General features: G+C 33.5%; 1 protein-coding gene across 1 annotated transcript; it reads left to right on the forward strand.

Moving 5' to 3' along the window:
• Positions 1 to 927: 927 nt before the first annotated feature.
• LOC142345153 (uncharacterized) lies at positions 928 to 38,732 on the forward strand. The gene is made up of 2 exons (XM_075397241.1): positions 928 to 1,384; positions 37,324 to 38,732. The coding sequence occupies exons 1-2, from the start codon at positions 1,039 to 1,041 to the stop codon at positions 38,730 to 38,732; spliced, it is 1,755 nt and encodes a 584-aa protein (XP_075253356.1). The 5' UTR covers positions 928 to 1,038.
• The last annotated feature ends 13,436 nt before the right edge of the window (positions 38,733 to 52,168 follow it).

A 52,168-nucleotide genomic window follows, 5' to 3' on the forward strand; every position in this document is an offset into this window, starting at 1 on the left:
GTCTATGTTCAAGATGTGTTGATATTTAAATTGATTTCAGCTAATTTCATGTTGAAAAGCTTGAGCGTGTTTGAAAAAAAAAGATTTTGCTTCTTATACGTTCTCTTTTTTGAATAGTGAAATACGGGAATCCCTCGAATTTTGCTCACCGTATCCAGAAATGCTGTTTTCTGTTGGTGTGAGTTTGTAATTATAGTGAACTATGGAAATAAGGATCACTGGTCTTCATCCTCAATGGATCTTCATTACCCAAAAGGTTTCTTTCGTCTTGTGACCGCACGATAGTCAGGACATAGGTAACTTTGAACACACAAAAGTCTGGACATAAGCCATTCCGAACGCACGATATTCTTATCACGAACACATGAAAAGTTTTCGTGCGTTCATGATCTTACTATCTTTCGTTTAAAGTTGCCGAAGATCACACTGTCAGGTGTTCAATGTTGCCTGTGAACAGGCTATCGTGCGTTCAAAGTTGGCTATGTCCAGACTATGATGCGTTCAAAGATTCCTATGTCCAGTATATGGTGCATTCAAAGATTCCTATGTCCAGACTTTCCTGCACTCATTTGTTTTCCCAGACCGTGTAATTTTGAATGCACGACACCCACTTTGTGCGTTCAATTGGGTCCGGACATATCGACTTTTGGTCTGGCACCTCAACCCGGGAACAGTTGAGGACCGTTCGGGGTTAAGCAATCCCGGTGCGCGCTGCGCATGTGTGCTCTGCAGGCCGGTCCAATCACGGTTTACTTAGATCTCGTTGCCTTTTGGATGGCCTTATGTGCTTGGTTTAACCAATAAGAGGAGAAAAAAACGTGCTGCAAAGAAATATGATCAAGGAAATCAATTGAAAGGCGGGAGTGTCGTCAATTCTCTTCAAGCTGAATTTTGTAATTTGTATTATAGTCAGTTTGTTGTCTTCAAAGTGCCATTAAAATCCGAATTAAGGCAGAACAGCAAGTTGAAGAATTGATACGTCTGCTCTTACCACGAGTGAAACATTTTCTCTGTTTCCAATTTAGTACAAAAAAAGAAATGATTATGACCATGGAAAGTTTTATGATCTTAATTGCATTGCCAGGTGCAATTTTCGATGGCGAAGAGCTGGTAAAGAACAGTGACGATACTGCCGGAGGATATTTTGACTTAGAGCTGGCACCAGACAGCTTAGCAAATGTACCATTCGGCGATGGCCACGTAACAGTGTGGAAACATCGGACATCCTGGAGGTTTTACATCCGTCCTCTGGCTTACCTCCTCAGGAATACGATGAAATGTCGATACAACTACTTGACCGACAGAGACGAATTGGTGTTCGAAATTTTGATGACGTCACAAGAAGTTAAAATCACGGTGGCCAATTTTTTGAATCAAATTTCAGGTTATAAATTTTGTGATCTTTCCGTTTGTGCCCTCCCCAACCCCCCCCCCCCCTCCCGCCCCTTCGTCCGTTATCCCCCCTCATAACAGAGCACTGGTCATTACATATTAAGTGTTTTTGTAATAATAAAACACGCGCGTTTGGGGTTGTAAAGAGTATGGATCCACTGAGATGAGGGGATTTCACAAACTGAAAAGATCCAGTCTTTGGTCTTTGATTCATCTTTTGCGCTTAGTGAAATTTAATCTGAAAGTCTGGATATTTTCCCTCATTAAGTTATGCACCCCCAGTTATAGAGCACTTGTCATTACACATTAAATCATTATAAAAAATGTGGCGTTTGCATCTGGGGGTTGCAAATGATATGCACCCACTATGCTGGGGGAGGGGCACAAATGAAAACGACCAGAACGTCTTCTCGTTTTAGCAATAAAAAACTCTTTGTTTGTGCTTGAAGATCTGGCTGAAGCTTAGTTATAGAAAGTCATGCTACTATAATATTCAGCTGGTAGACACTATGGTATACAAATGATGACAATGTGTCACAAAGCATGTCAGATAATTTAAGTAGAGGTGATTTTGATCGAGGTAAGGTATTCTATATGAAGGTAATTTATGTAGTGGCAATCTTATAATGGTCCTGCATTCTTTGAAAAAATACAAGAACCGTATAAATAAAATCATGACTTCCATAGTACTGCTTGTAGATATGAACTGTTTTTTTAATATAATCCTCTTATGTGATTCTATTATAGAATCATCCCGTATATGATTCTATTATAGCTGAATTAGATATAACAGCGGATAGTTTGAAAGGTACTTCAACAAATGAAAAAAAAATCCCTGACAGAATATCTAAAACCAAGAACGATAGATGATACTGATAAAAGGACATTTAGTAAAAAATAACTATATGTTTTATTCTAATAAATATGAAGCAATCGAAGGTTTTAAAACACAAAATGATATTCTAACTAAAAGGAAGATCCAAAATTGAATACTTTATTCTGCGTCAGGTATCTTTACTGCGATTGGAGGTTTAATAACAATTTTTAGTTACATACACATGATCCAACACTAAAAATTTTTGTATCTATTGTGTTTTGACGCCCCACTTTACTGAGCTTATTTTTCTAACGCCCACCAGGGCCAAGTGCTATTCTTTCACATAGTAACTTGCTGTATATCAAATTTGAAATTTGTAACTGGGGTGTAAAAAACACTGGGGCGAAACAGAATAGATCCCAGTTTTGGCTATATAGCTACATAGGTTAACAATGAAGATATGGCGAGAGAATTGTGCATTAACTTAAGAAAAACCACTTTATCAGTCTGTCAAACAACTATGTCATCAGTCTTTCAAATTTTTTGTTGATAATGAGCAAAGTTGTATTGAGAGAGTGATATATTAAAAAAAAACGTTTAAATACTACTGGTGATAACAATATTAATTGGATAGTAGACAATACTAACAAAAAAGTTATAGTTGACAAGAGGTATACTCATCCAACCCTCAATGTTACTGGTACTGCATCACTCAACAAATTACTTGAATCAGCAAAATAGTTTGGTAACACAATTAAGTTTATCCCTTATAAGCGAAAATTTTTGAAAGTAATAAGGACCTTGCTGGTTTTTCTCAAACAGTAAATCATTATAATGCCAAACACAAAGATACAATATCCACTGGTGGTTGCGCGGGCAATTTATTCAGTGGTGTTTGTATTAAAATATTGTAAACAAAAACAACTACAACTGCAACAACAGCATCAACAACCAGAAGAAAAACATCAAATATAAATACAACAACAAGAAGAGCAATCATACCATAAGATAACAATAAAAGCAAATGATCACCCAATCATCCCTGCTCCTAATAATTCCTAATAAGTCTTTCACTACTACTAATACTATTACAAATAACTTCAAATCTAATCCATTTTCAACTAATCCTAGTGTTACTAACGATCCTATTACATCTAATTTTAAATAATGTCGTAATACTGCTCCTCTTATCCCAGTTTTAATTCTAGAATATGTAATATTTGTATTTTTATTATAGAAGTACACTTGTTTGGTGGTAATAAACAGTTCATTTGAAAAATGGCAATCCGAAAAAGCTAGTATAAATTATATTGTTCTTAATGGTCCCTAGACTTACCTCAAAACATCACACCCTGGTAATGCGATTAATTTATTTACTTAATGTAAACACAGTAGTGGTTGTTGTTTCTTTGGTCCAGTTTTTATAGGAGATTAATTTAATTAGTAATTTTAAGGCAATTCATGATTTTCTGAATAGATGCTTAAGCGAGAGTCCTTAGGCATATGCATGCTGAAAAGCACGCAAGCGTTCGTTTACGCAGTTTATACTAGGCAAATAACTACTGTCACCATGCATGCTTGAGAGTTCACAAAAAATTCTGAAAAGCGGTTGTTATTTTATTTTGTTTTGTTGGCTCAAATAAGAAATGTAATATAGATGATCTGAGGATACAATAGATAATGTAAGTATAACATTATAGACGAAGCAGATTTGCTAATAACACTACAGATAAACATAAGTTTGTTATAGACAAGCATTAGTTAACATAACTATTTAACTATATTATATCTTTATACATATTCCTTATACCTACTTTTTCTATGACCATATCAATATCTAAGAAAATAAATATATCTTCTACATTTAGCACACTTCATGAAGTATGATATTTTTTTATTATCTTACACATACTACATAGAATTGGTAAATCATTGTTTCTGTACGGTAGACACAAAAGGTCAATATAGTTTTTATCTTTGACATTTTTATTTAAAATATAACAACAATAATTCACCTCTAAAGAAACACTACAACCATTTCTCCATGATCTAAAAATAAAATTATTGGATTTCATTTTCAGTTTGAAAATTTTACTGTATAAAATAAGATAGCAAAACCAATAACAATTTAGCCTGTGATATTTGCAATAAAACTTTCATGTCAAAGAGAGAGAGAGAAACGGCTTAAAATCAAATGAGAAAGGAGCATAACTAACAAGAAGAATGTTAGTTACCCGATCAATAAGAAGAAGAAAAAATGAGAAAACGAACAAGACAAAACCAACTATATCACATAAAAACGGCAGTAACAACATCACTCACACTAACACTAGCTTTAAAAACTATACCTGTACTGAATGGAGAGATTAGTTCAAAAAATATAAACCGTTAATTTCTCTTGTGAATTCTTATAATACACTACCAATAGCTGAAAATGAAAGATACTTGAAAGAACCTAGTAGTAATGGTAAACAATTCTTAGCCAAAGAGAGTGAATAACTACATTACAATGAATTGAATCAAGCTGTGAATCAAACACTAACTCTGGTTGAGGACAACACGAGTTATGTGAATATGGGGACCTCTGCAACATAGAGTCGCGATACGGTCTCCATATACACATTACTCTAATTCCCTTTAAACATCTACTCTATATTCACTTCTTATACGATTAAAAACTATCATTTCTTGTCTCACTTAATGCAAACCACTAGTACAGAGTTAAGCTGGTAGCTATCCATTATCAGACGGAAAGTTCGGGTTCTATCCCCACTGACTCCAATGGATGTACCTCAGATACTATTATAAAACTAGTGAGACCGTGTAACAAGCACGTAAAAGCAACTTGCGAAAATAACTTGAATAAAAAAAACCAGCTTAACTCTTTTAAAACTTTTTAATTTTTTCTAATAAGTTTCTTAATTGTAAAATCTAGAATTCTTTCATTCACCATTACCACCTCTAATTCCTTTATCATCAAATGGATCTATAGCTATCTTGTATTGTTCCTTAGTTTCTAACTGATGCCTTTTGCTATCAATAGTATAATTAGTTACATATTTACTTACACCCCCCATATATAGCACTTTTATAATCTTCCAAATTAATTTGGTTTTTAATAGCAGCTTTGGTTATACCTTTTAACTTCTTTTCTTCTTCTCCTTTAACTGTAGTACAACAATATGCTTTAGCTTTAAGGAAACAAGCTTCTATTATAGTATCATTAGGTATTTCGTCTTTCATCTTACTTAACTCATTATTATGCAATATACCTTTTATCTTATTCATTTCTTTTTCTATAGCGCTATCCAATGGAACATTTATGTTTACAAATATTCTATCAGTATCTGTGTAATAATAACTACAATCTAACTCTTTCTCAAAGTATTCATATATAGCTTTATACATAAATAGTTTGGCTTTTTCTAATGTAACAAAACCAATATAATTGAACTTATCTAACTTAACATTACCTATTGCTTTATGTACTGCTACTAGATCATCATCAAACTCTTTAACATATTTAAAATTATTATTTCTTACTAATTTAAAATATCTATCTACTTCATTAACTAACTCTACATCTTGTCTATTGTATTCTTTTTCTATTGTTTTACCATAGAAGGCATTATTCATTAACTTAAGGAATACATCTCCAAATTTATCACCCTTAGCTTTAGCTTCTTTTCTTTTCTGAATATTAAAATCAATAAAAGGCTTTAACCGTTCACTCTTACTATGCTCTCACTTTTGCTTAATTTTAATTTCATCTAATTTCAAACCACTAGCTAAATACAAATCTAACATCTCTCCATCTATTACATAGTCCTCCTCATCTGTTAACTTTAACATCAACTTCTCATTAGGTTTTTATCCTTTCTTTTTGTTTCCATTATAATAATCTGTAAACTGATCAATGTTTGCTTTAGCCTTTTCTGGAAAGAATGGATATTTCTTTGTCTTTATCATTCATTATACAACTCATCATTATACTTTACATCAATAGTATAGATATTACCTTTTTTAGAGATAGAGCTAGTATAATCGAGAGTGTCACATGCTTTGATCTCACCAGTAGGTAAAGCTTGAACCATAGCAGAAGCGTATAATGAGTTGAAGTCTAAGTATTTTTGATAATTCTTTTTGCCAGTATAATCAGGATTTATTTGTTTATTTTTACATTTTACATGACAATCACCTAATACTGAAGCTAACCCACCGCTAATACCATGTTGTATTGTATCATAAATGTTAACTGTATTTTCATTATAATATTTAAGTCTATTATTAGTATATTTCAATCCACATAACCAAGTTAATCCAGGAGTAGAATATGTGCAACAAGGATCTATTTCATTATATTCTAAACTCTTATCTCTGAACTTCTCAAATACATATACTGATAATAAGAGATCTGTTTTAAGATATAACAGCACATAGTCTTCAATTGTATTACATCCAGTATTATTCCAACAATCTATTGCTTGTTTATATTCTTTATCTGTAATACCACTTTGTTTCAACTTAGAATAGAATGCTTCCTCAGGTGGTAACGTTGTTTCATGTAGTTTGTCTATACTATTAAACCGTTCATATGGGAATATACCTTTACGTCTCTCTAACCCAAATTTGTTTAATATTACACACTCTTTATCACGCAATGTTTTACTTATAGCATCTAAGCTAAGTGGATTGAAGAACCTAAACATATCTAATACTTTTGCATAGTCCATATCAATACTAATATAATTCTCATCAGTTTTAGTTAATACTTTAAGCCTTATCTTTTTTGCTAGTTTAGTTATAAATAAGCGATTATCATAATTAGTAGAATTAAATGCATATATTGGTACGAATGTGTTCTTAGCTTGGAGGTTACATTTCTTGTGAGAATAATTTACCATTTAGATGATCTTGATCTCTAACAATGTCTTCGCCCATTTCCGCATAACAATAATAACATCTACTATAAAACGGAGTAATAGTCTCTTCTTTCATTGGAATTTTAATTTCAAATATATCTTTAAATAATTTATTATATTGATTTACTCTACTTATAAACCAATCGACCACAGCCTCACCAGAATAACTTTCCTACTTATCTTCTAATATATCAGGATAGTCACTTGTTATATATAAACCACAAGCAATATGTAAGTGTTTCCCATCTTTTATTTTAAATTAAAAGTCATAAAACATAGCAAATGGTACTCTGCTTTTATGATGGAACTTACCAAACTTTAGATATTCATCTTTATGGAATGTTCTTCTTCCAGTATTACTAGACATCTCTAAATGTTTATTTAATGCATCTTCTGTTCTAAATGACACACAACACTTCAGACATGGATAACAATTAATTTTAGATGATTTTCTTAATAAGAATGATATATCTTTAAATAGTAGATAATGATTATCCCAGTATAGTATATTACACCCTTTAGGATCATTATGACTGAATTTTGCAGGATTAAAAGTTTTATTTTTATTTAGATTAAACACATTAAATAATACTTTATCTTTATCCCTTTCTTGTATTTTCTGCAAATCTTTATATCCGTAGGGAGGCGGTATCTTCGGTAGTTTTATCTCATTAATATATTCTGGTTTATTAAAATTATTAACTCTATTTGGATTAAGTGGTGCAGGATGTAAATGAGCAATTAAACACCACAATAAACATTTTTTATCATTATTATTTATGTTTATTATATAATTAGATTTAAATGGTAACTCAGTAGTACAACCACCAGTTGGATTAAACCTGTGTATATACGTTTTTCTTTTTATAAATCTTTGCATACTCCAACCAGATTGATTCATTTCCTGTTCCTGCATTCTAGTCTCTAGTTCACTATTCAACATATCCAATTCATGGGACCCTTATATTTTCTAGTCCTTTGTAAAAATGTGAATTCGTTTTCTTCCAACTTATCATCTGTCGGTTTTGTATACATAACTACATCAAAGGTGTTAAACTTGATATGGGGATGTATGTTATACACTGCCTCTAATAAATTCAATATCTTCGTAATTACTACTTGTTATCATAATTTGATTATACTGCATATTATGATCTAATCCCAACTCATTAACTTTATCTCGTCACTTCTTATCAACAAGTTTTTTCTGTTTAACATTTTCTTTATGTTCATCTGATTCATTGAGTTCATTTTTATTGTCATATCTAGTGTTACATATTTTGCAATATCCTTCAGATTTATTATGGGTCTGTTCCCTAGCTATATCCTTATCTTTTCCCTTAACATTATCCAGATGAATCTTTGTTTTCAAATGTTGATCCACACTATTTTGACTCAGAGTGGTCTTACATATTACACATTCGAATTTACTCCCATTCTTTATTATTTCTCCATTAACTAATTTTCTTTATTCCTATGTTTTAATGTGTCCATATGTTTAGCATGTTCAGTATTATTATCCACATATATGTCACAACTATCACAATACTTAATTCCCTCTAGTTCAGGATAAATTTTATCTATGTTTTGTTCTATATCTTCATTAGAAGCTTCTATTCTGTCCTCTTTAGCACTCTCAATAATTTTATTTCTATTATATATTCGCTCATTCTTTTTATGTTTAAGTGATTGATTATGCCTATAAGAATTCTTTTGAGTTAACTCTTGATTGCAAGCTTCAAATTTAAAATTATTTGTTGTAGGCTTTTGGACATAGACAAAATCATCATGCGAAGATGTTTCTCTATATAAAGGTGATTTGCTAGAAGAATCTCTTGATGAATCTTTAGATTGATCTAAGTCTAAGTCTTTAGATTGATCTAAGTATTTATTTTGATCTAAATCTGGATAACATTTTTCTTCAATCTTTCGCAATGATTCACTCATATCTTCTTCTTCTTGTTGTTTTTATTTTGTAACCTGTTTACCATGCGACTCTTTTATTTATTCGCTTATTTGATTAAACCTTCTGATTGCTTCTAAAGATTTTTCGAATTTTTCCTTTTGTTTTTCCTTATCTACTGGTTTGATTTCATCCCTTGGTTTGTTTTTTTTTTAACATTTGGACAGCTGTGCTACTAGCACTAGATTAAGCTTGTCCACCCCCAAATTGGACATGTCCATGAGATTGAACTTGTTCACTTTGAGATTGTAATAGTTCATTTTGAGATTGAGCTTGTTCACTCGTGGAATGAATGTAACCGGTATAATTTTGCTGATTCATTTTTATATGCCAAATTTTGAAACAATATTCTTTATATACCTTTTCAAAACTACAAAAATGATTAGTACTAAATGTGATAAATGTAAAAATAAGGCATGGTGTTGAAGTTGCGAGTGTCAAAGTAAACCATTCCAATGTATTGTAAGTATTGAAATCATTACATATAGAGAGAGACATGATCATTTGTAAACAAACTTTAATAATCCCAAACAATATTTAGTATGCAGAATGTGTAAAGTAAACAAACATATCACTCAGTATAGATTTTAACAATTCTATTGTAGGTTATGCATACATCTCCATAGATATAGATTTCATCATACAAAAGAAAGATTCTTAGAACATGCAAAGAAATATAATATTGAAGTTGAGCTATAATTGAGCATGAAACTTAATTTTATATCCCTGCAAATAGAAAATGACTAAACTAGAAACACTTATAAAATTAAATAATCTAGAAAAAAAACAGAAGAAATAGATTAGAAGATAAAATGAAACAACGGGAATATTATGGTGAAATAGAAGATTTTTATGATCTTTTAACTAAAACTTTAAATACTGACGCTGAATCAATGCAAGCTCTTCAAAACAAAACTCTAGCCGTGCTAGACAGTAACACTAATGTTTTAAAGGGTCTACGAAACCATCAACAAAGCAGCTTTCTTGATGAACGGGCTGCTCTCTTAACACTTTCACCCGATCCACCCGTAACCTTAAAAGATGATAGAGGCAAAACATTTGCTGTAGATAATGATATGATTGATATTTTGTTAGAAATGGGTAAACAAACAAACAAGCAATTCCAATTAATATCAGTTGATGCAAATTCAATCAAATTCAAAATAAATGATACAGATGTCTGTCTCTAGTAGCAGATGGTATGATGGTATAAAAATGAAAGGTAAAGTCTATGATTTTTCTAAGGGCTTTGCTATGTTAATTACTAGTAAAGATGTAATTGAAAGAGACATAAAAGGTGATGAAGACAAAATAATAAAACTATTTCTAAAGGATATTGGTTATAAGCAAAGAGGAGATACTAAAAGTAATAGATCAAAACTTATAAGAAGAATGTTTGCCAGTATTGGTGAACCCACTTCTCAGGTTATACCAATACCAACCTCCAGTGAAGATGAAAAATATCAACATAAAACTAGTGATTATGAACAAAGGGCGGTAGAAGAAGAAGAAGAAGAAGAAGAAGAAGAAGAAGAAGAAGAAGAAGAAGAAGAAGAAGAAGAAGAAGAGGAAGAAACTGATTATGAGACTGTTAAACAAACAGTAACTAGTGGTCTTAGCAACCCTAACCCAAATAATCAACAAAGTTGCCATTTAAATGATTTAGTAGAAAGATTAGAATTATTAATACAAGAAACAAAAGCTGGTCATGATGGATTATATGATGAAATGCTAGATATATCTAAGCAACTATTATCTATGAATACTATTAATCAAGAGCAACTAGATATTTTTTTTTAATTATTATAAAAAGGTAAACCTGGCTACACCCATAATGCTGGAAAAACAACAACAACAACAACAAAAACAACAACAACTCCTAGCTAAAAAAGTATTCAGCCACCAAATAACAAAAATTAGAAGAGAAGGAACAATATCATTATATAAAGATGAAACATGGTCAGCTGATTTAATTGATAAGTCATCTCTAAGTAAATACAAAAAAAATATAGGTTTATTTTAATAGTTACAGATATATTCACAAAATATGCATAGGCTATTCCATGAAAGAATAAATCTGGTTTATCTATAACTAATGGCTTTAAAATAGTATTAGGTGACCATAGAAAACCAGAAAAGTTATGGGTAGATAGAGGTAGTGAGTTTTACAATAAAACATTTAAATCTTTACTTAAAGAATATGAAACAAAACTATATCAAACTTATAGTGATTTAAAGGCTGTGTTTGTAGAGAGATTCAATAGAACATTATTACATTTAATTTATAAACCAATGTTCATCAATGGTGATGGTAATTGGGTAAATATATTAAATGAGGCACTAATAAAATAAAACAACAACATTCATTCATCAAATAATATGACACCAGTTGATGATTCTGATAATCGTGATAAAATTAGATATATCAGGAAACCAGCTACTTGGATTGAACCAAAACTTAAAGTTGGTGATTATGTTAGAAATGCAGATAAACGTAACATCTTTTCTAAAGGTTACACTTCTAATTAGAATAGAGAACTATTTAAAGTGAAGGAAATTTTGAACACACAAAAACTAACATATAAGATAGAAGACATAAATGGAGAGATGAGAGAAGGTAATAATTACGAACAGGAATTATTAAAATCCGAGTTTGATTTTGAATCTAATAATAAGGTTTTGGAATCATAAGGTATAAATCTGTAATTTCTGTAAACAAATACAAAGATGACAAGAAATAGATTCAATCAAGCTAAACATAAGTCAACATCAATATCAACATCAACAAACACCTTAACACTAAGCAAGGCTCGTGAGTTATTCATAGAAGATAATGAAAATATTGATATGAAGGATACCTATAAAAGTGCAATTGTTCATCCCCCAATAGATGAAAAAGACGTTGTTAATAAAGAGTATAGTGACAATAACTTATTATCTTCTAATAAATAAATAAATAGACATTTTAAATTAAAACATAACTGAGCTAAGAAAAGGGGAATTTGATTAAGTCACAACTAAAACAATACAACTAAATGAAACAAGAGTTAATGATCAAATAATTAATGAGTTTATTGAATCAGCAAATGAAGTCAAAAATATTGCTAACTTTTGCAATAAAGTTGCTGCTGACACTATCTCTAAATATAATCAAATAAAATAAGAATTTGTTAATAATATATTTAATCAAAATATTACTAACATTTGTATACGATTGTATACAAATGTATAACATTTGTATAACTAACATTTGTATAACATTTTGTAGACGATATGTATACTAAAGATCTAAGAGAAATGAAAGAATACAATAAATCTCTTAGAGGTGTTATAGTGCAATATATAATTGCTATAATTTTACGAAGTGCGTTAGTTGATTATAAAGAGAAAGAAAGACTTTGAGATGCATTGCCGTTTTAAACAAGAAGAAAAAGCGAAAGAAATAGAAGGAATTTTTACTAATGAAAATAAGCAAAGCTATGACCAATCCAACAGCACCGAGTGAGAGATTACTATATCCATATTTATCATCAGTATCAGAACGATTAATAAATGAAAAGATTCAAGCTCATAATAAATTAACAACAATATTAACGTTATAAAAGATATTAGAAATTATTATGAAAGTGAAACTAATAACTATAATAAGAAGTTAAGTAAATTTAAAAATCATATTGACGTAGCCGAGATAACAGAAATATTATTATCATCAATTGCAACAACGGCAACAGCAACATCAGTAGCATTAACAGGTATAGGATTACCTTATTCTATACCAACAGATTTTGCTACAGCAACTGTTTGTGGTTCATTATCAAAAACAATTAATACTAAAATAAGAAACAAAATTATAAAGTATTCACAAATGTATATTTTAAGCAAACAATTTATCGACAAGTTTAATAAAATTTATACTAAATCAATGAAAGATAATAAAATAGATAATGATGAATATAAGGAATTAGTCAAGTTATATGAAGAATATAAGAAGAACAAGAAAAATAAGTTAAGTGTTTTTTTAGATTGAAGCTATTAGTGCTTAGAAATAACAGTGTTTTTAGTAATAATAATATTGGTATAAATATTTATCGATAGATGTAGATCTACGAAGTAGTTTTTATAATCTACGAATTAAACTATCATTTCTCTGTACCTAAATATAAACCTCTTCCTTTTTGTACTACTTTTATTCCTTCACCAATAGTTGCAAATTTAATTAAGTCAGGTGTGGCTGATAAAGCAGCTCTAGGGTTTGTAGATGCAGCTGCACTTCCTATTTTACTTGCTATTTCTAATGCTCTTACTGGATTATTAGAAACTTTCTTTCCAAAGTTAACTGTAGCTCTACCAACACTTTTAAAGTAATCTTTCAATCTCTATGCTTCTATTGTTGCATCACTGACAGTCATTGACTCATTTCTCTTTCACTTAACACAATTACCCTGTAACATTTCAGTACCTTTTGAAGTAATAAAACCTCTTATGTTATTAGTACCACTAAAATGTCTACCACCAACACAATATGAATAAGTTCTAAATTTTTGTAAAAGACTCATTTCTATATGTAAAAAAATAATGGAAGTTAAAAAGTATAATCCTTTTGTTGTTAAGCTTAAGACTAAACCTAAGCCCCAGCCTAAACCAAAGCCCAAGACTAAACTTGAAGCTAGAGGTTTGTGTCTAGAGAATAAAAAGAAACTAGATACTTCTTATGCGAAAAGTTTTGTTAAAACTAGTAGTAAATAGTTTGATTGAGATAATGACTAAGATAATATCTAAAGTATTGACTAAGATGTGATATCAACCATCTTATTACCATCACTATTATACTAATAACCTTTCTAGTTAATACTAATGCATGACTAATAACATCTGCAACTGCAGCACTAAATTTAAAATAAATGTATTGGCTGTGGACCTGTATGATCACTTTGATATCTAGTATCGAATACATACATTCTATAATTGCTTTTGGAATCTCTATGATTTATATATGGTTTTATTTTATGTGGTAACCCTTTAAAATTTTTATTAAAGAAAAAAATCTCTTTAAAAGCCTCATTATAATTATTAGTGCCATAATTAATATTCATTCTATCCTCAGGATAAAACTCACTACCAATCTTACAATAACATTCAGTAACATTCATTATATCAAATGTACTTGCATAATGAGTTTGTTCATTAACATTATTAATTTCAAAACCAACTATTATATATTGCGGTCTTTCCATACCACTTTCCGTACTTAGGTCAAACAAGAAGTTAGTAGCATTGGGTGCAGTCTTATGAAATGTCTTTCTTTCATAATTGCTAAAGTATACATTATTCTTTTTACTTAAACCCTTTTGCACAAAAATTCTATTGTCCTTACTAGGATCAATACTAGGTACACACCATGATATATCTCTAATTTCTATATTAGCATCATTACCAACTGCATCAGCACCAGCAATAACTCTAAATAGAGCTCTATCATTATTATTTCTTTTTAATATTAGTTTAAATCCTAAACAATATGTAATCTTTTCTAAATCATTTACAAATCCAAATAGATCACTCATCTTAACCATCATATACATATGACCTCGTTCTGCAGCAGCATGGTCACCTTTGAGTTGACTATCTCTATTACCTTGATTTCTAACAAAACCGCTCTCATATTCATCATTAGTACTAGTTAATAACTTATACATCAATAGATTAGGATGGCAATGGTCTATATATTCAATAGTCCTACCACCGCTAGTTTCAAGTTTAACTGAACTAAACAATGCCATCATACCATAATTAACTAACCTAATATTAGCATTATTACCAAATACACCCCCAGCATCATATGATACAACAAACTTTATCTCTAGATACGAATCAGGTATATGTTGCTAGATTCCGTATTCATTGTTGCTAGATTATTAGGTATATATTTTATAATCTTACTTTTATGTATATAATTTTTATAACCATAAGTTGTATCCAAATTCAAGTCCATTTTTATTAGATAAAAATTTAATTATAATTATAACTATTAGGGAACCGGCTTCGCAGATATCTATAATTATAACTATGGGGCATTGCAGATGTTTCACAATAAATATAATCTAAAATTCGAATATAATAAAATGACTGACAATTTAATCTTAAGGGAACTACAAAATATTCATTAAGCTTTAACTAAAACTAAAAAAGAACACACACTCAACTTTAGAATGATAAAATCAACAGAAAAGTTTAACTTCAGTTAACCTATACTTAACTCATCAAAGTGGTGGTAATGTTATAATAGAACCTGATAAGAATACAGTGAAAAGTTTAATGGAAATAAAACAAGGTGCAATTAACTTTGACATAGAAAATTCAATGGCCCAATTGCTGGGCTTTAGAAAAAATATTTTAAAAAAAATGTAAATATACATCTCAGAAAATAGTTGATATTATGGGTTTTAGTACTATTAACATTCATGGTAATGTGATATCTGTTGTTAAAGATAATGGGAATAACACAGACATACTCTATACTTTTACTCAAAGAGAACCACCACGTTACTTGATAAAAATATACCGACTAATATCTTATATCAAAATGTAACAAAAGACAGAATAGAATATATAGAATTTCATATTAAAGATGAGCATGGAAGACCTATAGACTTTAATGGTGATGTATAAAGTTTTAATTTACATCTGATTTAGACTGATACGTAGACATAGACTTAGACTTAGACTTATACTCATACTTTGATTATGCTTAACTATAAAACTCTTCTATCCCAATTCATTCTTAGCTTAGCATTAATATTTTTATTTTTAGTTATGTCAATGACAATGTAATTATAAGACTCTTTCCATAACTTTTTACATATATTAGCAAAATCATTATAACTAAGTTCAACCTTATTAAAGAAGTCTTGATATACAGATGTGAGGACTTTACCTCTTTGTTGAATTAAAATAAATAGCTTACAATTCTCTCTAATACTCTGTCTAACTTTTGTGAATAGATTTTGATAAAGATAAATCGTATTGCAAATATTATGTCTACCCCTACAAAAGTATTCATTAATAACTGGTTCTTTGGCTCTAACATCATCGAATATAATTAGTTTCTTTAAGTCTTTAGGTAGTTGATCGGGAGAGGGTAAATCTTTTATATCTTTAATGAACTCGATCCGGGAACCGGCTTCACCGATATCTGCTTCATCATTAACTCTCTCTACACCTTCATATTGATCACCAGTAGGACCAATAATGTATAGCTTGTCAAAGCATTTTCTAGCCAGAATTAGTTTTTTAATAAGAATGTCTTACCACATTCACTAGGACCAGATATTATACATCTAAAGTTCTCTGGGAGTGTGGCTTCTGTAATTATATTATCATCATTTAGCCAAGGTTGTAGATCTTCATTTATACTAATGGCAATAGGTTTTGATTGGATTATATTATTTCTTGGGGGTAATATATCCCCCTAATCATTGATACCGCTTCGCGGATTATAACTAATTCGTAGATTAGGACTACTTCTCTGATTATGACTATTTCCCTGATTATAACTACTTCTCCGATAGACAATCTCATCATTATCATTATAATCATTAGCAAAGCTACTGCGTAGATCCTTATCAATATCATTATCATTATCATTATCATTATCAATATCATTATCATTATCATTATCATTATCATTATCATTATCATTATCATTATCATTATCATTATCATTATCATTATCATTATCATTATCATTATCAATATCATTATCATTATCATTATCATTATCATTATCATCATCATTATCTTTACTACAACCTAAGCAAAAACACTCATTATATGTTCTTGGATATTTACATTGATTAAATAGAATATTCAAAGCATTGTTAATTCTAAATCCTCTATCAATAAGATAAGTCATATATAAACAAAAAGCCCCACAATAAGATTCATCATATTGTTGTATTCTTTCATTAGAGCCTAGATCAACATATTTTTCTAAAAATAATGGTGGGGTCTCAACACCAAAACTATCAAAGTAATACATAGGACCACCTTCTCTTCTTATAATTAAAACCCGATGTGTACCATCAGTTGGATGTAGATTGACAATAATGTTGGCGTTAGGTTCACTTGTGTTATCTGGAATTTGATCTCTCATTACAATTTCAATTGGTGTTACAGTTACATCTTTTCCTATATCTTTTATTCTGATATGAATCATAGCAATATTATCAATTTTAAATTTATTATTGAATTCCTCAAAAGTTAGGATAAGCACTTTTTATATAAAAAATATTAATGTTTAATTATGGTATTAATTATAGGTCCGAATCTAAGTCTAATTATAACTCTAATTATAAGTCTAATTATGGCGAAGCATCGGTGAAGCCGTTTCATGGATGGCCGAAGACCCATAAGTCTATATTTATCTATGTATTCATATATACAAATGGAGACAGGTAGCGCAGTTATAATTTTTAGTTTCCTAATTATAATTTGTTATATAATATATGATTCAATATCGAGTAAATATACAAAACTAGAAGAAAACTTTGGTGGATTTATGAATAAAAGTTTAGTTACATTTGAATATGAAAAGTCACCATTACATACTATTGTTTATGGTGGAACTGGTACAGGTAAAACATATTTTATTAGACATTACTTAAATTTGTACTTAGATCCACGAATCGGTTACAGCGATCCGAGAAGCGGTTAATCTGATCAAGCTAAAATTATATTCATAGTATGTAAAGATGACACAGATTGGATAGATCCTGAGACTGGTGAGTTTTATTATGGGTTTAATAAATGTGATATAAATATGATCGCATCAAAAAATAAGTCTAAATTCAAAGATAGTGTAATTGTTCTTGATGATATGTGTGATAAGTTAAATAAAGATTTAGCTTGTTATTTCACAGAAGGAAGACATTATAATATTCAAATGATTGTAATGTGTCATAAACCAGCTCATATAATTAATACAGCAAGAATGACTTGTGACACTATTTATTTAACAACTTATAATGGAGCTGATCTATTTAAAAAATTTAATGAAATATATAAAGGGGAACATAACTTCAATAAAATAATTAGTGAGTTAAATAGTAACTATCATAATTGTACAGATGGAATGTCAGATGAACTTCGTTATGGTACAATCAAATATAATAGGAAAGAGAATAATTTTGTTATTATTGATAAGAGTAGAACTATGATATATGTCTCGAGAGTTGGTTTCCTTGATTTAAAGCTCTTAGTTTAAAGGATAAATTAGAAAATGAAGTTTAAAATAAACTTATAGCATATATGAAACCACTCATGATAAATGCTACAGATAGAAATACTATTAACGATGATAATTATCAGTTCTACTTTAAAAAAACTTCTTACATTAAAAGATATTAAAATACAGAATGATATTTTAACAAAAGAAATGATCAGAGCAAACGGTTTTAGGTTATCATCAACTATTTTATGCATTATAGGTTCATGTTTTATGATATATGATTGTATGAATCCTGATACAACAGTAAGAACTGCAGCACATGTAGCATCACAAGCAAGCCATATGTTAAATCGAACAAGTGCATTAGTGAACTTTGCTTATGGGGCTCAGTCCAGTGGTGAAGATCGGGATCAAGGACAGGATCAAGATCAAGGACAGGAGATTGAATGGGATTTCGTCCATGTTTCACAATGGGAAGAATATATAGATGATGAGACTGGAATTTAAACAGACTATATGCAAATATTGAAAAATTTAGAGATGAAATTATATTTTTTTTAGAAATAAATTGGAATTACACTTTGAAGTGATTTTAGATAGAAGATATAAAACTAATACACTCAAAACGACGGGGACGAAATATTTAACAGAGTGTATCGCGTCTAAAGATAATACTAAAGATGTAATTGAAATCCTGGCTGAATATGTTGGTATGATTGAAACTTGACCAATTATAAAAGGTTATAAAATGTTTAGAGTGTAAACATAAATGTGGACTCACTTTTAATTTAGCTTTTCATTATTCAATGTATCATGAAGACAAAATTAGTAAATGTAAATGTGGTGATAAAACATTAAGTGGTATTTTTATGAAAACTGATTGTTCTTTTAAAGATGAATCTAGTATTAACTCTAGCTCTAGTATTAACTCTAGCTTTAGTATTAACTCTAGCTCTAGTATTAACTCTAGCTCTTTTATTAACTCTAGCTCTAGTATTAACTCTAACTCTAGCATTAACTCTAACTCTAACTCTAGCTCTAACTCCGACCCTAACTCTAACCCTAACTCTATCTCTAATTCTATCTCCAACTCCCAGCTCTAACTCTACCTCTAACTCTAACACCAAAGTCTTAATTAGAAATTTAAAAAAAAATGTAGTTCTGTAAAACCACTAGCTGATTTTGATGAGTGTAAGTATACTTGTGGAAATTGTGCTTCAGCTAAAGTTAATTGTCTATAATGTCCATCTGTCGTGAGATATGATGGGATAAGAGCTCATGTAAAGAAACAACATCCAGATGTAGAATTAACTAGAGGATTTAGTAGAAATTTAACTCCTCGAAGAGCTATTAGCCAAACTGGGGAAGGTTGTTCGAGTAAATATTTTAATTTTGTATCAGTTCTTATTGATAATGGAATAAATATAAAAAAAATAAAAGAAATTATAAATTTATTGAAGAGTATAGATAATTTAAAATAAAAGAGGGAAATCACTCTTTAAGCAAGATAAATAGTGATTTTGTACTGGGGCATCACTCCGAAAGGGGCGACTCCGTTCTTAAAGAGTGATTCGCAAAAATCAGTGAAACTGCTTCGCAGATATTAGAAAAATTTAAAAAATTATAAAAGAGTAAAGCCGGTTTTTGGTGCAGATTATCCCCGCAGTGGCATCACCATTTTTCGTAAGTTAAACTGAAAAAAAAAACACTTATCACTGTGTTTCCACCGATCTCAGTGTGTCCCATATACAGTCTCACAGCAGGGATACGCGAAGCAGTTTCACTGATCAACCTTTTTAAGAACTGCGAATTTGGTTTTTTTTTATCTCAATTAGTTTTTCATCAGAATCGGGGGACGTCCACTGGAGTCAGTGAGGAAGGAACCCCAAACCTTCCGTTTGCTAAAGCAGCTTAACTCGACTCGATGATTTAACCACTACGCCAAGTGAGACAAGAAACTTTTAGTTTTAGATTGATAAATATTGATTAGGGGAATAAATGAAAATTTTAATTTTTTTAATATTTTCAGTTTTTTGTTCAAGTTTTCCATTTTTGTTCAAGTTATTTTCTTAAGTTGGTTTTACACGGTCTCACTAGTTTTATATTAGTATCTGGGATATGTCCACTGGAGTCAGTGGGGATAGAATCCAAACTATCCGTCTGATAATGGATAAATACCAGCTTAACTCTGACTAGTGGTTTGCACTAAGTGAGAAAAGAAATGATAGTTTTTAATTGTACAAGAAGTGAATATAGAGTAGATATATAAAAGGAATTAGAGTAATGTGTATATGGGGACCGTATCGCGACTCTATGTTGCGGAGGTCCCCCTATACACATTACTAACACGAAACACTCAAGGTAACTAGTAGTTATAAAAATGTGATGTGGACTTAGGAAAGATGACAGATGTGTTATAATAAACTATGCAGTATCAAAAAAATGACGTCGAATTCGACGATAGTAATAATCTATGGCTATATTATGGAAGAGAGATATATGAAGGCTTTAATTATGACTATGGCTCTAGGTGTGGTTAAAATACAACTGAATGATGGACTAATAATACCATTTATAGGATCATAGAAATATTAAACACTTGATCTGTACTTATTAGGAACTATAAGTATATGTTTTTGAGACCAACATGACAGCTGCTTTTTACCCGGATAAATAGAGTTCACCTGGTAAAAACAAATTCACTGAATGATTAAAATAAGACTGGGAGGAACATGAGAACGACAATGGCTACATAAATAAAATAAAAAATTTATTTTTAAACACAATACCATAGGTCGTAGTACAGAAGAGTTATCTATAAGAGCGGATATAGAAAAGAATATAGGAATGAATATAGGAAATAAAAAGGAATATGCAACATGAGCAAGGGATGGACGATTTGCTTTGATAATAATTTTAGGGTTATCATTAGTGTCGTGTCAGATACGAATTGTTAACAAAAGAGCAAGTAAGGAACTTGGATTCTCAACTATCTTTTAGCGCGCTTTAGGCAGAACTGCGCTTTTCTCTTCACGCTTTGCGTGGTTTAGACAGAGTACCAGTTGGCACTGTTTAAATGGTGTGAAACAAAGCTGTCACTCATAACTTACAACTGCGATATCACCAATTGGTGATATTAATCTAACTAACAAAGCAACGAATGGTTCATTCCATTAGGAATATAAATATAAGTAGTACAGTTTATAAGAGTTTTTATTAATACGTGAAATACTTTGTTGCAGTTTCTCCGGGTGGATCCGCCACCACACTTCCCCTCGTCTTTTGCTTTTTGTCTTCAGTCAAAAGTCTTGTTGAGTGCCTCAATATCCGCCGTATTTAATGACGATATCGAACTCGTTCCCGAGTTTTCGTCGTCTTGTTCTTCTGGGTGTATGTTGTCCCTCTCGTTATTTGTGTCTTGCCGCTCTTCGGGTGGGTCGATTAAGTCCTTTATTGCTTGTGGCTGTGGGTGTGTCTTTTCGTTTGGTGGTAATGTGTTTTGTTCGATGTTGTTGTTTATACCAGTTGGTTTTGTTGTCATTTGTTCCATGTCTTGTTGATGTGGTTCTTTGTTGTTAGTGCCAGTTGGTGTTGGAGTTGGTGCTGGAGTGATTGTGATTATTTGTTCGTTGTCTCGTTGTTGTGTGGCTTTGTTGTTCGCGCCAATTGGGATTGATGCTGGGATAATCGTGATTATTTGGTCCATTTCCGGTTCTTTTGTCGATTTCTTGGGTGAGCTCGTTATTCTTTTGATTATTTTGTCGACTTTTGCATCTCGTTTTATTGGGCTGTGATCGTTGCTTTTCGGGATGTCAATCATGAATGCATTGGGATTGTCTGAGGTGAAAATTTGCAGTGGACTCCCTTGGGAGGAGTCTGAAGCCAGGTTAATTATCTCCACAGATTTGTCCTTTTGCAGTTTTTTCTTACCCAATTGGATGCGGGGCAAGTTGACTTTTTGTTGTTGTCGTTGTTATGCCTTTTCGAGACGTGATTGGGCCAGGGCTGCTTCTTTCGAGCGTACCTCGGAGTCCTTATTGGGCTTGTGAGTGCGCTTGGTTGGTGCGGTTACTTTTCGTCTTTGTTGTTTCATATTTTTGTCTGCTTGGCTCTTTTGCGATCCACTTGGACCAGGTTGATCCGTTTGTCCGTAGTTCCCTTGGGATGAACTTGGGCCAGGTTGATCCAAATGGATTGTTGTCACGGGGTTGTGCTCCTGTTGTTTCGTTTTGATCTGTGCCTTCCGGTTCTTCTTTTCTGTTAACAGAAATTCTTTCATTTTTTTCTTGGTTTCTTTTGTATTCTCGTACGGTTTTACATGCTACAAAGTGCATTAATCTTGGTTTTGTTTCGTTTACAATAGCTAGGTCATTTTTCCTACTTACCGTGTCTTTACGGTTGTGTGTATCTAGTGTTATTGTTGTTGGTGAATAATAATAACAAAGCTGTCACTCATAACTTACAACTGCGATATCACCAATTGGTGATATTAATCTAACTAACAAAGCAACGAATGGTTTGAGTTCATTCCATTAGGAATATAAATATAAGTAGTACAGTTTATCAGAGTTTATATTAATACGTGAAATACTTTGTTGCAGTTTCTCCGGGTGGATCCGCCACCACAATTAGAAAGACCAATACTTCTTGATATAAGTTGTGGTTCTTCGATAGATGTTATTATTGGTATACTTCAGAGAGTAATTATGGAAATCAGGTGTGTGGTCATGTTTTCAAAGTTGATGTTGAATAGGTTAAAACGGTTCCAGTAAAAGCCACTGTTGTTGTAGTCGCAGTTGTCGGTATCAATCATAATATTATTTCTGTTATCTGAGCTATGTTCATATAGTTTTATATTAGCGTAGTTATTTTCTATAAGTGTTAGTGTCTGTTTTTTAGTAGTTTTCAATAGTTCTGCTTATATTGTTTTTCTTTTTGAATTTTTAATTTGCTTTATTTTTATCATTTATAATTTTTTCTGCTAATTTAAATATGTTAGGACATAGTAGTGTTTCTTTTGGTGCTATTGGTTGTATTGTTGTCAAGATCGTTGCCATAGCTTCGTTCACTTTCATTAGTAAAATAGCTTCCAATTTCAACCATCATATCATCTTGATTGAACTGATAATTTGACTCAAGTCTTTTTGGCTTGTTCTTTAATTTAACTATTTTACTTTCTAGTAAAGTAGCTATTATATTTTGAACCATTGTAATTCTAATCTCTGAAATACTCTGAGAGATCTATTCGCCTGTTTTTTTCTATTATACCACTAGTGAACATACCGAAATTTTCTCATAGTAAATTTGTTTATTAAACTTGTTATTTTAGTGGCTTAGTCTTGTTTTAAATGATTATGTTTAGAAATAGAATCAATAGCAATTTTATTACAATACAAAATAACAAATTCTTTTGTCTTATATTGTTTATCAGATAGAGTATTTAGATTATTTGTGTTTGAGAAGGTACTTCATTTTCCTCTGTTATCATAGCTGTAGGTTCATTAGTTTGTGATTGTAGTTTATTTGTAGCAAGTATATCAACTTCAGCTTTTTTAATTTTTGAGCTATTTATTTTCATATTAGATTTTAGTAAATTGTTTCCACAATATTTTCTATTGAACGCATCTTTACTATTAGTTGGAATAGTTCGGTTCAAAACAATGTGTTTTTTTTGCATCGATACTAGCTAGCATTCTGTTCAAAGAAAAATTGATGCGCATTAGCAAGATTTAAAGAGTTTTGGTATTGAAGTGTCTTGTTTACTCTGGTTGAGTCTGCCTATTGTCAGTTATATCAAGAACATTCACATTTGATTCGAAAACTTAGTTTCAGATTCAAAGTAAAATTCACAATTTAGCACAATTTAGTCATTCTTTTTCAAAAAAATCTACATTCTATCATTTCTCCATAAAAATCTTCAGTTTTATAAAATGGTGGTTGTGTTTTTAAGAGATCAATTTTAAATAATTCACTTTTTCCATTAGATTTATTTCCTTTTGAAAAGATATTACGTTTATCACTATCTCCTACGAAACCAACATTAAACTTTGGTTTTATTGATTAGAAGGAACAATTTATCTTTTTTGTGGATTGTTTGATGTATCTACGCAGGTCAATTTTTGGGTACTGTGAACGTTATTGTTACAACAGCATTCTTCTGTATGCGCAGTAAAAATACCATGTAGTACAAAGACAATGTTTTATATACATTGATTTTTTAAATATACGAATTTTCTATAAAACTTCTATAGAGACTGTTTTTAATTCACATGTTGAACATAGATCTATTATGATTTATTTAATTTAGTGTTTTTTTTATAAAACTCAATCCCTGTATGAACCCATAAATTTTCTAGTAATCTATGAGGAAAAACTGTTTTAAAACTATTTATTATAGTTATACCAGAATGATTGCTTAAAGATGCAGCGCAAGCATATTTGTAAATATATCTATGACAGTTAATATAAGTTTATGATATTTAAGTTTACTCAACTGGATTTTTTATCAACCAAATCAGCTCACCATTTCTCATCTTTGAATAATGGAATCATTCTTTCTCTGTGAAGTTTTGTTATTAGTTAACCAAATAAGTCTATAACTTATTTTGATTAGGTATACTTTATATCATCAAATGTGATTGTTCGTCAATTTTTTTTGTAAAAATAAAATTCTTGTTAATGAATTAAATATCTCTATGTTATCTTAATGTTCCTGTTGCTTTCTGTTCCTTTCATTAATCTCCTAATCTATTTTTTCCGATTTTTCCGTTTTTGTGGCAACTTTGTTGACCTGCCAACTATACCAGACGCTTGGGTGATTGATATACCAAAAATCTTTGTTACCAACTGAATCTGATGGCGAAAAACGAAAAGTTATTTGAAACAAAAATGATACAATAATGTTGAATATTCTAGAATCATCATCATAACATATCTGCTACTTTTAAAATGTGAAGTAAGAGTAGGAAATAGTGCTAAATATTTTACAATTAAACTAAGAAATTTTATGCTTCAAATTTTTCACCGGTAACAAATGTAGAACCGGATTTTAAGACTTAACTAAATTTTTGTGTGATTTTCCGTTCCTTTGTTGAATTAGATTATCAACTGTTAACAGTTATTTTACGTTTGATGGATCAGTGTCGTTGTTATGTACTTTTTCATTTTATTAACAATTGCTCTTATGTGTAGTAATTTACACAAAGTGCTATCCAACGGCCCAATGAGAAGAAAATTTCACGTGTGCTTGTTTTATACAAAAAATAGGCCTGAAAATTGTGTTTGAGAAACTTTTTTGATTAGTCGTTTTTATAGCACTTTATGTACACTCTTTAGTCCATTAAAACTTATTTACCATTTGCCGGCTTCAAACAGCATTTTAACATCTTCTCACAACGGGAAGAGGCTGAAATTGTTATAGGGCAAAATTGTTTTACAGAGAACCCTCATAAACCTTTCTCTTTAAAATTGTTACATAAACTTCTAATCAATTTTAAGAACTATTGAGCACACTAAAAGAATTTTTCTCTGCCTCTTCACGTCGTGAGATGATGTTAAAATGCTGTATATTTTAATCCGACAAGCGGTAAATAAGCTTGAACGGGACAAACGGACTTTATATTAACATTTACGATCGGTGATATCAAATTGTGACTGAGAAGAGACAGTAGTTGTTTTTTTATTGTTTCCTCCGTACTCCAACCGGGTCGAGGTTTCACCGCCATTCAACGCAAAATTATGTAAGACAAGCGCTGAATGCGGAAAATTTTGTAAGATAAGTGGTGAATGCGGTGAATTCACATGAATCAGGCGGTGAATGCGGTGAAAAAATTTTCATTGCCTGGTTGCGGTGAAATTAAATAGTTTCAAAGCTGAATTTAGCGGTGAAATTACATAAATTCACAGCTTTAAAAAAACAGCTATCTGGAATGATCCGTAAAGGCTATCTGAATACATCTTATCTTGAAACATTAACAATTGATATTATCATTGAAGAAATATTCGTGATAACTGGTGTAAATGCAATCGTTTCAATGAATTTTTTGCAACACTGTTTAGGACACACCAACAAAAAATGAAGAGAGTAAAGTATCTCAAAGATCGGTTTCATGCGAGTGAAGAGTTAAAGACGTTCTCAAAAAGCATTAAATAACAAGAACCGATAGAATGAGGTATAAAAAAAGACAGCAAGAGAGAGATCAATAGCAGTAGAAATATATAATGAGTCGGAGAGCAAAAAAATTAAAAAAATACGAAAAAACCACAAGACAGAGATCAAAAGAAAATTGAAAGCAGAGAAGGAGAACAAAAAAAAACAAGAATCTAGGAGAAAGCCAATGGGAGCAAAAAAAATGGGAATTAACGAGAAAAAGAAGACGGAAAAATTGAAATTGATGAGAGGAGAAAAAACGAAAAAAATAAAATGCAACAAAAACCATCAAAACATCAGAACCAACCTTAAGAAAAACAATAGAAAACAATAAATTGAGTCAAAAACACAAATAAAAAGAAACGAAGAAGTTAGTAAACAACCAAAAATAGAAAAAGAAAAAAGACAGAGAGAAAGAAGGCAAGAAAAAGGAAAGAGGGCGAGAGAAAGAAGGCAGTTAAAACCCAAAGTGATACAATGTCGGAAAAAAAGACAGCAAAAAAGAAAGTAGTCGGAATCAAGAGAGAGAAAAAAAGACATGGACAGCGAGATAGTGAGCAAGCGCAAAATTCAAAAATTTGAGTCAAAAAGAAAAGGTCACAGAAAAAACACTTGAAGGGCTGAAAAAATTGAGGATCGCACAACAGAAAAAAAAGAAAAACGAAGAAAGAAACTGAAAAGAGGGAGAGATACAACGGTTCAACGGAAAAGAGAAAACAGATCCTGGGTGAGGCAATGAGTTCCGATTCTCATAAAAAAAGAATAATGTGCTAATGAGAACACGATGGATGTGCCCAAAACGAGGAATATGCTGATAAAACGGAATCGTTGGCAAGCCTTTGCGAATGCTTTTACGAAGACATCGAACACATAACTGAGTTATATACCTGGCTCAACTGGATTTTTTATCAACTACATCAGCTCCCCATTTCTCATCTTTGAATAATGGAATCATTCTTTCTCTGTGAAGTTTTGTTATTAGTTAACCAAAAACGTCGATAGCCTATTTTCATTAGATATACCTTATATCATCAAATGTGATTGTTCGTCAATTTTTTTTTGTAAAAATAAAATTGTTGTTAATGAAATAAATATTTCTATGCTATATTAATGTTCCTGTTGCTTTTTGTTGCTTTCATTAATCTCCTAATCTATTTTTTCCGATTTCTCCGTTTTTGTGGCAACTTTGTTGACCTGCCAACTATACCAGACGCTTGGGTGATTGATATACCAAACATTTTTGTTACCAACTGAATCTGATGGCTAAAAACGAAAAGTTATTTGAAACAAAAATGATACAATAAAGTTGAATATTTTAGAATCATCATCATAACATATCTGCTACATTGAAAATGTGAAGTAAGAGTAAGAAATAGTGCTAAATAATCTACAATTAAACTAAAGAAATTTTATGCTTCAAATTTTTCACCGGTAAATGTAGAACCAGATTTTAAGACTTAACTAAATTTTTGTTTGATTTTCCGTTCCTTTGTTGAATTAGATTATCAACTGTTAACAGTTATTTTACGTTTGATGGATCAGTGTCGTTGTTATGTACTTTTTCATTTTATTAACAATTGCTCTTATGTGTAGTAATTTACATAAAGTGCTATCCAACGGCCCAATGAGAAAATTTCACGTGTGCTTGTTTTATACAAAAAATAGGCTTGAAAATTGTGTTTGAGAAAGTTTTTTGATTAGTCGTTTTTATAGCACTTTATGTACACTCTTTAGTCCATTAAAACTTATTTACCATTTGCCGGCTTCAAACAGCATTTTAGCATCTTCTCACAACGGGAAGAGGCTGAAATTGTTATAGGGCAAAATTGTTTTACAGAGAGCCCTCATAATTTTTTCTCTTTAAAATTGTTACATAAAGTTCTAATCAATTTTAAGAACTATTGAACACACTAAAATAATTTTTCTCTGCCTCTTCACGTCGTGAGATGATGTTAAAATGCTGTATATTTTAATCCGACAAGCGGTAAATAAGCTTGTACGGGACAAACCGACTTTATATTAACATTTAAGATTGGTGATATCAAATTGTTCCTGAGAAGAGACAGTGGTTGTTTTTTTTATTGTTTCCTCCGTACTCCACCCGGGTCGAGTTTCCTCCGTATTCCACCGCCATTCAACGCAAAATTGTGTAAGACAAGCGCTGAATTCGAAAAATTTTGTAAGATAAGTGGTGAATGCAGTGAATTCACATGAATCAGGCGGTGAATGCGGTGAAAAAATTTTTATCGCCTGGTAGCAGTGAAATTAAATAATTTCAAAGCTGAATTTAGCGGTGAATTTACATAAATTCACAGCTTTGAAATGATCCGCTTGAAATTACATGCTCTGGCATGATCCGTAAAGGCTATCTGAATGCATCTTATCTTGAAACATTAACAATTGATATTCTCATTGAAGAATTATTCGTGATAACTGGTGTAAATGCAATCGTTTCAATGAATTATTGCAACAAAAAGATCGGTTTTATGCGAGTTAAGAGTTAAAGACGTTCTAAAAGCACTAAAAAATCAAAGCCGATAGAATGAGGTAAAAAGAAAGAGAGCAAGAGAGAGATCAATAGCAGTACAAATATATAATGAGTCGGAGACCAAAAATTAAAAAATACGAAAAAAACTAAAATACAGAGAACAAAAGAAAATTGAAAGCAGAGAAGGAGAACAAAAAAACAAGAATCTAGGAGAAAGCCAATGGGAGCGAAAAAATGGGAATTAACGAGAAAAAGAAGATGGAAAATTGAAATTGATGAGAGGAGTAAAAACGAAAAGAATATAATGCAACAAAAACCATAAAAACATCAGGAACTAACCTTAAGAAAAACAATAGAAAACAATAAATTGAATCAAAAACACAAATAAAAAGAAACGAAGAAGTTAGTAAACAACCAAAAAGAGAAAAAGAAAAAAGACAGAGAGAAAGAAGGCAAGAAAAAAGAAAGAGAGCGAGAGAAAGATTGCAAGTAAAACCCAAAGTGATACAATGTCTGAAAAAAGACATCAAAAAAGAAATTAGTCGGAATCACGAGAGAGAAAAAAAGACATGAACAGCAAGATGGTGAGCAAGCGCAAAATTCAAAAATTTGATTCAAAATGAAAAGGTCACAGAGAAAACAATTGAAGGGCTGAAAAAATAGAGGATTGCACAACAGAAAAAAAAACAGAGAAAGAAACTGAAGAGAGGGAGAGATACAACAGTTCAACGGAAAAGAGAAAACAGATCCTGGGTGAGGCAATGACTTCTGATTCTCGCAAAAAAGAATAATGTGCTAATGAGAACACGATGGATGTGCCCAAAACGATGAATGTGCTGATAAAACGGAATCGTTGGCAAGCCTTTGCGAATGCTTTTACGAAGACATCGAACACATAACTGAGTTAAATGCCTGGCTAATGCCACCAACAAAAATCTCCTCGAAAAAAATTAAGAGGGAATGTTATATACCAATCAAGTTTTATATGCAATAGTTTTTTGGTAACATCGCTTTTTATGAAAAAGTCTTCTACTGAGTGCCAAAAAAATAGTTTTTATTTTAAGACCGACCTCAGTTTTAAGATATGTAATTTTTTGGATCTTTTTGGGTCACTTACACTTCACAATTTTAGTTCGCTGAATTCTGCTGTATTAAAAACTTTCGCGCAGTGAAACTTTGACAAACCAAATTTCGAACATCGAACTTCTAATTTCCGACGTTTTCTGTGAGTGAAATTTTTCTATTATTTATCTTTTCAGTATAAAAATTTTTCGGTCACAGAGCGTTTTCTGAACAACTAATCGGCCGATAATTTTTGGAGACTATTGTTTGTGTTCAATGAGACACCGATTATTGCATTTCTCTTTAACAAAGAAATTTCGGCAACAGTCTTTTTCGCAAAGCATTTTTCAGTAGATGGCGCGACCTTTTAACAAGGAATCCGAAAGTGGACGCCTCTACGTGGCAGATTCTACGTGCAAATCAACTGTACTAAAAATCCGCCAACCCGTCCACGCAGGGAGAAAGTTAGTCGGATTTTTGACAACGGAGCAAGTCAGACCAGCCCCATTGCTCCTTTGTCTCCTGGCTGAAATCCTTCTGATAGCGCTCCTGGTTAGAGTCGGAAATGAGATGAAGCTGCAAAATCTGCCACCAAGAGTTCACGAGAAGACAAAGCAGCGTTTCTTGACATTTTGGCGGTTATGTTCACTTGAAATGTTTGTCTCTTCACTCAACGAAAGAATCTGCCACCAAGAGTTCACGAGAAGACAAAGCAGCGTTTCTTGTCATTTTGGCGGTTATGTTCACTTGAAATGTTTGTCTCTTCACTCAACGAAAGAATGGAATCACTACTACATATGTAACATCTGTAGTTTCTGCAACACGGCTAAATCTCATACGAACCAGGAGCAACAAAGAACATCAAACAACAAACCAATAGCTACCAAAAAAGAGCAACCAAGAATATCAAACGATCCGAAATCAGACGTGACCAAGTTGGACACCAAATTTCAAATCCTGCAACAGAATTCTAAGGGGTTGCGCCAAAAACTTGAGAGCATCGTGAAGTTTATGTTCGTGAGTAACATCGGGCAAAACAAGAAACGAGGAAAAGTCAATAGTTTCTTGAAACAGTGGGACATAGAGGTGCCAGCTTAAAACTATGAAAGACCCTTAAAGGCCTCTCGGGAAGTGCACAAGATACCCAAAACAGGCCAATCCGATTTAAAGGTTTTCCAACCATTGAACCCAAGTTGTCCTGCAACCTGCTCAACCAGCAGTTCACAACTCATCCTGCATCATTTGAACAGAAGAAACGGAGAGTGCTCAGAAGAACAAAGATACTACGTATAGAGAAAGTCTTTCTTCTCCCAACACAGGTAAAAAGAACCAAAAGACAGAGGACAAAAGAAAATTGAAAGCAGAGAAGGTAAAGAAAAAGAAACAAGAATCTCGGAGAAAGCCAATGGATTCGAAAAATGGGAATTAACGAGAAAAAGAAGACGGAAAAATTGCAATCAATGACAGGAGAAAAAAGGAAAAGAATACAATGCAACAGAAACCAAAAGAACATAAGGAACCAACCTTAAGAAAAACAATAGAAAACAATATATTCAATCAAAAACACAAATAAAAAGAAACGAAGAAATTAGTAAACAAAAACTTAAAGAAAAGGAAAAAAGACAGAGTTAAAGAAGGCAGGAAAATAGGAAAGAGAGCGAGAGAAAGAAGGCAAGTGAAACCCAAAGCGATAAAATGATGGAAAATAAGACAGCAGAAAAGAAAAGTTGGATTCTCGAGAGAGGGAAAAAAAACAAGAAAAGCAAGATAGTGAGCAAGCGCAAAATGCAAAATTTTGAGTCAAAATGAAAATGTCACAGAGAAAACACTTGAAGGGTTGAAAAAATAGAAGATCGCACAACAGAAAAAAGAAAGATAGAGAAAGAAACTGAAGAGAAGGTGAGATACAACAGTTCAAAGGAAAAAAGAAAACAGATCCTGGGTGAGGCAAGCGAGGCAATGAGTTCCGATCCTCATAAAAAAGAATAATGTGCTAATGAGAACACGATGGATGTGCCCAAGACGAGGAATGTGCTGATAAAAAGGAATCGTTGGCAAGCCTTTCCCAATGCTTTTACGAAGACAAAGAACTGAGTTAAAGGCCTGGCTAATGCCACCAACAAATTTTTCCTAAAAAAGTTGAAGAAGGAAACATTTATACCAATCAAGTTTTGTATGCAATAATTTATTAGTAACAGCGCTTAATATGAAAAAGTCCTCTACTGGGCGCCAAAAAATTTGTTTTTAATTTAAGACTTCAGTTTTAAGATATGGAATTTTTTGGCTCTTTTTTGGTAATTTAAACTTCACAATTTTCTTTTGCTGAATTCTGCTGTATTGAATTTTTGTACAAAGAAATTTTGACAAAACAAATTTACAACGTCGACCTTCTAATTTCGGAGGTTTTCGATGAGTGAATTTTTCTTCACAAATTTTCAAGACAACCTTTTTTCATCAACAACACTTTCATGACAATGAATTACGAAAAAAAATTTCTTTATCGGTCATAAACCCTCATAGTATTTACACAATCATTATCAATTATTTAGTACCAAAATTTCTTGGTCACAGAGTGTTTTCTGAACAAATAATTGGCCGATAATTTGTTGAAACTATTGTTTGTGTTCATTAAAACACCGATTATTGTTTTTCTCTTTATATATGAAATGTCGGCAACAGTCTTTTTCGCAAAGCATTTTTCAGTAGATGGCACGATCTGTTGAAAAAGAATCCGAAAGTGGACGCCTCTACATGGCAGATTCTACGTGTAAATCAACTGCACTCAAAATCCGCCAACCTATCCAAGCAGGGAGAAAGTTAGTCGGATTTTTGCCAAAGGAGCAAGTCAGACCAGTCTCATTGCTCCTTTGTCTCTTGGCTGAAATCCTTCTGATAGCGCTCCTCGTTCGAGTCAGAGTTGAGATGGAACTGCAACATCTGCCACCTAGAGTTCACGAGAAGACAAACAGCGTTTGTTGTCATTTTGGCGGTTATCTTCACTTGAAATGTTTGTCTCTTCACTCAATGAAAGATTGGAACCGCTACTACATATGTAACAACTGTAGTTTCTGCAGGACGGCTAAATCTCATACGAACCAAGAGCAACCAAGAACATCAAACAACAAACCAATAGCTCACAAGAATGAGCAACAAACAACATCAAACGATCCCACATCAGACGTGACCAAGTTGGACACCAAATTTCAAATCCCGCAACTGAAAGCTAATGGGTTGCGCGAAAAGGTTGAGAGCATCTTGAAGTTCATTTAGGATCAAGACATACTTTTGGCCGCCATATAAGAAACCAACTTGAACGACAACTTCCCAATAAAATCACCCAAAGGATATCAAATCACCTCCAAAGGAAGACCCAAAGAACGAGGTAAGGTAAAGATTGTGGGGTTGCCTTCCTGATAAAGGATAAACTGTGCATACAAGAAGTTTCGGTCCCCATTCCACAAGGAATTGTACCTCTGGAACAAACCTACATACAGTTGGTGATGTAGATGGCATCACTACACACAACGTGTACAAACCAAACGACCGCACTCAAGTAGCAAACCAAATAACTCTGCCTCCGTGACACACCTCATGTCAAAACAGAGCACCTTAATTCTTGGTGACTTCAACGCCCATGATCCTCTGTGGCATTCGGAGCTCACCCCAGATGACCGACGAAATAGCATTGCAGAAGAGATAGGATTTTGTTGTATTAAATGAAAACGGGCCCACCAGACTTACAGCGGCCACTGTAAGCTAACCGGACATCTCAATAGCCTGATCAAATTTGGCCTTGAACACAAACGATGGAAAACGATGACAAAACTGGGTTCCGATCACTCTGCCATCATAATTGAACTGGGACTGAAAAGTAAAAGCCATCAGGAAAACATACATAATCTTTAAAAAACACATTGGCCCAAGTTTCAAAAGATCACGGAGGACAAATTCATGGAAGCACCGTAACCTAAGAGCGTCTTCAAAGGAGAGCGATGATTCAAGAAAATCCCCAAGAGGGAAAACGCCCGGTCGATTCCCAAGGGATTTCCAGGGGACCATTCTTCCCAGGGGAAGCAAAGAAGATCGAAGAAGAAAGGGATCGTCTACAAAGCGAAGACCCAGGTGACCCGAGAACCTGCGATCTCAATCAAGAAATCATTAGTATCACGCAAAAAAAAGAAACTAGAGAAATGGCATGAGTTTCATGAAACAGTCGACCATAGAGATGCCAGCTTGAAACTATAGAAGACCATTAAAGGACTCTCGGGAAGTGCACAAGATACCCAAAACAGGCCAATCCGATTTAAAGGTGTTCCAACCATTGACTCAAAGAGGTGGTGCACTCTGCTCAACCAGCAGTTTACACCTCATCCTGCATCAGAGAACCGGAAGAAACGGAGAGTGCTCAGATGAACAAGGAATCAACGTATAGAGAAAGTCTCTCTTTTCCCAACACAGGCATCAGAAGCAACCTCTATGAGCAAAAAGAGCAGGTCCGTAGGTCCTGATGGCATTGCCCCCATCCATCTGCACTGCATAGGGCAATGAGGTGTTAGGTACCTGACAGAAACGATTGAAAAATCGTTAAGTAGTGCAATAATTCCGCAGAAATGGAAAATGGGCAGAACCATTCCGCTCTCGAAACCTGGTAAAGACCTTGCCAAAGCGAAAGGCTTCCGCCCATTTGCACTACTGTCCCCTGTTGCTAAAATAATGAAACGCATATTACCTCCGGAGTTATCAGAAGCCATCAGAGGCCGTATATGAACAAACAACATGGATTCCGGAAGCACAGGTGCACCACGGAAGCACTGTCACCGAATTCTAATGTCGCTCTCGACTTGACAGCCGTTTTCGACACTGTCTACCATGGAACGCTGTATGAAGACACTGAAATGGCTAATGCACTCCTTGCAGGGGAGGTACACTTATGTGGAGTTTAGAAACAAGAAATCGGAGACCAGAAGAGTGAAACAAGGAGTTCCACAAGTTGGCGTTCTTTATATTGCCCTGATCAACCTTTACTTGTGTAAAATGCCAGTCCCGAAAGAGGAGAACATGGAAGTAGTCTCCTATGCGCATGATATCTCGATTCTAACAAGTGGACCAATCCTGAAATACCCTGCGAATCACCTGAATAGCTTCCTAGAGTCCGTGAACCAATGGCTAACGGACTGAAAACTGATATTACCACTCCTGAAATCAAGCATTACAGTTTTCACCACTTGGTCCAAGGAAATGAGGGTAAAGCCAGACGTCAAGATTAACAACATCATTTAGAAGTTGAGAAGAACCCCAAAATTCTGGGTGCGACTCTAGACAGCCAGCTAAACTTCGGGAAACATGCAAGTAGAATCTTTTAAAAAGTCCTACAAAGAAATAAAATTCTCAAGAATAACATTGCAAGAAAAAAACACTCAACATCACGGATAAGTCAACTGGACAAAGCATCCTCAACAATCAGTAACACGAACTGGCAAAAGCTGCAGGCTAAACAAAATGCCGCTCTAAGAAAAATCACAGGATGCGTACAGATGACCCCAATAGAAGATTTGCATGAAGAAGCAGAGATCCTTCCGGTGTAAGAGCCCAACGCAATATTACCGAAGCAGTTTTTACTTGGGAGTCACTCACCATTCAGAGCGCATCATCACACAACACAAGAATGCAATGCACGCAACAAAAAGGAACACTTAAAACGACTTTTCAAGACGAAATTTATCACCTGAAAGCTGAAGAATGTCTTACTGTGGAGGAATATAAAGACGGGATGAAAAAGATCCACACAGAAGAGGTATCTAACTGGGTCGACAAGCCTACTCAAAGCTACCAGGAACCCATGCACCTCTGACCGATGACAACGAGACCAAACTTGACAGAAGAAGCTTGGCGGAACTACGGTGCGGATACTCAACCCTCCAAAACAGCTACCTAAGTAGGATAGACCCAGATGTTACTGACAAATTTGACCGATGTGGAAACTCTGGACACACAACACACCATAGTTTAACTGCCCTTCAAATCCTACAGATCTGAAGATGGAAGACAAGACCAGTGGAACCGACTAGTGGAAGAAGCCGTCTTCTTACGATTGAAGGAAGCCGGAACAGTGGAGTCTGAAAATAGGAAGCGGGACCAGGACGGAGTTGTGTTCGCCAGCTCTCCGAAAAGATCAAAAACTGAGGGAGTTTCAGCTTGTTCTCCTTAGGGAGCCAAAAACAGTGATCCTGACTCAAGAGCCAAGAGACGATTGAGCCCCGGCTGTCAGGGGGACCTACCTCATTTTTGCGAGGGTGGAGACCAGGGACTTGGACGAGACGACAAGAGCTATGATTGCGCCCTACAAATTCAGAAGAAGACCACCGAGAACATAAACCCAGCTGCTCACCTCCATATGCGGCTATCACAACAACAACAACATTTTAACAGCGTGTTGGGTCAATGACTTATTGGCAACTTTTTTGGTCAGTGACCTTTCAGAAATAATAATCGGTTAATAACCTTAAAGCACACTTTTTCGGCCATTAACCCCAACAAAGCGACCGCCTAACCGTGCTTTTCGGTAGTTATGTTAAAACATGCTGCTAAGTGATGCCTCTAAAACATGTCCCCTTATGTGTTCGATTGATATATATTGATTGTCCAAATTATTTGATATAAGTGGTGATTGCGATTAAATTACATAAATTCACCACTTACCTTGGTTGTGAACTTACATAAATTCACCGCTGAGAAAAGGCTTCGTTCTGTCTTTTTGTTCAACGAAGTTAAGAACAAATTATGAAAAGACGCAAGGAAAATTCACCGACGAATAATCATACATCTTTTTGGAACTTTTTTAAGCGGTGATTTGATCTAAGTTCACCGCTAGAGTAAGCGATGAACTTACATATTTTCACCGCATTCAGCACATTTCCCCGCTAAAACTTGTAACTTCACCGCTCATCTTACAAAAGTTGAACGCGTATGTTTTACATCAAGGAGGGTAAATTTGATTTAAATTCAATAAATTGTGGTAGATTTTTGTGAGAAGTAGCGCAGTGGAACAAGAAGTGGCTGCCATGCAGGAGATGAGTGGTTCGAATCTGTTCAGGGATTTGTAGTAAGGGGTGAATTTTTAGGAGTTCACCGCTTACTCTAGCTGTGAAATTACATAATTTCACCGTATTCACCCCATTTCACCGCAAAATTATGTGCGAAATTTGTGGTGAAACAAACTAACTTTTCACCGCTTATCTTACAAATTTTTCCGTTTTTTCTCGACCCGGCCATTACCATTCCAGGATCATTAGAGATGTGTTTAGGTTATGAGAATGTAACGGACAGGAACGTAGAGGTGATGCCGATTGAGAAGATGAGGTTATTCTGGAGGACAACATACGGAACCCTAGCAGACGACAACTACATGATCGGAACTGGATGGAAGAGCAACACTCGACTGCAAAACATCGTCCCATTCAAAATAATTTGCAAAAATGAAGACGCCTGTGCATACTTTGTAAAAGTTCTGAAGGAAGATCCAAAGGTATTCGAAATGTTTGAACTTCAGTATGTGACCAGAGGGCAAAAGTCCTCTCGCAGGGAGATAAATATTGATGGGTCTCATGTTAAATCGGGAAAACTATTCACCAACTTGACCAACATGAATCTAACAGCAGATGATGGTACTCGCTACTTGAGTTCAAAGGATGTGAAGGAAATGACAGAAGAGACAGTGCAGAATGTGTTGGCTACAGTGACTGTGGAAGCTGGATACATTTCGACAGGGGATGAAATCAGCGTAGCCTCTCTTCTGGAAAGGCTTTTCAGGAAAACTCAGGTGGACAGCGCCTCTTTCGATGCTCGTAAATGGGAGTCGACTTTTTGGAGAAACGATATGTCAAGACCGGATAAAGTCACATCATTTCTCAATAACAACTATGGAAAAGAAATGAGAAGGCTTTCAGAGGAGAAAAGCTTGAAAAGTTCAGAAGGGACACATTTTGGGGGTGGAGTTGGCTTTAGCTACGGGCCAGTTGGGGTGAGTGCATCTGGGATGGTGAGCATAGACAAGAAGCATGCAGAGTACAGTAAAGAATTACAAGAGAGTGTGAACGAACATGAGTCAAAACTACAATGGACGGGTGAAAAGTTTACAGTTAAACCAATGAAGCTTTCGAGAATAAATGTGAACTCGTTTAAAGAGGAAACAAATATAGTAACGAGCTCTATTCAAGTGAAAGAGTTCGATGCAATCTACAGTGTCCCCATAAGTGTCAGCAAAATATCACTTAGTCAGTCACCTTTCTTCACTTTCACTCAACTTGAGGCAGAGTTCCATAAACACTTCAAAAAGTCATCTGAAGCCAATCGAAACAAATTGGATAAGTTCTCCAGCAGTGCCGACAGTTTTATAAGTGGTCCGGTGGCAAACATTACGGAGCAACTTAAGAGCCTGGAAAAAGAGGTAGAGGAACATAAAAGCACCACCGCACAACAGATTACAAACATTAGTAGTAAAACGCACGGGTGGCCTGATGGGAAGTACTGCATATTTGCATACAAAGACGGAGAACCCATCCCTCCCGGTTTCACCAGGGAAGAACTTTACTACGTAGAATCAAATGAACAAGTTCAAGAGACGACACAGTGGCTTTCCAGGTACTTCGCAAAAATTAAAGGACTGAAAAATACATATTGGTCACTTAAATTTATAACTTATTGCAAAAAGTGATTTGTAATGGAATTTATTGTAATTTATTGTAATGTAATTGATATTGAATTAAAATAAAAGACAGCTCGAGTTAAATAAACCCGAGTGTAGATAATGCCTGGATTTGAAACATTGCAAAACTCTCGAAGTTTAAGAGATTTCAAAACCATGTTGGAAACGTTTTGAAAGGTTTTAAAACACGAATTTTAATCCGACGTTTCTCTTACATGCATAGTCGAGGAGGTTGAGCGAGCTAAAAACGTCAGCGGTCTGAAAAAATTTGGTTAATATTCTGAGAAAACAATATCCTAAACCGCGTTTTAAAAGATTGATGCTCGCTCTCTTCATTCCGAGTCTTATTTTGGGTTTTCCATGGGACGCGTTAATTAATCAGTTGCTCCAAATTAGAATGTTACAAAACAAACAAAAATCGGACAAAAATTTTCAAAACAAGATAATACAAATAAAACTAATATTCATCGAAGTTTGATGAAAAGCGAAGAAATATTTTGAAGCATACCAGGAGAAGCATATCTCGTTAACTCAACTTGTGTTCAGCGGTAACCACATGATGGCTCAGGGAAACACATAAGCTACCTTGAGCCTTGTCGTCAAGCGAGGGGGGTAGCACCCAAAATTAATATTGGAACACACTAAAAAAAGTTCAGGTAAATTTACCTGAACCAAGTTCAGGTAACTAGAAGTTCAGGTAAAGTTCAGGTGTAAAAGCACCTGAAATACACCTGAACTGAATTTCAGGTAAATTTTCACCTGAACAAGTTCAGGTGTGGTTACCTGAAATTAACTTTCATTGCATTCAGCAGTGAAACAACAAAAATTTAGCAGAAACTAAAACAGAATACAAATGCAATCTTTAGGAGAAACATCAACACATTTGTTAGGCAGTGTCCAGCATTTTTTTTAAAGTATTTGAATTTTAAATTTTGCAAAGTTACGGTAAAGTTTAGCATCAAATTTTCCCGCCCTTCAGCTCTACTGATTTATCTAGATCGATCAAGTAATTAGGGAACCATTAAGGGTTTCTGAAGTGTATATCAATACAGAAGTTTCAAAAAAACGGTTTAAAAAGATTTTAATTTCTTTGAATCATAACAACAGGAAACGCAGTGGTTTTAAAGTGGATCAACTTGAATGCAATCACTCTTCCCTATATATTAAATCAAAAACTATTATTCCTGCATAAAGTAGATCTCTGGAAAACTGGATTATACGTATATAGAACCGGTAACGACATATGGTCCCAACGTAGCTTCCATTTTTTTAAAGTCTTTCAGAATCAGATTGTTATTCTTCTTAATTCGAACTAATTCCATTTTCCAACATAAGCACTGTTTTAAATTTACCTGAACTGTTAACATTACCTGAACAGTTCAGGTGTTTTTTTCAGGTAATTTTCAGGTAAGTTCAGGTAAAAATTCAGGCAGTGATACCTGAGTTTTTCAGGTAAATTTCAGGTATTTTTCAGGTGTGTTCAGGTATGGTTCAGGTGAGACAAATCTACCTGAACTGTTCAGGTAAGTTCAGGTGTTTTTTCAGGTAAATTTACCTGAACTTTTTTTGGTGTGAACGCCCAAAAATGTACATAGATATGTACATTTCGAACAAGATGCGTGATAACCTTGCAGAAGAAAAGCTTCAATATTGGACCTGAACGATTACGTCACGCAATGAGAGGGACCTTCTTTTAAATTGATCCTTCTCGACTAACTCAATGAGAGAAGGGTTGGAGTCGAACAAAACGCTTCAACAGACAGAAAAAGAGAAGAATAATTGATAAACTAGCAAACAAAAGGGGACTCAATAAGTGGACTGCTACGTTAAATTGAAACCATCTCGGTAAAAAACTAAGTGATATAGATTTTAATATTTAAAAATTTATTTTGATTATCGCAAAGATCTGAAATTAGTTATGAGGTATGCGTGAGAAGTTATATGTGGGTGTGTTGCTGTGGGTGTGAGTGGTAAGGTGAAATTCACGCTTTTTGGGACGAGAAGGGGGGGGGGGGGGTTGGAGGTCACCACCACAGGGTGGGGGGCGTTCCACATAACGATCCGTGAAAAACATTTTTTGGTGGTAGAATAATTTTGTCTCTCAACATTGCTGTAAGGACAAAAACTTGCAAAATTTTCTCGATTTCGCAATTGACGAAAACTGGCAAAATTTTTCGAAAATATTGTATTTTGTGGTTGGCAAAGAGATGAAAATTTCTAAATTTTGTTGTTATGAGATCGGTGGAACTTTTCCAAATATTGTGTTTTTAAAAACAAAATTTAGAATCCTTATTTTAGTCTAATGAGACTAATAAAGGACTGAAAAGCAGAAGTAAATAGCTTTATAGAGTGTTGAGGGAAGAAAAAGACAGTCTAAATTTGATAAGTTTGTATTCCAATCTGAGAAATTTAATAGTTTTTCGAGTCTGAGACCGCAGTAGTGGTATTTATTTTATGGATTTTATTGCCCATTTGTTTGATTTAACAAGTAAGTGCGAAGTAATAAAATTGGAAACTCGTTGAATTTCAGGCTTGGAGAGAAGTTTCAAAAAGAGTTTCGAACTGAAAATAACGCTCGAGAGTGAATGGAGGAAAAAATATCGTGAACAATTGAAGAAACTGTGGTTCAAAATTTTTCTTAAATTTGGTTACAAAGTTGATTTCATGTGTCCGTTACTGTGTTGGGAAATAATTGATACAGGACCAATTGAATTTTGTTAAAACGACAGGTTTCAAAATGTTTGAATGGAGCGCCTAAGGTGTATTATTGGAGTCATTTTGAGTCAAAAAAAGAAAATATTTCGAAAGTGCAAAAAAGTGGTGTTTTTTTGGTGGTAAAAAGTTTTAAAAAAATGTTTTGCGCCGCCAATAAACAATTTAGAGGTTTTAAAGAAAGAAAAAATTTGGCAGTTGAAATACTGTTGTGAAATTGGATTTATATTTAATGTTCTTTAGTTATAACTTGTACCTATATTTTTGTAGTTTTTTATTGAAAAAGGTCAAAATTGTGACAGAATTGGTGAATATAGAGGTAGCAAAGTAAAATTAAATCTTTTATGCTAGTTGAAATTGATTTGGAAACAGAGTTTTTGGAGTAAAGGTCTGTTCGAAACAAATAATAATCAGTAATTGGGTTTTGTGTGTATGCTACTATTTGTTAAATTTTTTGTCACTTTTTCGGCGGTTTTTTTTTTAAAGTGATAAAATGACGTTGATTTGACAGGAATATAAAACAAAGCGCTTTTACATAAGTCGAATTTTTTTTGACTAGAAAGTATTGTCACTTAAAAGTTTGGCGAAACAAATAATGGTGACTAACTGGGTGCAGAATGTATGTTATTTTCTGTTACTTTTTTGTGTTTTCAGATAAAAACAATCAATATTTTGCTGATCAAAAGTTGAAAAGAGCAACCGGTAAACCAGATGCTGTCAAATTTAACAGTCTTTAGTGTACAATGTTTTCGTTCATTTGTGTTGAAAATGTGGATGAAAAATTAGAGAGGAAGCGAATGAAAATAGCATGTCTTTGGCAATTTTGCCGGCGATTAACACCATTGTGATTCTATAAAGACCTCTTCGAATTTTCCATATATGATTTCACTACATGGTAGACAAAACTTGGGTGTGGCAGCCTTAAAACGTGGCTGTAATTGAGTTAGATTTCCATTTTTAGCATAAATGTGCAATGGACGATGTAAAAATGTAGTGAGGAAAAACGCTCTCAAATAATTTTACTGGGTTTGCGTTTTCTTCTTCATTCAAATCAAAGTTAGCCGCTTTGTTTAATTTTTGCTTGTAATTTGTTCATGTTCAAACCATTTAAAGTTTAGTTTTGTTTACGACGGAAGAAAATTATAAGGGAAATTTCTCCTTTCAAGGTAATGGTTTTTACCACGAAATTTTGTACTCTAGCAAACAAATTGTTGTTACTTCAGTGAAACCATAAGAAACATTGAGAACATATAATACTCTAAAAATTTTCATTTCAAACAAAGAATACCTCTCTTAGCTACTGAATTGGATCTTTTGGGCCAGAAAGAAGAAGCGATTCAAGATCTCGTCTCGAGGAACTGCAAAGAAAAATAAACGAAGGCAAAAAACTAATTGTGAAACAGATCTCGAAAAAAGATCCCAGCACACAAGTGAAAGTGCAAAAAATTTATGACAAATAAGTACAAACAAAGCAAGTGCATGTGACAGAGAAAATTGGTTGCGAAAATGGTTGAGGGAATGTTTGAGCGCACACCGGAAAATGTTCGTCAGTTTGCCAAACAATATTGTTATTTTGTATGTCAAAGTGACCTGTATTTGACCACACAATAACAAAGAACTTGGCCACATCTTGCATATGAGCGATAATTTTTGTGAAAGACCTGGATTTCATTATCATGTTATTGCCTCCAACGATAAGTTCCCTGATTCCTTCAAATCTACATCATCCAAACCGTTCAGTATACCGTGCCTCATCACCAGTTTCAAACTACTTATTACAACTAAATTAACGAAGAGTTTTTTTTGTGAAGAAATAATGAATAGACTTGACGAAGCGGTCAACTACAAACAGCAACACCAAATGAACTCAATTGCGAACTCTAAGGCAAAATTTTATTTTAAACGGTGATTTTATTTCTTTCCAATAGTTCTCTAACTCAAACTGATTTTTTCCTACTAGTACGATTAATAGATTTTATAGTGTTTATAATGGCGGTCTGTACAGCAAGCATTACAAAGTTCTTGGTATATTAAATAGTTGCTATAGTTGTTTGCAAGTTGACTATAGTTTGATTTCGATAAATTTTAATTTTGAATCGAAATCTTTAATTAACAATTGTTTTTTTGTTGTCTTTGAAGAAAGAATTGAACAGAAATTATTAATTGAGAAATTTTAGGGCATGTGATAGCAAAGCGTAGCAAATCATTATCGTTTATGTTCAAAATCAAAGAAGATCAGTTACCAAACATCACCTTTGCAATCAAAATGCCTACAATATCAATACGCAGAGCTTAGAGTTTTGATTTTATATTGGCCTTATTTTTAGTGCTTGAGTAACTTTATTGTAGAATTTTATCAGACTTTATAAAAAGTATTTGATAGTTTTGCATCAGGATTCCCAGCAGATCCGTTTGTGAATCAAATGAACCATCTAACGACTTTCTGCATATAATGCTGCTGAAGCATTAACTATAATAGAGCCTTCTCATGTTAGTTTTAGGAAATCTGCTGCAAAAGTTCTGCTAAAATTGTATTTGAAATGAGTTCAAATTAACTAAAAATAGTATAATTCATCACTATCCATCGCTGGGGTAGGTGATAATTGAGTTTTTCGTCACCTTTGGTTCCCAATTAACAAAATTGTTGAGCTTCCTTTGCCCAGAAATAAAATTTCCCAGCACACAAGTGAAAGTGCAAAAAATATATGACAAGTAAGTACAAACAAAGCAAGCGCATGTGACAGAGAAAATTGGTTGCGAAAATGGTTGAGGGAATGTTTGAGCGCACACCGGAAAATGATCGTCAGTTTGCCAAACAATATTGTTATTTTGTATGTCAAAGTGACCTGTATTTGACCACACAATAACAAAGAATTTGGCCACATCTTGCATATGAGCGATGATTTTTGTGAAAGACCTGGATTTCATTATCATGTTATTGCCTCCAACGATAAGTTCCCTGATTCCTTCAAATCTACAGCATCCAAACCGTTCAGTATACCTTGCCTCATCACCAGTTTCAAACTACTTATTACAACTCAATTAACGAAGAGTTTTTTTGTGAAGAAATAATGAATAGACTTGACGAAGCGGTCAACTACAAACAGCAACACCAAATGAACTCAATTGCGAACTCTAAGGCAAAATTACCTAACGGTGATTTTATTTCTTTCCAACAGTTCTCTAACTCAAACTGATTTTTTCCTACTAGTACGATTGATAGATTTTATAGTGTTTATAATGGCGGTCTGTACAGCAAGCATTACAAAGTTCTTGGTATATTAAATAGTTGCTATAGTTGTTTGCAAGTTGACTATAGTTTGATTTCGATAAATTTTAATTTTGAATCGAAATCTTTTATTAACAATTGTTTTTTTGTTGTCTTTGAAGGAAGAATTGAACAGAAATTATTAATTAAGAAATTTTAGGGCATGTGATAGCAAAGCGTAGCAAATCATTATCGTTTATGTTCAAAATCAAAGAAGATCCGTTACCAAACATCACCTTTGCAATCAAAATGCCCACAATATCAATACACAGAGCTTAGAGTTTTGATTTTATATTGGCCTTATTTTTAGTACTTGAGTAACATCATTGTAGAATTTTATCAGACATTATAAAAAATATTCGATAGCTTTGCATCAGGATTCCAAGCAGATCCGTTTGTGAATCAAATGAACCATCTAACGACTTTCTGCATATAATGCTGCTGAAGCATTAACTATAATAGAGCTTTCTCATGTTAGTTTTAGGAAATCTGCTGTAAAAATTCTGCTAAAATTGTATTTGAAATGAGTTCAAATTAACTAAAAATAGTATAATTCATCACTATCCATCGCTGGGGTAGGTGATAATTGAGTTTTTCGTCACCTTTGGTTCCCAATTAACAAAATTGTTGAGCTTCTTTTGCCCAGAAATAAAATTTCGACGTTCGCTGTCAATGCTTTACCTAAAGTAAGTTGAACCGAAATTTTTAAGATCTGGATGAATGAAATTATGAGAAGCCTCTTGCGTTGAAACTAAGTCAAAAGCTAATATAAAGTGATTGGTATAATTGTCCAGAGTTATGCCGAGCCCACCTTTGTCACAAAAATCCAGGGCTTCCGAGGCCTTGAAGTGAATGCTGTGGTCAGAAGTTGTTGAGACCGGAGTTCCAGCAATAGGTTGATCCATTTTATGAACAACAATTAAGTTTCTGGTAGTGAAAATGGTTAGGCCCACCAGTTCTTATGTATGCTTGATCTGTTGCAATTGCAATTATCATACATTGTACTGGTTCTTTGAAAAATTTTCTTCATGGTTCCAAACTTTTATTCCAGTTGTAGCTAAAAAAAAGTTCATGGCAAAACTTCTGTAAAGCGATACACGGCACGCTTTTTAGTAGAGTTTTCTCAATTGCCGTCAAAACATGATCCGCTATTGTCAATTTTGCACGTAATTATTTGGTTCATTTTTTGTTTTAATGTTTCTCGGAAATGAGAGCAAAATCAGCAGTTGACCTTCTTAAGGATATCCTGAGCGCCAACTTGATCAACTTTTACTTCTGCAATCTCGAAGAAAATGAAATTGAAAAAATTCAATTGAAAATTGAATTGTTGATTTATGTAAAACAATTCGTTATCGCTATATTCACCTAAAAACTCTTTCAAATGAACCATGGAACACTCAGAAAGTCTATCAGTTTTTCTATAGAAATTGATTGGTGCATTCTATCAGCTTCAACGAGTTATTGTTTCTCTCAGGCAGAATGGGGTCATCAAGATTCCTGTCCTGAAGTATCAACGCGAAAATTCTCGAATTCGATGACAAGGATGCTTCTACTTTCATAAACTCCTCCCTGATTAGTTAGGCACTCAAAATGAAAGCTAGCTTTTTCTCTTGCGGAAAGTTTCCTTGCCCAAGAGTATGATTCTGACAGTTGATTTTATAAGTTTTTAGCGGACTTTTGTGCAGTCAGCCGGCTTCAAATCATATAGAGGAGTATCTAGAAAGTCGGACAAAAAATTAACTTTTTCTGGTCTTTTTGCTCGGGGATTTCCTAGGATAGTCCGTTTAGGTTTTTGTCAAGCAACAAACACATTTTTTTAATGTGTATTTAGTTCGGTGAATTTTGACGACGAACAACAGAGAACGCAGTCGCTGTAACCTTCGTTCAAACACCAAGTTCTTTGACATGGAAATTATCCTTCTTTTGACGAAAAACCTCTAAGGTCTAGCACAACTTTTCATGCTCAATTTTACAGAAATTGACAAATTTTAGGGTGAAAAATCTTTATTTGTAGTCAGAATAAATTCCCTGTCAGGTGTCCCCTGAAACAACATTTGAGCTTATATGGGAGCTTATATGAATAACTTTGATCGACGTTCTAGAATTCTATAATGAAAACTCCAGCATCATGGAAAAAAGATTGTTGAGCAAATGATCGTGAGTTATTGGAGCATTTATCCAATGAAGAGTTGTCAATGCGAACAAGCCCTCCATAGTGATTAATTTTTGCAAGGTAGAAATCAAAGTTTTCTATCTGAATAAAGTAACTAAAAGCAGCTAGAAAATACTTGAAACGATTCGGTTTTGTGAGAATCTGATAGAGCAAGAATTCTTTTATGAAATTGCATTAGGTCTGCTCGTTGAATAATAGTCTACATTAGGTAACTGGAAGCTTTCTAATGTTAAGACAGTAAACGTAAAAATAAATTAAGAAATTTTTTTGAGTAAAGAAAGAAAACTTTGACGGTGTTTAGCGTCAATAATTATTTTTGTTACCTTAGAATACTGCTTTTTATATTATTTTTATTAGTTAACTTCATTGTCCAATTTTGCTTTTCCTTCCCTTATTAGTCTGATTAGACTAAAATAAGGTTTCAGATTTTAAAAAAAAATCAGAAAACTTTTGCAAAATTTTACAAATTTTGGGCGTTCACCGCACTAACTTTTTCCCAAAATTGGTTAGGTTCTACAACACTCATAACACCAAATTCACAAAACAATTACAAGTCTTTGACCAACACGAAATACAAATTTTTTGAAAATTTCTAAAAGTTTTCTTCACGTGCACATATCGAGTAATTTTTACAAGTTTTTGTTCTTACCGCAAAGTTGAGAGACGAAGGTTTCAGCTCCAAAAATGTACTTCACAGATCGTAACGTACAGACGCCCCCCGCCCGTGACAAAAAGTGTACTCGGATTGTCACGGGTGGGGTACGTCCAGCTCCCCCCTCCCCAGTGACAATCCGTGTACAAGGTTTGTCACGGTTGGAGACGTCCGCACCCGTTACGATACGTGAGATATTTTTTGGGCGTCATAAACTTTTTTCTAAAACTGACTCACCTGTTTTACTCCTTGGACAATGAAGATAACTAATGAATATTAAATAAAAAGGAAAAATCAATAGTAACAAAACTTTTTATCGAAGCTAAACACCCTCAGTTCTTTCTCCCTTACAAGCTTTCATTTCATTTTTACGCCTTCTTCCATATATCAGGTAGCTTCCAGTTGTTTAATGAAGCCTATTATTTACCAATTAGACCTACCGACAATTCATCTAAATTTTCTTGCGCTGTCAGAAACATACTCCTAAATCGAATCGTTATAATATTTTTCAGCTGCTTGCAGTTACTTCAGTCAGAAAGAAATATTTGTTTTCAACTGATTTGAGTGCCCTCAAATGTTTGAATAACTCAAAATATTACGGCTAACAGCTATTTGCTGGTGAATTAATTCGAGAAATTTTTAACGTCGGTCCGGGTTATTCATATATGCTCCAAAGTAAGCTGAAAACTATTGCAGTGGACACCTGTCAGGGATCTTATTCTGTCTATACAGAGGCTTTTAACTCCAAAGTGAATCATTCATTGGAATGTTGAGCGCCAGAAGCTGTGCTAGACCATTAAGATTTTCGTCGCAGAAAGATAATTTCATTGTCAAAGTACTTAGTGTCTGTACCTAGACTGCAACGACTGCGTTTTCTTTTCTCCTCCGTCAAGATTTATAGAACTACCTGCGCAGGAAAGAAAATGTCTTTTTGTTTGTTGACAAAAACGGATAATCCTGGGGTTTAAAAAACTATCCTTAATTTTATCTCGCACAAATTTTCAGCGCCTTCCTTTGAGAAATTCGAGAGCTAATTTTTTTGTTCGACCTTCTTGACACCCTGTCTACGATTTGAATTCGCCTCAATGCTCAACAATTCCGCTGGAGATTTTTAAAATCGCTTGTTGAAAACGTACTGCTGGTCAAGTAAACCTCAAAATACATTCTGCTAGAGAAAAGACTTGCTTTTACATTGAGTGGCTAACTAATGCGAGAGGAATTGACGGAAGTGGAAGGACCCGTGTCAACTGGTTCGACTATTTGCGCATTGAAATTTCAGGACGGGATACTGAATTCTTCTATTTCGAAAGACGAAACAATAAGACCAGGATCCATCTGCTGCAGAGAGAAATTAATTTAATGCCCACAATAGAAAAAGTTTTGCTCAATTCTACTAACAGTTCATCAAATTGACGCTCAGAAAACGCTTCAGAAGGCTAACTATTGATTTTGCTATTTTTCCCAGTCCAAAAACCACTACAAATTAGAAATAATGACGCAGATAACAACGCGGAACGTTGCGGATCATGTTTTTTCGGCAATTGAGAAAAACACCTGCTGTTTATTGCCATATCGCTATGCAGAAGTAGTACCACGAACTTTTTTAGCTACAACTGTAATAAGAAGTTGGAGCCATGAGGACATTTTTTCGAACAAACCAGTACGACTTACCTCGGGACATATCGCAGAAACCATTTCCACTATTTATTTGAGCCAAATTGCCGTTTGAAAAAATAATCAACAGATTGTTGGAACTCCGGTCTCAACAACTTCTGATCACCGCATTTACTTCAAGACTTTGGATTTTCTTGACAAAGTTTAACATGGCATATTTCTGATTAATCACTATTTTAGCTTTTGATTTAACTTAGGAGGCTTCTCAAAGTTTCCTTCATCAAGAACATGCATATTGCTCAATTTCTGGAGCATTAGCAGCCAATGTGGAAAATTTATCTGTAGGTGAAAGAAGCTGAAAATTTTATGTTAATTGGGAGCGAAAGACGACAAAATTTGATTATCACCTACCCCAGCGATGGATAGCGATGAAGTACACATTTGGGTTAAAATATTATCTCAGCGGAGATTCGCACTTTCGCAAGGCTAACAAGAAAAGGATTTATCATAGTTAATGCTTCAACAGCACAATATGCAGGAAGTCATTGGATGGTTGTTTTGATTCACGAAAACAAAGTTTATTTGGCCAACCCGCTTTGAATCCCGATACAAAACAATTAAATCTTTTTACCATCTGGTTACATTTTACGATAAATAAATCAAGTACTCAAAATTCAGCCAATTCAAAATCAAAACTCAAAACTCTGTGAACTTTTGCGCATTTATACTGCACATGTGATGTGTGGTTACGAATATTCTTTGATGTTGAACATGGGCGCCAATGATTTGCTACGCTTTGCTAATCATATTCTCTAACATTCTTTGTTCAATTTTTTTTGATCAATTCTTTGTTCAAAGACGACAAAGAAAAAGATTGTAATTTAAAGTATTTGGGTTCCAAAATAAAGTTTATCAAAATCAAACTATTGTCAACATGCAAACAACCATAGCCAATATTTAAATTATCAAGTATTTTTGAAAGCTCCTCATACAGATCACCATCTTAAATACTTCAAAGTCTGCCAAACGTATAAGTAGGCAAAAATTCAATTTGAGTTTGAACACTATTGGTAAAATTACAATCAACAATAGATAGGTTTCTCTTAGAGTTAGCAAAGTTCAATTGATGTTATTTTCTCCAAAATATGTGTTTTGTAAGTTAGTTTTAATAAATAGTTTGAAACGGTTGAAGAGATAAGATATACTGAACCCCTCAAACGCTGCAGATTTGAAAAAGTCAAAATCTGACCATTGGAGGCAACAACATGATAATGAAATAGGGGTGCTTTTCAAAAATCATCGTTAATATGAAAGCTGTAGGCAAAGTTCTTTGTTACCGAGTAGGAGGCAAATATAGGCTGACTTTGACAAATAAAATAACGATTTCGTTGGGCTAACTGACGAAAATATTTCGGTGTGCGCTCAAACAGTGCCTCCACCATTTTGGTATTTTCATTTTGTGACTTTCATTAGATTCATTTAAAATTCTTTATTGTTATCTTTTGCTCCCTCACCTTTGTACAGGGGTCATTTTGTTCGAGATCAGATTCACAACTAGTTGGTTGCCTTCGTTTCTTTGCAGTTCCTCGAGTCGATAGAACTTGAATCGTTTTTATTTTCCGGCCGAGAAGATAGAATTCCGCTGCTGAGAGCTTTATTCTTTGGTTGGAACAAAACTCCTCGGCGTCTGTTTTGAAAGGTCGTAGGGTAGTATCTCTTCCCCTTGTTTCGTATGTTTTCACTGAAGCAACAATAATGCTCGAGTACGAAGGTTCGTGGTATCTTGAAAGAAAAACTTTTCACTCATAACTTTGCTTTAGTGGACAAAATTAAACTTTAAATGGTATCAACAAGTTATAAGCAAAATTTAGGAAAAGTGGCTAACTTTGATTTGAATGAAAAGGAAAAAGTAAAACCATTAAAACTGTTTAAGAGCATTTTTCCTCAATACGGTTTTACTTCGTGTATCGCACACATACGCCAAAAACAGAAATCAAACTCAAACGCAGCCAAGTTTATGGTTGCACACCCAAGTTTTGTCTTAGAGTTCTGCATAGAAACATAAGTGTGAATCGCCGGCAAAATTGTCAAAGCTTTTTTCTTCACTTTCTCATCACTTTTTCTCGACCACATTTTCAACACAACTGAAAAGAAGGGCATTGTACACCTACCATATTTTTACGGCGTTTAGTTTCTTTAAAAATTTTTTTGGGTGGCCAGAAACAATTTTTTTGAAATTTTTACCACAAAAAAACACCAATTTTTTGCACTTTTGTAAAAATTTTGTCTGTTTTCGGTTAAAATGATTCCAAAAAAACACCTTAGGCGCTCCAGTCAAACTATCTGCAACCCTTAGTTTTACCAAAATACAATTGCCCTCATATCATATGTTTGCTGACGCAGTAATGAACCCATGAAATCACTTTTTTAACAAATTTTCAGAACAAATTTTGACACCCTATTACTTCAATTTTTCAGTCAGTTTTCGCGATATTTTTTCCTCATTCATTACAATGAACTATATTCAGTTCAAAGCTCTGCTTGAAACTTTTCTACAAGCTTTAAATTCAACGAGCTTCCAATTGAATTACTTCGCACTTATTTGTTAGTTCGAACATATGGGCAAAAAACCCATAAAATTAGTACCACTTAAGCGGTCTCAGACTAGCAAAACTATTAAATTTCTTATATTGGAATAAAAACTTATCAATTTTAGACTATCTTTGTCTTCCGTTACCTCAATATTCTATCAGGTTAGTCACTTTTGCTTTTCAGTCCTTCATTAGTCTCATTAGACTAGAAGAGGGATTCAGAATTTTAAAAAAAAATCACAAAATTTTGAAGTCTTTTTTAAGTTTTGTTCATTCACCAAACTAATTTTTTTACTAAAATTTTACGAGTTCCACTACTCTCATAACATCAAATTCACAAAAGAACAAGTCTTTGCCAACCATGAAACACAAATTTTTCGAAAAGTATTACACATTTTCGTCACTTGCTCAAATCGAAAAAATTTTCGTGTCCTT

Source organism: Convolutriloba macropyga, chromosome 8, assembly GCF_964194025.1.
Source record: "Convolutriloba macropyga chromosome 8, txConMacr16.3, whole genome shotgun sequence".
Taxonomy (NCBI): domain Eukaryota; kingdom Metazoa; phylum Xenacoelomorpha; order Acoela; family Convolutidae; genus Convolutriloba; species Convolutriloba macropyga.

What these genes read in the sequence shown, in the direction of transcription:
- LOC142345153 (XM_075397241.1), top strand. Translation starts at nt 1,039, where the DNA reads ATGATTATGACCATGGAAAGTTTTATGATCTTAATTGCATTGCCAGGT. An exon ending in TTTTTTGAATCAAATTTCAG is followed by an intron (nt 1,385 to 37,323) that starts GTTATAAATTTT and finishes AGATGTGTTTAG; the next exon opens with GTTATGAGAATGTAACGGAC.